The 61,668-nt window shown below is 37.3% G+C and overlaps 2 protein-coding genes and 2 pseudogenes across 5 annotated transcripts; all 4 read left to right on the top strand.

Moving 5' to 3' along the window:
• Window positions 1-2,475: 2,475 nt before the first annotated feature.
• On the top strand, window positions 2,476-8,565 carry LOC143555051 (putative CRM domain-containing protein At3g25440, chloroplastic; annotated as a pseudogene). The gene is made up of 4 exons (XR_013139140.1): window positions 2,476-2,487; window positions 5,629-5,682; window positions 5,880-6,280; window positions 8,215-8,565. The product of XR_013139140.1 is annotated as a putative CRM domain-containing protein At3g25440, chloroplastic (transcript).
• Window positions 8,566-12,855: 4,290 nt separating this feature from the next.
• On the top strand, window positions 12,856-17,201 carry LOC143555069 (fructokinase-2-like). The gene is made up of 4 exons (XM_077044701.1): window positions 12,856-13,357; window positions 15,897-16,229; window positions 16,688-16,804; window positions 16,899-17,201. Exons 1-4 carry the CDS (start codon window positions 12,947-12,949, stop codon window positions 17,028-17,030), a joined length of 993 nt encoding a protein of 330 aa, XP_076900816.1. The 5' UTR covers window positions 12,856-12,946; the 3' UTR covers window positions 17,031-17,201.
• A 14,375-nt stretch (window positions 17,202-31,576) lies between these two features.
• LOC143555043 (B-box zinc finger protein 25-like) lies at window positions 31,577-33,391 on the top strand. Of its 2 annotated transcripts, none has more exons than XM_077044675.1 (2): window positions 31,577-32,132; window positions 32,977-33,391. In XM_077044675.1, the coding sequence occupies exons 1-2, from the start codon at window positions 31,620-31,622 to the stop codon at window positions 33,199-33,201; spliced, it is 738 nt and encodes a 245-aa protein (XP_076900790.1). In that variant the 5' UTR covers window positions 31,577-31,619; the 3' UTR covers window positions 33,202-33,391. The 2 variants fall into 2 exon arrangements, with proteins under 2 accessions (XP_076900790.1, XP_076900791.1); XM_077044676.1 differs by having other exon boundaries at window positions 31,580-32,126; window positions 32,974-33,391.
• Window positions 33,392-51,190: 17,799 nt separating this feature from the next.
• On the top strand, window positions 51,191-52,269 carry LOC143555041 (protein STRICTOSIDINE SYNTHASE-LIKE 13 pseudogene; annotated as a pseudogene). Its single transcript, XR_013139136.1, has 2 exons — window positions 51,191-51,948; window positions 52,035-52,269. The product of XR_013139136.1 is annotated as a protein STRICTOSIDINE SYNTHASE-LIKE 13 pseudogene (transcript).
• The last annotated feature ends 9,399 nt before the right edge of the window (window positions 52,270-61,668 follow it).

The following is a 61,668-nucleotide window of genomic DNA, read 5'->3' as shown; positions in this document are numbered from 1 at the left end:
AATTCAGCTTCATCAATAGCTTTTCTTCTTCGTTCCGTTTTGCCAAATCATCCACCTACGCTGCTCTCGACCCTTCACCGGATCTGTTGCGCCTTGTCGGGAGACCACCATCGTTCTGCAAACTTCCGGGAATACACCGCCGCTGCTATCGCTTGTTTTCGGAGCTAGCCTTCACCGTCACATAAGTTACCGGCACCGCCATCGACCTTTCTGTCCTAGTGCGGCGCCCACCCTCACTCCTCGATACATTCGGTGTTGTTCGGTTACGAAGGTAATGGTCGTCTTTGTTAATCGTTTGTCGTTTAGCCGGTATGGTTTAATATGGTGCTTGGGTTCTGATTCGTTCCGGCAATTAGAAAGTCCGTAATCTTTGATGAAAATATAAAAATAAATGGCCAGACTCTTGAGTTGTGTTTCCGTTTGATCAACATCAGTTCGTAAGTGTTGTACATGCAAATATAAATTTTTAACAAATAGTTAATGACTATTATAAAAATACTATACTTATAATTCTTTTTGCAACAAGACAAATATGAGTTTGTTGTTTTACCAAATTTGAACCCTTTTATTGATTTATTGATTTAAACAATCCATGTGTCTATATATATATATATATATATATATAAAGAGGTTGGGAAAGAACGAAGAGTTATATTATAAAAGTTGGTTTTTCAAACTAGATGCCGGAATTCTCATAACCCAACGAATGAACAACCAAAGAACTAAATTAGAATACGTATAAATTGTAATCTTGTGTTTAGTTGTGAACCTCTGGTACTTAGTTGCTTGCTTTCAACTTTTAATGTAGGTGTTAACACGACTTGAAAACTATTCTAGTTGATTACTTTTACTTTGTTAAATTAAGGTACGGTTTCTGGTTTCCTTCACTCATAGTATTAATTATATTCCGTTACTTCGTAGTACGGATTCTGGTTTCTGTCACTCATAGTATGAATTATATTCCGTTACTTCGTTACGGTTTTCAGTTTTCGTTTACTTATAGTATTGACTCTATTCCGTTACTTTGTAGTACAGATTTTCGTTACGCGTCGGTTATATTTTGAGTTCAGTCATATTATATAATATATTTTTGTAGCATGCAATAGATTATTTACTTTGCACTCCTTATTGCAAGTTCCGGTTTGAATATGTTTAGTTATATGATTTTAGTTTTTGTACTCTGTTACCCGAGCAATTTCTGACTTGTCGTTGGGGCGTCAACGACATGGCACTTATCGTGACAGTGCGTAATCAAAGTTCACGGCGTCTCTGAAAGTACTCATGTAGTACCTTGGCCACTTAGAGGCGTATAGATCGATCTTAGCTCCGACTCCTGACTCCTGACTTCTGTTTGAGATGGAACAATGTGTGCACAGCCACCCACACCGTCTCCTTGGTGCATGGACTAGCTAGCTGTGTACCAGTATGGTTCTGTTAGGCTCGTGGGTGCTTCCGTTTCGCGTGACTTTGAATTATTGATTTGTGTAGTCACGTGGTTTGATGTGTGTATGTGTTATGATATGTTTCCGCATGTGTTTGATTATGTTCTGGTAAGTGTCGGATCATACCTCTGAATTTTATTAAGTATTTGTTTCGGTGAAAAGGTTGGTTTCGAGTTTGAATTGAAGTCTGTATATTTATTTTCTTACATTTGTCCTTACCTATACTATTGTTCTTTCCGTTACTGGGAAATTTTTGGCTCAACCGTATTTTCCTTGTTTTGTTTTTCTTATTTTGTTTTCAGGTAATACGGACTCGGGGAAATTAGTGATGAGATATAATAATGAAGTTCAAGCTGTTTAAAGGCTATTCATTTTCGGTTATTTGAGTAAATATAATTTGACTTAGGCTTATTCGAATTTTGTTATGATATCTGTAATAGTGACACGTCGACCTGTTCCGGGTTGGGGTGTTACAGTTATGGTATCAGAGCCAAGGCTCTTTCTTGTAGAAAACTTAAACCCTAAAATCAGACTTGTGAGATAATGGGTAGACGTTGGGTTAGGAATTCACGTTTCTTATCAATGTTCTGGCTCATCGGTTCGTGATTTCCAATCTATTTGTTGAGTCTTTTCTATTATTAACCAAAGGCACCTCTCCTTTTTATGACTTTCACTAGCATTATTTGTTATGCTTTTCTACCATTATCTCGAACGCTCTACAAATGAAGACAATGATACTGAAGACAAATGTTCGACACAGTTGTTCGGATCACATCCTTAACTTACCAGTTTACATTCGGTTCAAAATTCGTCGCCATGTATGCCTCTAGACGTTCGCAAAATCCATTTATCTTCATTTGAGTATATGTGACGCTTGTTGTTAATAAGAACTTTCAAGATTTCGACTTCGTTTCATAATTAGCCTGTCATCACAACAGTTTTTTTTATTTACTCATAAACTCAACGAGGTCTTTAAGATGCATAATGGAAAGATGATTATGGTAAATTGATGATTAAGGTCGCGAACGTAATCATGAATTTACAGGTACGTATGTGTGCTACTAAAAAAAAAAAAAATCCATTGTGCATATAAGGTTCCCCTAATACTTTGATACGACCTCGTCCTAAGTTTTCACTATTCTGTGCTAGTGTTACGTGCCTTTTGTTATTTATTTAATTAACTATATACGAGTTAAGATATTTATATTAACATTCAAGACGTGTGTTTGAATTTTTATATTTAAGTCTTGGGTTTTTGAAGTGTCTGATTGGCTACTACTTGTTCAACTTATAAGTCACATGCGTCAGTTAATTGTTTTTAGATTTAGCTATTGAGTGCATGCTAATGTCTTTATTTACCATTTTTTTAGTCATCTTAAATGTATTCATATAAATTTTCCGTTTTCAAAAAAAAAAAAAAAAAAAAAAAAAAAAAAACATTATGTTTCTCCCAATCCGTGAAGTCTAAAGTTCCATTTTGAATTTGTTTTTTTATATGTTATTTAATTTATGCTTAATTATTTTAGCTTAATTATTAATTTCGAGGTCGAAATTTTCTAGGAAGGGTAGAATTGTAATACTCAGACATTCATAGGATATATACTTAATAATTCAGTATTATTCTCACGACTAGGTATCCTTCTCTAGCCATTAGTTATTCAATTTTATTTGTTACGTTGTCAGTTATTTGTCTCAAATAAGCCATCGCTTCCCAATACCTCTAAATCCCAGTTTCATCTATTCTACCAAAACTCTTGTGGTTTGGTATGTCTAAATTTTTCGATGTCCGAAACAGTGAAAAATTAAATTCTGTTATGTATTTGTTACATCTAAAATTTATTTTCATTATTTATATATATCAAATTTCGAGGACGAAATTTATTTTAAGGAAGGAAGAATTGTAATATCCGAATTTTTCAGATAATAATTATAATAGCTAAATTTTATGATAATAAAATAAGATGATTATTTAAATGATTATGGTTTAATGGAAATTGTATTGAATTTAGAATTTCGTTGGGAACTCAAATTTGATATGTAATCAAATGGTATTAGAGATAAGATAATATATATACGTGGGTTAACTTGTTAACGATATATATATATATATACATATATATATATATACATATATATATATATATATTATCACTTATGATTTGGAGTAAAGATACCATTAAGTAGAATTTGAATATTATTATTGTAGTATATCGTTGCAAAACTCATATAAATAAACAATTTAAATAAATAGATAGATAATAAGCACACCTAATCCTATAATTTCAAGATATGATTCTTTAAAATTTGAACTTACCTTATCACCACCTTCAAGTACATCTACAAACCGTATTCGTAGGTTGTCAATCACGATTTCCTTTCGTCCATATATACTCTATAAACCTCAGATTATTCTTGAAAAATCTGCAACCAATTCAGCTTCATCAATAGCTTTTCTTCTTCGGTTCCGTTTTGCCAAATCATCCACCTACGCTGCTCTCGACCCTTCACCGGATCTGTTGCGCCTTGTCGGGAGACCACCATCGTTCTGCAAACTTCCGGGAATACACCGCCGCCGCTATCGCTTGTTTTCGGAGCTAGCCTTCACCGTCACATAAGTTACCGGCACCGCCATCGACCTTTCTGTCCTAGTGGAGACGGCTATCGACACGCGCGGCGCCCACCCTCACTCCTCGATACATTCGGTGTTGTTCGGTTACGAAGGTAATGGTCGTCTTTGTTAATCGTTTGTCGTTTAGCCGGTATGGTTTAATATGGTGCTTGGGTTCTGATTCGTTTCCGGCAATTAGAAAGTCCGTAATCTTTGATGAAAATATAAAAATAAATGGCCAGACTCTTGAGTTGTGTTTCCGTTTGATCAACATCAGTTCGTAAGTGTTGTACATGCAAATATAAATTTTTAACAAATAGTTAATGACTATTATAAAAATACTATACTTATAATTCTTTTTGCAACAAGACAAATATGAGTTTGTTGTTTTACCAAATTTGAACCCTTTTATTGATTTATTGATTTAACAAATCCATATGTGTCTATATATATATATATATAAAGAGGTTGGGAAAGAACGAAGAGTTATATTATAAAAGTTGGTTTTTCAAACTAGATGCCGGAATTCTCATAACCCAACGAATGAACAACCTAAGAACTAAATTAGAATACGTATAAATTGTAATCTTGTGTTTAGTTGTGAACCTCTGGTACTTAGTTGCTTGCTTTCAACTTTTAATGTAGGTGTTAACACGACTTGAAAACTATTCTAGTTGATTACTTTTACTTTGTTAAATTAAGGTACGGTTTCTGGTTTCCTTCACTCATAGTATTAATTATATTCCGTTACTTCGTAGTACGGATTCTGGTTTCTGTCACTCATAGTATGAATTATATTCCGTTACTTCGTTACGGTTTTCAGTTTTCGTTTACTTATAGTATTGACTCTATTCCGTTACTTTGTAGTACAGATTTTCGTTACGCGTCGGTTATATTTTGAGTTCAGTCATATTATATAATATATTTTTGTAGCATGCAATAGATTATTTACTTTGCACTCCTTATTGCAAGTTCCGGTTTGAATATGTTTAGTTATATGATTTTAGTTTTTGTACTCTGTTACCCGAGCAATTTCTGACTTGTCGTTGGGGCGTCAACGACATGGCACTTATCGTGACAGTGCGTAATCAAAGTTCACGGCGTCTCTGAAAGTACTCATGTAGTACCTTGGCCACTTAGAGGCGTATAGATCGATCTTAGCTCCGACTCCTGACTCCTGACTTCTGTTTGAGATGGAACAATGTGTGCACGCCACCCACACCGTCTCCTTGGTGCATGGACTAGCTAGCTGTGTACCAGTATGTTCTGTTAGGCTCGTGGGTGCTTCCGTTTCGCGTGACTTTGAATTATTGATTTGTGTAGTCACGTGGTTTGATGTGTGTATGTGTTATGATATGTTTCCGCATGTGTTTGATTATGTTCTGGTAAGTGTCGGATCATACCTCTGAATTTTATTAAGTATTTGTTTCGGTGAAAAGGTTGGTTTCGAGTTTGAATTGAAGTCTGTATATTTATTTTCTTACATTTGTCCTTACCTATACTATTGTTCTTTCCGTTACTGGGAAATTTTTGGCTCAACCGTATTTTCTTGTTTTGTTTTTCTTATTTTGTTTTCAGGTAATACGGGACTCGGGGAAATTAGTGATGAGATATAATAATGAAGTTCAAGCTGTTTAAAGGCTATTCATTTTCGGTTATTTGAGTAAATATAATTTGACTTAGGCTTATTTGAATTTTGTTATGATATCTGTAATAGTGACACGTCGACCTGTTCCGGGTTGGGGTGTTACAATAACACTACCATAGGATCGAAGTAATGAGAATGTAATAGGAAATGTACATATTCACCGAACGTTTTTGTATTTCAGGCAAGAATTAAGGAATCTTTACTAATCGAAAGACTGAAGCGGTATGAAGTAGCTAGACTTCAAGGGCCAATGGTGAAACCAGTTGAGATAACAGGTGAAGAAAGATTCTACATGAAAAAGATGGCTCAAAAAGGGTCGAATTATGTCCTGTTGGAAGAAGAGGCATATTTGGAGGTGTGATCCTTAATATGCATATGCATTGGAAAAAACACGAGACGGTAAAGGTTTTCTGCAAGCCTTGTAAACCTGGTCAAGTACAGGATTACGCTAATGAAATTGCAAGATTAAGTGGCGGAATCCCGATTCAAATAATTGGAGACGACACTATTGTTTTTTATCGTGGAAAGGATTATGTGATGCCTGAGATCATGAGTCCGATTGATACCTTGTCCAAGAAAAAGGTCAGCATCCTCGTATCTGTTTATATTATTTTTTGCAATGTAGACTTATGTTTTTATGTTCTTGTTGTTTTGTGTGATTGATTGTTAGTTTTCTTCTGTCAAGTGATAGGTTATAGTTTTTGTGATATGGTTAGCTGTCTAAAGCATAGATGACTAAGTAAAAAGGGCTCGTGTTTTTTTAAGAAGAATTCTGCATACGACTTTTTTTTACTAGAAACGTGGAAATTAGGTTTCATATATTTACTTAATAGTAAGAATGCATGTGTTTTACCAAATCATACGCGGTATACCTGAAAGATGAAACCATTAAGAGGATTTCATTTCTCTTGTTATCAGTAAGAATGCTAAACCACAACACATTATTGAGGTAAAATTCTAACATCCATTGTGGAAGATGGCATATACCCTTGCCTGAGTGATAACTCAGAATTTTGAATAAGGATGAAGGTATATAAAGATTCTACATGGTATTAGGCCATGGATCAAACTACGGATGATAACGGGTCGGGTCTTGATCTGCATGTGATCTGATGGATTAAAGAAGTTGATTCAATAGGTTGGCTGATTTAGGTAGGCCAATACTTGGGTTGACTCATTTAAATATTAAGTATAAACCTAGAGGTGCACAAAAAATCGGTTTGGGTACCAAAACCGGTACTGAAACGGCTTGGATCTAACTAGACCCGACCATATAGTTGAAATCGGGTTGTAACTCTTTACATTGAAACCGGTTTGAACCCAGTCAAACCCGGCCCGGTTTTGACTTTTGTTGACCCAAACCGAACCGGGTTGAGCCCAGAACCCGATTCGTTCACCTCTGTTGTGATGTTTTAAAATTTATAAAGCTATATTTCTAATCTTTTACTAATTTATATCTTATCAACTCTCATATTTGTTACTAAATAGTAAATACCCTCCCCACCTCACATATAGGTAGGCCATACATCTCTAATCCCCATGAGTATTTTGATATATATATATATATATAAAACATCCCAATTAATGATACTAGATTTCTTTATATGGTTATATTTATAAATCTGAGTGGCTTTTTGGTGATAACTTTTAAAATGCAGTTACTTTCTAATGACCTTTTCATAATGTACATACTTTCATTGACAATGAAATTCAATTTGTACATCCTTATACAATGACATTTTAAAAGTTTGTTTCCTTGCTCAACACAAACTTTCAAACATGACTCATGTTGCATCGCCAAAATTTTGAGAAAAAAACTGATCGAAAATGAGTTCCTAAAAGTCTGATTATTTTCAATATGTCAAATTTCTAATGTGATTGTTTTACTAATGACAATTTTGTTGAAAAGTAACGGAATCATCTTATGACAAATTTTTCTTTGAAGACAAGTCATGTTTTATATGATGCACTTTTGACAAATTATACTTTTGAAAAATCAACACATCAAGTGAAATAGTTGGTCCACCAGTGAATACCTTGAATTTTTTCTAAGAAGCTGGCTAAACTGTCGGTCCATTTTGAAATTCTAGTAGCCAGTTTATCCACTAGAGACATTGCGGAATGACGGGAAGACATGGACACCAATCATTCTAGATCTAGGAAATTTTAAATTCTGAATTTCATGTTACAAATTAAAGATCCATGTGCATGTTTCTATCTGGTATATATATGACTATATTACCAATCTAGGAAACTTTTACAACTAAAACTTCTATATGTTATGTATCTTTATTTCATTATCTTAGTGGCAGTAGTTGACTTCTTCGAATAATTAAAGCTCGATGTAATTTGAAATGATAACATATAGACTTAAAAAATTAATCCAAGAAACCTTAAAAGTTAGTTTAAGTTCGTCCAGTGCCATTTTTTTTTTCTATTTTTAATTAGTCCATAAAAATGACAATAACTTCATTTTACATGTTCTGGTTTTCTCATTTGTCTTCTGATTAACGCAGGCGCTAGAAAAGTCAAAATATGAACAATCACTCGAAAGTGTATGGCATTTCATTGCTATATCTGAGAAAGAGCTAGAACTATATCATAGGCACATTGCACTTTATGGCGATCCAAAAACTGGCATTAGTGGTGCGAGTCAAGGCACAGTAGAACCAAAAGATGTTGCAGGAATTGATAGCACCAATGAGGAATTATCAGAAAATGAAGATGATGACGATGTGGTCCTAAGTGATATGACATGCACAGATGAGTCTGGTACTTACGACAACGATGATGGTATAGTCGTAAGTGACATGACATGCACAGTCGAGTCTAGTACTGAATCAGATTCTTGCGACGTGGAAACTTAATGTGACGAACAAATATAAAACCGTCGTTAAGGTTAGCATTTTATTATCATATCAATTGAGGTGGCAAAATGGGCATGTCGGTTACGTTGTGAAGCATCAAGCATGTCAAAACGTGTAGGATTCTATTATAAGTATTTCCCATGTAAAGTATTATTACAAATATAATATTGTTCGAATCGTCTATTTATATATAACTTAAACCAAATCGATCTATTCATAAGTAAATCAGTCAAAATTGACACCTCTAAGTATCAAAATTTTAAGTTGTTTGTTTTGATGTGAAAAAACCAAGTGCACTTTTATAAAAAAATGATGGGAGTGATGCTTCTTATAGGCAAGTCAAGGTTGTAAAGTGATTTACATACATTGTTGACCATCTTAATCATATGTACAAGTGGACCATGATAGTGATTTGGACCAGAATCATGGTTAGTGGATCAGATTGAAGCATGAGATGATTTGGTTTGAATCTGATTCATTACCAAATCTGCATGCTACATCCACCAACCTAACTTGATGCATCAAAATGAACCTTTTAAGTAGTGCATTAGATCCAAAGATTATGATTAAGTTGTTGAAATGTCCATGTGAAAAGATAGGTTTTGTTTGCATTTCAAGCAAAAACGAGGATAATATGTTTAATCATATCTTTTTTTATCACCGAATCAATATTGATGCTTTTAAAAGTTAAAACTTTACTCAAACTAGACCTCCTTTTCTTTATTCATGACGTACTTAAAATGTCCACAATCACATGCACATGTCGATCTCATTTTGGTCCTCAACCTTCTCTTTATGTCATGACTAGAAGAATAAATAGTACACTGTTTTGTCAAAGTAGAATCAATACTCTAATTTGTATGTGTAGTTAATTTGGTATGTTGTACTATCGTTTACGTTTATCGGGTTTTGAGGGTCAAGGCCACAGTGAAAAAACCGTTTATTACATGTCATCATGTTTTATCGGGTCATAAACATTTGCACTTTTGTTTTCATTTTGAAAAAACAAATAGTTAGTTTATTAGATATAATTAAAAACTCACAAGTTTTTTTGATTGTCAAACGTCATATTAAAGATAACTCGTGTTAATTAGTTTGTTAATAATTCCAGTCGTTTTGGCTTTACCTTGCTGTCTCATATAAGTAGAGCTTTAACTTGTTGGAACCGAAGTAGTTAAAAGTAGAGCTAATATGGCTCAAGTAATTTTGGCCGTTTACTTATTGGCGTCATACATTGATCCTAACCGTCAATTCACTTGTTTACCCTTATAGGCCTTTATCCATGGGAGCGATTCTGGTGCAACTTGTTTACTCTTATAATCTTATCGCTAATAACATTAACATCTAACATGTCCATTGCGTAAATCAATCTCTCTTTTGTTTTTATTTTAAAATACAAAATATTCCCTGTATTTTGTTTGACTAAATTTATTTTATTAAAACTATTTTATAAAATCTTTTGGATATTTATTAATAGCTGAGTAAATCCGTATTAAAAATAAATATATTCTTGAGATAATAATATATCTATTCCGATACATGAAATGTATATATGATTTGTTGTCATTTGAGCATGTCATAAGTTTTTAAGTTTTATCCAGAGGTGTCACGATCGTTCCACGGCCTCACTGTGAGACCATTGATGTCCTTTTGGAATTACGCAGTAAACGAGTTGACACTTGTCCGCGATCAAATTGTGGATTGTCCTTATGATAAATCTCGACTAACAATTTCTAATTTCAATAGAGCATGTTTGGGATTGAGTTTGGAAAATTTTTATTGGTGTTTTAAAAAAGTCAATATATTAAAATGTGTTTGACAATCACAAAAATCTTTCTTATTTTAGCTTTTTGAAAGGGTTAAAAAACAGTTTTTCAAAAGCCACAAATCCTGACTTTTCAAAATAGTTTTTTAAGAAAAAAGAAGAAAAAAACGCTACTTTTCTTATAAGTTTATAGGTTCTCAATTTCTCATCACGTGACATTAAACTTATTTTAGATTTATTTATTACTACTCTTACTCTCATAGTCTCATATATTAATAACCACGACACCCTTAAAAGTTTACAATAAAATGAAATTAAGGGTGTGTTTGGGATTCCTTATTTAATTTTAAAAGGCCTTTTTGTAATAAGTGAAAAAAGACTTTTGACTTTCTAATAAGGAGTTTTAAAAAAAGTGTTTGGATTAACATAAGTTAATAAGTTGTGTTTTTAAAAAGTGTTTTGTTTAACTTATTAATATAAATGACCAAAAAAAGACATTTTGAAGTGAATAAGTTGTTTTTAAAAGTGTATGGGTGGAATGGAATGGTGGAATGAGTATTCTAAACTCATAAGGAGATAAGTTATCAAATCCCAACTTATTGAAAACTCATTTTTAACCTTGATGATAAGGAGAAACCTAAAAGGCCTTATATGTTCCCAAACACTTTATAAACATAAAAATGACTTATTCAATCTTCATAAGTTTTAAACAGAGGAAAATAATGAATCCCAAACACACCCTAAATCCAAAAAAAAAGAAAGAATAAAAATACTTATATGGCACATAAAAGCCTTTTATAATGTACTACTAAATAAAAACATTAAACCAACTTTTAAATTTACAAGTTACCCAAATCAAGTTAGGGGTTATTTGTTGAGTGAGAAGTGAGAAGTGAGAAGTGAGAAGTGAGAAGTGAGAAGTGAGAAGTGAGAAGTGAGAAGTGAGAACATGGGTTCTTAATTTGAAACTAAATTTTTTCCTCAAAAACAACCAACATGACTTGGCTTCTAGTCCATCATCCCATTGGCTTTATTGATGAGTGTATATTATTATAATATTATAAAATTACACTAGAAAACTACATGCAAAAACCTTGGGCGACTTCTGAACACCACCCAACCAACACTCCCCAGATTTTATTAAATTAATCAAGATAGTTAATTAAATTATTTTGTTCTCTAGCATTGTGGTACTGGCTAGTATGGACATTAAACAAAGTAAATAATAAAAAATAAAATGTTACTACCTAAATTTTAAAAACGGACAAGAATACTCATGTGCTGAAATTTAATAGAAATTTTAAATCATGTAAAAAAATAGTGAGATAGAAGTGGGGATGTTAATACCACATTACCACAATCTAGCTAAACACATGAATTGCATTAACCATCTTTATTCTCTAAAGTGGTTTTGGTTTTTAGTTTGAACTTTAGTAATTGTTATCAAATCAGGTTAGCTGAAAGAACAATTACAAAGCTAGTAATTTTGTTTAGAACGTCAGACACAATATAATCATATAAGCAATTGATGACGGAGCTGGAAATTTTTTCCTATAAATTCAATATATTCCGATCCTCGTATTTGTACTATTTGGAAACTTTTTGGGTCGGATGGGGCCACATAATAAAAATGCAATATGATAATACATTGCTAACATTCAATAACATACAAAGTAATTTGAAATAAAAAGTAAATACATATTAATAATAATTGTTCTCTATGAGTTTTAAGTTTGAAAACGATTTATAACATTTTCAATCGTGACTTTCAAAATAGTACATTGGAACAACAAAAAGGGATGAAAACTAACTTTGATTAGTCGTACTCATATTGGATTCGGTTGAATACTACAAACTGAATTTCAATTTGTGTTGCCAATTGGGATTGCGGTTTTACGATTACATCGAGGGGGGGGGGGGGGGGGCTAGTCGAAATGTTAAAGAACAAAGAGAGAGGAATAGTCATCGTACACCAACAATCAAATATTATAAAAGTTATTTTCCACTCAACCATTTCTAGGTCTCTAACGTCTCGCGTGACACCCTTTTGTACCTGTAGCACAGACAATACACGAACCAAACTCGCGTTTGCCATCACTTTTAGCAGAATAACATACGATTCATCGGTACGTGGTATACGAACCAAGGGTGGCACTTGAGCAGATTATTGCGTTTATTGTTATTTTTGTTAGCCTTCAAAACAAATAATATATAAACTAGATATGTATACAATATATACAACCATTATACTGCGTAACTTCTCAATATATATATTTAATGATGTGACCATAATGATATCAAAAGTAGCCAAACAAAATTGCAAAATACATATCATGTGCTACTATTATAATCATCAAGAGTCAAGACGATATTAATAGTATTTATCCTGCTATATCATATTCATTATAATTAATATCTTTTTCTTTTCACCTTTATCTATATCTATTAATTAATATTAAATATATGATCAATAGTAATTGTACACAAACTTTGAAGGTTGATCTTGCCTTTATATATATAAATATATATATATATACACACACACACACCACAACACCCAACCTCTCATCATCATCTCTTTCCATTAACTCTCTGCAACTTATTCATCCATCATCAATGGCCGCCAACAATGGAGGACTCACCGACACCGGCTTAATCGTGAGCTTCGGCGAGATGCTCATCGACTTCGTCCCCACCGTCTCCGGCGTCTCACTCGCCGAAGCACCGGGATTCCTAAAGGCACCCGGCGGTGCTCCGGCGAACGTGGCGATCTCCGTGTCCAGACTCGGCGGCAAAGCGGCGTTCGTCGGAAAGTTGGGAGACGACGAGTTCGGACACATGCTCGCCGGGATCTTGAAGGAGAACGGCGTCTCCGGCGAGGGGATTAATTTTGATAAAGGTGCACGGACGGCGTTGGCGTTTGTGACGTTGAAAGCTGATGGTGATCGTGAGTTTATGTTCTACCGGAACCCTAGCGCCGATATGTTGTTGACGCCGGAGGAACTTAATTTGGAGCTTATTAGATCTGTAAGTATTTTTCTTCTTTCTTTGTTACATGATATGATAAACATATACTTTAGTCGGATGGTGGTGTAGAGATTAGTGATTAATTGAGATTAGTAAGGATTAATCGGATCGAAATTTATCTGTAAGTTTTTAAATATGCATTTTGAAAATATAAAATAAAGTAGCTATGAGCTATTGGGCTTGTTATATGTTTGTTTTCTGTTTTGATATAATTGATAGTGTTTTGGATAGAAATAAAAAGAAATTATTTCAAATGCAAAATATATATTCTAAATATTATGTATAAAATTTTTAATTTTAACAGATTTTGGACAAATATGGATTATTCGTTAACAAGTGGGAATTTATATGTAAATTTTTATATATACATTTTGAAATTATATATAAGAAAAAAAGGTAGCGACGAGCTTCTTGTCCGTTTGCCTTATATTTTGATATAATTAATAGTTTTTAAATAAAATAGAAAAATAAATTATTTAAATGCTCTTCGCTCCAATTTTTTTCAATTTGTCAAAGTGTGTGAGTTGCCACTAACGATTAATCGGGAATTAACACCGACTTGTCTAAGTTATCATTGACGGTTAACCGGGAATTAATAGGCGTTAAGAGCATATTTTAACAAGCATGCATATGAGAATCTATATTTGTATGTCTGACGTCATTTGCTGTTGGAACGGTAGAGGGAGTGAGTTTCACGCGCTTTTATATTGCGAGTTTGTTAGACAGACTCACCTATTCTAGAAATGGATATTTAATAAAATTAATTAATTGATAAAACGACAGGTTTTGTTGACTTGTATGGGTTAAGCGTGATTTTTTTTTAAAGGCCAATATATATATAAAAAACCGAAACAGGGACTCACAAGAAACAAGAATCCCAATAAGTACATAAGCAAAATAAAACAAAGAAACAAAAGCAACAAATGTTCTACAATGAAAAATTAACAAAGTTAAAACTGCATCATTTCTCCCAATCTAGTGAAGATTTTTTGCTCCTATGCTTTACCCAAAAGAATGAAGTTATTTTGATGCCGTTTATCACCTTGGCTAGCGAGAAATCTTTGCCATTGAATGTCTTTTCGTTCCTTGCATTCCAAATCACCCAACAATTAATTGCCGAAACCGCTTGTACCGCATGACATTTCTCCTTATTTATTTTGTGTTCTTATTTATTTTGTGTTTGATTGGTTAAGCGTGATTCAAGAAGGGATTTGGAAATATTATTATGGTGGATATTATTTTAATTCAAGTTGATATTTTTTGTGATTTTAGTTTTGGAGATCTACTCATCACTAGTATATTAAATTAATATTTTAAGATAATGCTTATTGAGATTTGAGAGACACCCAAAGAAATTATAAATCTTAAAATATAGTTCTTTGATATAGTGTTAGGTTAAATAATAATATTTTCTTTTTAATTTGAAAACTCTTGAAAATTGTATAAATATTTGTACCTTTCAAGTATGCATTGATGATTTTGTATTTTTGTGATATATATGCTCAAAATTTGACCGGAATGGAATATTGGATTTGGATAATTTATTACAGTTTAAATGTTGGTTATAATTTTTAAAGATATAAGATATTAAGATGTTTATTTATAGTCCCTAAGTTTTCTAAAATGAACATAAAGGTCTCCTAGACTTTAATTGAAAAGATTTTAAAAAGGGTTGGTGTGAAGTGTGTGATACATATTTTCATGCACAGAAATACACCATAGGATGGCCGGTTGTAACTTACACGTGGTTTAGTACCACTTAGCACATTGCCTCATTATTTCTTTTATTTTATTTTTATCATTAATATTTTGTTGATTATAATATTTTTTTTCTTTATTATTTGGTACAAATAAATACTTTGTTCTGGATGATTTTGTTTTTAGTAAATATCACTTCAATACTTTAAAACTACTTTCAGATTCCTATATTCCCACTTTGAGGTGGTAATAATGATAGTTATAAATTAAAATAAAATTAAAGTATATTGTTCTTCTTTCATTCTCTCACGTATCTCTTCTTTTAAATGATTGTAATAATTTTAAATTTTAAAATAAAAATGCTATTGTTCTTCGTTTGATATGGTTATTTTATTTGTTAGATTTTTGCTAAAACATGTTGGTTCTTGTTTAACCACATAAACTTTGTTAATTTGGAGTGAAAAAGATCATTTGTTTGACACTTTTAAATGACTTTATAGACTAGTGTTTGTTAATTATTTAACTTTTCAAATCACTTTAGTAAGTCATGAATTTGATTATTGAATATGAATTAGCAAAATATTATTTATCAGATTCAATAACATCTTAACTTTTTTTTTTGAAGATTTATTTAAAAATCTATAAGAGAAGTATATTGTGAACCATTCTTTAAATTTACAAATGATTTGGTTGTTTTCGGTTATTTGACAAAACATTTACATACAATATCGTCTAACATGTCGGATTTCTACTCAAATATTAACACAGTGTTGTATAAAGATATAACATGTAATAATAATATATAAACATAATGGCAATTAACTTTATTGTTAATCTGCAGGCAAAGGTATTCCATTACGGGTCAATAAGCTTGATCGTGGAGCCGTGCAGATCAGCACATCTTAAAGCAATGGAGGTTGCAAAGGAGGCAGGGGCACTTTTGTCATATGACCCAAATCTCCGTCTGCCATTGTGGCCGTCAGCAGAGGAGGCACGCGAGCAAATCATGAGCATTTGGGATAAAGCCGAGGTCATCAAAGTGAGCGATAACGAGCTCCAATTCCTCACAGGACGCGAAGAGATTAATGATGAGTCAGCATTGTCTTTGTGGCATCCTAATTTGAAGCTTCTGTTGGTCACTCTTGGTGACAAAGGTTGCAGCTACTACACCAAGGTATGTAACATTGTAACATGCTGGTATATTTGATATTAGAATTGTAGATCTGAATTGTATTTTAAAAATTATATATCTATAGCTGAGGTTATGATCTGCAATTATTCTGTCTTTTCTATTAATTAATTAATTAATTAATATATCATCTAAATATAAAAATATGTTTATAAAGTTGATTAGTACAGAAAAAGGCCCACATCCAGCTTTATTATTCCTGCTTTACATTAAATAATAGTATTAAAGAGTCCTGCATCATGAATCATGATGAATTAACACCTTTCATCCCTAGTGGCACACATTTGACTATTAATTTCATGCCGAAAGTAAAACATTCACTGAGTCTTGGATCTGGAATCAAAATGTAAAAAAATAGTTATTCCAACAATATTAAATTGAGTTTAAAAAGCCTTCATCATGTTATTTTTAATATATCTTTTTATAATCATAAAAAATTGCAGCATTTTCATGGGACGGTTGGTGCGTTCGCAGTGAAAGCAGTGGACACAACGGGTGCAGGCGACTCTTTTGTTGGTGCTCTCTTGACAAAGATCGTTGATAACCAATCCGTGCTAGAGGTAAAGTTAAAAAAATTATATTTTTCATGAAACTGTTTCTGGTCAACTCAAATTGGTCTGAATAATAGAATTAATGATAATGATAATATTGCAGGATGAAGGAAAGTTGAAAGAAATATTGAGATACGCGTGTGCTTGTGGAGCGATCACGACCACCAAAAAGGGTGCGATCCCTGCTCTTCCAACCGTGCCGGAGCTTGACGCCTTTCTGAATGCGCATCATTAGTAATTTTCATCGCCTGTTATTTTTTTTATTGTGTTCTTGATCGAATAATAAGTTTTCTTTGAAATGATTTTGTATTATCATCAATCAATGTTTAAGGAAACAGAACATTTGTTTGCAAAAGGTTTAAGAATTTGAGTGAATTAGAAATTTTCAACTGGTGGTTTGTTTTCATTGTTCCGTTTTAGTTACTTATTTTTCTAGTAACTTATCAAGTCAGTCATTTTCTATTGTCATAAATTCTTAAGATAAGATTTATTATCACATGACTATAAACTAATTTGTTTTTACATATATTAAAAATTCTCAAAATACGACCCATATATATTATCAATAAAATTAATCTAAAATATATTATCAAACTTTTAATATGAGTTTATATTCTAAGTTTGATGCAGCATTATATATTTGAACAATCCTTTTTTGGTCTTAATTCACATTTTGTAAACTTAAAAATAACCAAAACTACTTACTAAGAAACATTTCTTGATTACATTGTATTGATATGAATGTTAGATAAAAAAAATTGAATCTTTATTTCTTCTTACATGATAAAAACACTCAAGTCACATGAGTTGAGGTGGTTTTGAGTTGCTACACATCTAATTTTAAGTTGTGGGGTTTTAACTAAGTCACCCTTAAGTTGAATATTGTGGGTTAATTAGCTTTAAATAGCTAATTATGAGGATGTTTATGAAGTGAAAGAAATAATTAAGAAGCAAACAGAGAATGAGAATAGTTGATGGTCTACAAGATAGAGGAAATGGCTTGTCAACATGGTGGCGCCCCTCCATGACGCTCCTTTTAAAGTATGTAAGGCGTTATTGTGCCTATGTGGCTGCTCGGTAACGCCCCCAAACAGCCCCACATCACATATTATAAAAGAATATCTAAGAGTGTATAAGATACTAATAAATCACCTTCTTAAGTTCTTATTAGGGAGAATGGTTAAATATTAGCTTTTTCTCACTTGACAAAAAGTTTTATAATAATGTGAATAGAAATATGAAAATTTGAATGGGGAATAATAAATATGTCGATGTCTAGTCACATTAAGATTAAAATATGTAAATAATGATATTTCTTGAAATGAAATGTTGACTTTAAAAGCTAACATGTGAAAATTAAGTCAGATTTGAACGTAAAAATGGGTTAGACTAAGGGGTGTGGGGCTTTAATAGGGGCTCTAAGAGCCAAGAACCAATAATATTATGACGTGTGGCAGAGAGAGAAACTGGATAAGGGGGTGTTGGAGCCCCTGTTAGAGCCCCTGCCCCCTGGTGTGGATGGGCTCCAGCGAATTTTTTTATTTTTTTATTTTTTTATAAATATATTCAAACAACGTATTATTAAAAAAACTCATAAATTATTAAAAAAACACACATTAATAAAAAAACACATTAATATCTAAAATTCAAATTACAAAAAAAAAACATACTAAAAATTAAACAAACAATAATACTTAATATATATTAAAAAATGTAATAAATATTTAATAAAAACTAAAATTAATGTTTTTTACCTTGGCAGAAAAAATGAAGGGATTCACGTGCAACCCTTTTCGACATCTGTAAATACTCATCCAAAGCGTCCGACGAAATGCCGTACGCTAATTGACGGATAGCAGCTGTGCATTTTTGAAGAGAGGTAAAACCGGGTAGACCCCTTGCATCCTCCCTTTGTTGAAAAAAGGGATACCGTGCCTCTAAATCACTTGCTATACGCATGAACAATTGTCTGCTCATTCGGAAACGAGTTCGAAAATCCGACTCCTCGTATACCGGTTGAGGGCTAAAATAATGCCTAATCAAAGTATCGTTAGCACCCGATCGATCACGATCACGAGGTGGTGCTCTAACTCTCGGGACTCGAGGTTGCTGGGCTTGATTTTGCAAAAGATCCACCACGGTTGCGGTCAAAACTTCCCCTATATGAAGAAGCAAATCATCCTCTTCGGAGGAGTCGGAATCAGACGAGTACCACGACATTTTTTTTGTGTTAATTTTGAGAGGATTTTAGGAGGATAGGTGTATAATTGTGAAATGGAGTATATTTTATAAAGGTATATATAAAAGTTTAAGAAAATAATTTTTTTTAATTTAATATGAGCTCAACGGCTCTTTTGCTAAAACCTATGTACCTTTCTCTCTCTCTTCTCCCGCTAACCGGCTCACGCCTGCATTGTTTTTCATGCTAGCGCCCCGTTAGCGCCCCCGCTAGCCCCCGATGGTGTGGTGTTAGCGCCTGGGGGCGCGAGCGGAGGGGCTCTAGCGCCCCCGTTGAAGCCCCACACACCTCAGCCTTATGATAATAATACTTTTAATGATTGCTTTTTTATTAAAACTACCGTCTCAACAATCCCATCTCTCACCTAACCTTGTCATTTTAGTATCAGTGGTTTGGTCAACTACGCAACTTTAGTACTTATTTTTTGTTTTGTGTAAATGGCTACCCCAGTTTCAAAAAATATGCATTTTTAAACTTTTTTCTAACCCCGTGTATTTTTTCCGTTAAGTCAAAGATAATTTGGCAACTTCGTTATTTTCTTTGTTTTTTCCTTTTCTTTTAAACGCTTATATGTTGTAAACCTCATACCCACAATTATAACATCAAAATCCAAATCCTAAATTCCCAAACCCTTTCTGTGACATTCGTCAAATTCGAGTCTCGATTTGTATTAGTTTTGTAAACTTTTATTTTGTAAAACTGACTCAACATTTTTTTAGAACCTTATTTAATTATTATATAATATTATTATAGACCTCGATCTTAAATAAATCGATTTTTGTCATAAGGGTCAGGCTAAACGTACCCCCACCCTTGCTAACCATACACCCCCCTGAACTTTCATTTCCCTTAACATTTGTAATTAACATTATAGTCCCTCTTATTTTATTTTATAATTCTCCCAATATCAAATAAAAAACTATTACGTTTTTATTTTTGTTTTACAATTTTTTTATATATTTTTGTTATTGATTTTATTATTTTATTTCATTAAGATCTTATTAAAAGTTTGTTTATTTTTTTTACATGTATTAAAAATTTTGTATGTTTTCTCTAGCTAGTTTTTTATTTTTTTTATAAAATGTATTCAAAACAATTTGATTTTTTTTTGTTAGGTTTAGATACATGAGTTAATTTAACTTGAGAAAATAGCCAAATTTGTTTATCAAGTTGTATGTTATTTAACCTTTTTATTTATAAAATTAATATGATTTTTTATAAAAGAATGTAAATTCTCTTAATTTATAAAAGAACGCTCTTCAAAAATATTAAAACAAGTATAGAAAGAAAAACATTTTTTTAAAACAAGAAAAACAATGTTTATTATATAAGAAAAAAAACGTTTTTTTAAGTAAGAAAAATATGTTTTTATTAAAGGCTTTTAAATATACATAAAAAGATAAATAGAAAAAAACATTGTTAAATAAAAATAGAATAAAAAGAGAACAAAATGACAAAAAAACAATAAAAAGGTCTAAATCGTATTAATGTAAAACCTAAGGGAGGGGGTATGTTTAGTAAAAATGGATGGGGGTGGGGTACGTTTAGCAGCACCCTTAGTGTTGTTAAGAAAAACATAAGTTCAAACTGATTTTCGTAAAGTCGTTATAAGCTTTGGAAACCTTTAAACTCTTATTAAACCATGATTGAAACTTGAGGGGCCAAAGTGTAACATTTACAAACTATATATATAAACTTAAAAAAATAAAACCTAACCCTAACCCATATTATTCAACCCAGCTGCCACCTCTCCCCCCCCCCCATCGTTTTCCGGCGACCTCGGAATTCCGGCGAGAAGCCGGCGACGCCAATCTCCGGCCATCTCCCTTTTCCCCTTGATCCGTAAAACTGACGCCAGCCGAACCCTCTTTCCCTCTTGGTTCCCAGGTAATCCCCTCACCCAAAGAACCCGCCTCCCTTCCCTCTTCGGTCGTTTTTCCGGCGACCGGAAAACCGGTCTCCCTCTCTCTGTCTCCCTCTCCCGTACTCTCTATTCCTCTCTCTCTCTCCGCTTCTCTTCTCTCTCTCCGTCTCTCTCTCGCTCTCTCTTTCTTTCGGTTTCGTTTTTCGGCGCGCCTCCAGCGGCCGAAATTGGCTCCGACGACCCCCTGTTCTTCATCCCCGACGACCCCTGCTCGGCTCCGGCAATTGTTCTCGGCCAAACATCTTTTATAAGTAATGAGAATTAGAGTTTATTTGTTTTGGTATCTAACCCGTAATCGATAATCAAGTCAAGTTTGATTCCCTTCGTGACCAACTTCGGTTTGTTTTTGTTAACAAATTAATCAAGTTAATATTTCTATTTTCTTTTTATTTTGTTAACATCATATTTATTATCTAGATTATATTAATATTATTAACTCTTTATAAAAACTGTATATCATTATTAATTCTAATTATTAGTACTATAAATGTCATATTTATTAATAGATCTTTAATATGGTGAACTCGTTTCGAAACTGAACCAAAATTTAGTATGGTGTTATTATTACTATTATTAATATTATTATTATTGTTATTATTACCATTAACAAAACAATTTTTACTTTTATTATTATTATTATCATTATTATTATAAATATTAAAGTTGTTATTAGTATTAATAAAGATCATATTGTTATTATTTATTAAAATCATATTTTTATCATTTATTATTAGCAATAATAATGTTATATTTATTTTGTGAACTCGGTTAGAAATCGAACCAACATCAGGAATGATATCATTATTACTATCAATATTATTTATTATTATTATTATTATTATTATTATTATTATTATCAACAACACTTTAATTAATACCAAGATCTTTATTAATAATAATTATTGTTACTATTATTATCATTATTATCTTATATATATATATATATATATTTATACAAACTTTTAAATGACAGTTCCAAAAAAACGGAGATGTAAGAATTGGTACATAGAATAACTTAGTCAAGGCTGTGTAATTAACATTTGGGCTGATATCATTAACCGTGCTAACCTTGGTCATTCCTATCGCAACAAGATGGACTCAACCGCACCTTTTGAACCTTTTGAGTGAGATTTTGAGCATAAGCATACTATGTGTAATGCTTAACTCATTTACGATAAATAATAAATAAAAAGATTCTTGAGTAGTCTACTTCCTCTCGAATGATAAATCTGGATGTGAATAAGTCAAATAACTTCTCCCTAGGCCTATTAGTGAACCTTCTCTCCAGGGCAGGAAAATGAGGGAAACAGATACTCAATTGAAAGGTGTTGAGTTGGAACCCATTCTAATTCTAACTAAGATCCATCTGTATAGATATCACCATCTACATCTAGAAAGTCGTATGCTTTGGAAGCAGCTCTGTAGAGTGGTAGTAAGGGTGACTTATCTGTCAACTTTTCCACTATCACCCCAAAAAAACCAAACTCTGACAACTTTATATATATATAAAACATATTTTTTTAAGTCATTATTATCCTTACTATCTTTATCATTAATAATGTTATTATAAGCTTTATTATTAATTCATTTTTATAAAACCGAACTCATGATTTAAACCCGCCTTGTTTTTATTAATATTGGGTTAGTTATTTAAAAGCCCAATAAAATAATATCATGTTATTTTAAATTACCAATTAAGTACGAGTCCCTAATCATTAACAAATTAACCGGTCACCCGATTAACAACCGAACCTTCTCGTCCAATGTTTCAAATGTAGTTTCAACTAAAGTTCAAGTTCATTAATATATTTTATTTATTCGTTTTCAATTAGCTTTCAAGTCGGATTCGTTCGTTTCGTTTACAAGCTTTCTATATGTCGATCACTTATTAGTTCTCAATTCGTCAATCGAGGTGAGTACTTTCATACCCCGTTTTCCATCTTTCATTTTGGGGTGACATTTCATACTTATCAAACTAAATGCCTTATTTACTTGAATCTTTAAACCCACAAACGTGATTGTATACTTTACTTAAATACTTGCTCGATTTGGTGTTCTATGCTTACTTGCCTATGTGTTTATCGCTTTTGGTTGGTGGAAGTCTATAAATCCGTGAACTATCTGGTATTCTCTTACAGCACGGTGTCGTTAACGTAATGCAATTAACGATATTCTATTAAATCATAGACTACTTGGCAACCCCTTGTAGCTAGGTGGTGCTAATGTGTTTAGCAATGGTCAATAAAATCCTAGACTACTTTGCAACCCCTTGTAGCTAGGTGGCGCTAATGTAATTCTATTAGCGATTGTCAGTTTATCCAAGTTGTTGCTTTTATTTATTGTTTTGTATACAAGTTTGTGGATTTCTTTTATTATTATATGCTTAAACTTATGAATTGCTCACCAACCTTTGTGTTGACAAACTCTATTTTATGAAATGTTACAGGTTTGACTTTTGTTGACTCGAGGACTTGACGAAAAATGTTATCAAGACTATTAGGGTATTAGTAAAACGAATAATATGATTGCTACTTGTTTTCAAATTTGTTTATATGAACGAGATGGGTTGTTTATTGATTTATGAAATAAAATGAGTTAATTAAATACTGTCACTTTAAATAGTGTCTTGTGTATTTGGGCAATCGGTTGCACCCCGGCATGTTTCGCTGCCTTTGGTCGAGGTGTGACACTTTCTCCATATAATCATAGGGTTTGAAGTTTTACGATATTTGGGGTTTTAGGATCTGGATTTTGATGTTTTGATTTGGGGATTTAGGGTTTACAAGTTATAAATGTTTAAAAGAAAAGAAAAAAACAAAGAAAATAATGAAGTTACAAAATTAGCCCTGACTTAACAGAAAAATAGACGGGATTAAAAAAAAGTACTAAAAATGCAAGTTTTTTGAAACTGAGGTAGTCATCTGCACAAAATAAAGAATATGTACTAAAGTTGCGTAGTTGACCAAACCACATGTACTAAAATGACACTTAACTCTTGTTTAAATGAAAAAAACGTACGGGGAAATATAAATTTATTTATTTTTTTTTTTAAAAAAAACTCCTAAAAGAAAAGGGAAATTTGGCAAAAATCTGTTTAAATATATCAACCGAAATATTAAATAATGAAGACAAAATTACAAATTTTATCCTTTAAACAAAGCCAATTTACGGGTCGTGTCCTTTATTTAATTTCTTTACAGGCGGTATCATTTAAACATTTTTTTCCTACACGTTATGTCCTTTACACTAACTGGATTAGAAAAGTTCAGTTAAATATTGTCATGTGAGTTACATGTGATGGCATAAATGTAATTTCAAATATCTTTTTTTTCACTAATAAACTCTCTCTCACCTCACTCTATCTTCTCTCTCTATTCATACTCTTTCTCTATATACCACCATCACAAATACACAAACCAACACCACCAACACCGTCACACACCACCGCCAACCCTATTCGGTTCCACCATCCTCTCCGGCCCCACCATCCCACCCATATTTCATCTTCATTCAACCCACCGACCACCACCACTATTCTGCTCACGAAAGGAGCACCCACCACCCTGCTCACGCAAAGGACCATCGCCACCACACCATCACCATTGCACCATGTCGTTCGTTTTCTTTTACCACAAAATCAATACACTCTTCTGAAAATCCGGCCGTAACCCTACCGTTTAAAACCCCCATCAAAACCTTAGTCGTAACCCTACCGTAACCGGCCATAACCACCGCCCACCCAAATCCGTAACCCTAGTCGCCGCATCAAAACCCCATCACAACCATCAACCAACACCTTACCGTAACCGTACCGTTTAATTGAATTGAACAAAATCCTAGAACTTGAATAAGAGATTGAAGGCTTTAATATGTGTTCCATTCTAATTTTGAATCGAAACCCTATAAGGCTCCTACTCGTTACAACTTGTAACTGATGTTGATGGGTGGTGGTCTGGTTAGCTAGCAGTGATGTTGGTGGTCACAGGGTGGTCGAATTTAATGGTAGACAGAGATGAGTTGTTTTTTTTTGTGGGGGGGGGGGGGATTTTATGGCTTGTAGTGGTGATGGTGACACATGTTGGTGGGGATAAGTGGTGATGATGTTGGGTGTTACAGCCTTGCAGGTGGTGACGGTGGTGATGGTGGCCGGTAGAGTGGTGGAAGAAGAACGAGTTTGTAGGTGGAATGGAGATGAAGATGAACAGATGGGTTGGAGAGAGAGAGAGAGAGAGTTTATCTTATAAATATGAGTTAAGTGCCATTTTGGTACATGTGGTTTATTCAATTACGCAGCTTTAGTACCATTTTTGAATTTATTGCAAATGGCTACCTCACATTTCTAAAACTTGCAACTTGTAGTATTTTTTTCTAACACCGTTTATTTTTGTCCGTTAAATCAGGGGTAGTATAGTAACTTTGTTACTTTCTTTATTTTATCCTTTACTTTTAAACAAAATCCACCCTTCAACTTCTACTTGATCGAGGGCTTCACGAATGTAGAATCGAGGTTCCATGATTCTTTCAATCGTTCATCTGAATGTTCTTGGTTAGGACTTTAGGGTTTAGATTGTGTTACTGATCGGGAATTTGTGAAAAGAAAGCGGGTTAAAGGGTTTTTGGGATCTGTTGTTTGAGAGAGAGCAGGGACAAGAAATATGTTAAAAGACCAAAACACCCTCACATGTTAGCATCAACTTAACGGGAATGGATGGCAGTTAACTTAAAGGACAAAAAACAAATAAACATAGCATATAAAGGACACCGCCTGAAAGTAAACTTTTTAAAGGACATGATCCGTAAGTCTGTTATGTTTAAAGGACGAAATTTGTATTTCTGTCTAAGTTAAAACTTAATTTTGGATTTTAGCCTTTTAGGTGCAACACTTGGGCCGTACTTGGGCCGCCAGTTATTTGGAATTTCAAGTTCGTAAAGGAAGCGACGACCACTTATATGATTTTTTTTTACAATTATCGTTAATGTATTTTACTTCACAAATCTCATTCCGTTCGTCTCCTTAAAAAAACTAATAAATAAATAAAAATCAAAATAAAAAATCAAAAGACACTCACAAAGTTTAACATCTATGGACGTTTTTGGTCTATATGCCGAAAACATTTGATTTGCTGAGCATATTTAATTTAGCCTTTGCTATTTTGGCTAGTCAATTTTGTGTACATGCTTTTATATAATTTTATGTATGTAATTTTTCCATCGGTTATAGTTATTGCTATAACATATATAAATATTTCACTAACACGTGTTTTGATTTCGGTTTTATAATTTACTATTTTGTACATCATTTATAGGGACTTCATTTTCATTACATACCAATTGCATGGTACTTCATGCTTTCTTTCATGTAGTATTTTTTTTTTAAATATAGTTCAATTCTAGTACGTGAATTGATGATGATATATATGACTTTGTTATGCTTGTTTTTTTGAATGCATCTAAAAATTCATTTGCTATTGTTGTTCATTTTGCGAATGTATGCTCTTTTAAAGTTCAGATTCACATCGATCACTTAAGAGATCAGAATTTGATAGTGCTGATTCAGTCCATGTTATTCATTGTGTTAGCATGCTTTCTTTATTATTATTATTATTATTATTATTATTATTATTATTATTATTATTATTATACCGGGAACACCTTCTCATAAGTTTGACAATCAGTATATTGTGTTGTTAATAAATCTACCGTTATTGGTTATAGATATTTAGAAATGAGTAGAATCGAAAGCTAATGTAAATACCAAGTATTTTATGTGGTCGTATATTTTTGTGTGTTGTGGTGGCACTATTGGTGCATGAATCACACAACCTAGTGTTTTAGGTTCAACAAACTTGAATATCTTTCGAAGACTAGTTGTACTGAGTAGCATTCATGATTCGTAGTTTTATTAACGTAATTGTGCAATATTGTGCCCTTATGTCAATATGGCGATTCGCATTTCGTTAGGAATAGTTAGTGATTTACTGTAATCCATTAATAGTTAGTAATTTAGCTAATTATTTTATGTGCAAAGATGACCAACTAGATGTTCTTGATGCACATTAAATATTTATTAAAAATATTCATATCTTTAACGAAATCATATCTACTTTTTTTGTTTTATTAAAGGGAAAATTCCTAAAATAGTCAATTTATAAAATGTGATTTCAAGTTTGTCCCCCCAAATTCAAGTTTCCAACTTTGTCTCTTTGATATCTCGTCGCCGACGACATGATAGGGAACACCGACGATGCGTTACTGAAACAAATAGGATAACGACACGTGGCCGGAATCTGTGTTGACGATGCATTATGTTGCTAACGTAGGGTAGCGGCGATGCGTTATGTTGCTAACGTAGGGTAGCAGCGATGCGTTATCACTAACGTATCGTGGAACCCTTGTGTTGTCATAACAAGGTAGCAGCAACATAACGCATCGCCGCTACTCTACGTTAGCAACATAACGCATCGTCAACCCTATGTTATACGTAACGTAGGGTAGCAGCGATGCGTTATCCACTAACGCATCGTCGACGGCCTATTCCGGCCAGATTCCGGCCACGTGTCGTTATCCTATTTGTTTCAGTAACGTATCGTCGGTGTTCGCTATCATGTCGTCGGCGACGAGATAACAAAAGGACAAAGTTGGAAACTTGAATTATTGAGGATAATTTTGGAAACACATTATTTAAATGGGCTATTATGGGAATTTTCCCTTTATTAAATCAATGTATAAACACATTTCAGTGTAGAAGATGAATGTGGTAAAAAATTAATTAATGATATTTATAGGTCTAATAAGATAAACAAGAAGAAATTATGAACGAATAACAATTTTATTCTCACGTATTTATTCAACCTCCATGGATCCATGGAGTTTACATCCGTATCTTTCAAATCTATAATACATAACGTGGTTTAGTCATGAAAATTTTATATATAATGTTATCTTTTTATGTAATTTATAATGAAACATCTTATCATCTTTTATTAAATTTATTAAAATTTGCTATTCTAATAAAAATACAATTACAACTTATAAAATCGTCATGTACATCTTTTTTGTGATTATGAAGATTGCGTGAAAATGCACCACGTATTCCTATGAATATTCCATTAGAAAATATAATTTTGACTTATTAAACTATTAAATTTGATAAAATATATGTTTTTTAATTTAATCATTTAATTTATATAGTTTAATTGTATTTCTTATGAGTTTCCTGCGTATCACACGAGTTATAAAGCTAGTTGTATTTCTTTTGAGCTTATCGTGTATCACGTGAATTCTAAAGTTAGCATACTTATATAGTAAAAATCAATATTGGTACAACAAGACCTCCCATTGGATCAAGTGGCGGACCAACATTGGCCAAGTGGCCGACCAAAATTCACTTCTTCTCATCACCTCAACGCTCGAGACCGACAACGTTTGAGTTTTACCAACGGTCGAGTTTTATATATTAATTTGAGGAATTTTATTTTTGGGTTTTTAACACTCAGGTTTTACAAACGTTGTTTATCAAGTAAAGAACGTAACAAATACTAACCGAATTTGCGTCGACATGTTTTAACGCCCGTGTTTTAGTGATCAAAATTGCTGCAGAGCGTGCGGGTCAATCACTAGTTTGGAGTAAACATAACTTTTTATATTTCATATTTGGAGAGTGTGAAGTGTCTGTGTCAAAAGTTTAGACCTTTAATCCAAGTCAAGAGAAGTTAAAAAGTACCAAAAAAATCCTCTAAACCAAACATTAAGATTCTTGAAATCATTTTCATCCCACTAAACGCCAAGACATTTTGCAAAGGAATGGATGGAAGCTAAATCTAGAGGGGTTGAGATGCGGACACAACATACATACAAATTACGTAGACCCAAACACAATTTTATCTACCGACATGAATACACCTCACATTTTTTTTTCTCATAAGTCATATCAATAATAAATATTTACAAATTTTCAGAAAAAAAAAGTCTTATAAAATAACTGCATTTAAAATATTTAAAATAAGAGCCAAACTTCAACTTTTAACTTTCGTGAAGGAAAAGGTAAGAGAAAAGTCTTATAAGTTAAACTAAAAGGAAAATAAAATTTATAACCTTTTATAAAGCCATATGTTATGGCAGACGTGAAACGATACTAGCCCTATCATTGTGGCAAATACGTCGCGGAAATTACTGCCATACTAATAGTAATGGCGCTAAGAACAATCCCAATGTATAACCCTCGGATAGTTGCACATCACCCACTAGGACTGTAAACGAGCCGAGTCGAGCTAGAGTGTGCTCGAGCTCGAGCTTAAACTTAATCGAGCTGGCTCGAGCTCGGCTCGTTTTTTTATCAAGCTCGAGCTCGGCTCGTTTAAAGTTCGAGCCCACCAGCCTACTTTCTTTCGTCTTCTCCTTTCTTCTCTCTCATCTCTTCTCCCTCACACATCCTTAAATACAAACAATTTATTGTCTCTCTCTTCTCCCTCTCCCTCTCCCTCTCTATCTTCCAGCAAGGAGACACTGAATACAAGTGGGAGAAGGCTTTCTCATAGTCATAGGTGATGCTTTAAAGGGGGTGAGACTCAAACATGTGTGGGTAATACTATGATAGTGGGCATGGTTGATAGCAAACCATGATTGTTTATTTATTAATTTATCATTAACAAAAAATCAGTCATTCTTCTCTTACAATCCACAGCCACCTTTCACCCCCCCCCCCCCACTATAATACATACTAGAGGTTGCACCCGGCGCAACCCGACACGTTGCGCCGTTCAGACAATTCAAACAGACGTAAAATATAGTACGTTATCGTAACTTTACCACCACACTATATAACTTTTTCATTGCTTGATTTAATATGAAATCTATAAATACAAAAATATATTTCTATTTTAAAAAAAGAAACACAAAAAGAAAAAGCAAAACAAAAAAAAACAGAAAAAACCGGCAAAGAGCAGGCTGGAACTCACGACCTGCATGTTTCAACATTACACCACCACCACCACACCACAACTTCTTCCATTTTTGTTACATATGTTACTTTCAATTAATAATTACTCAAACGACAAATTTTGAAAAATTAAAAAGAAAAAGAAACTTAGTAGCTACTACACGACAGCCACTTATTGGACCTTTCATCAATTTACTATAGCTTTAGGTTTGGCTTTATATAAGGTATATTTTTTGAATGTGAAATGTGAAAACATAATCCATGAATGGATTCTATGTGACAAACTCACATATCACACCTCCCGTAACATATAATCCATGACAACTTCATGAATTACTACATTTACTAAAACGAGTCCGTTTAAATGAACATGTTTTAAGACGCTTATTGTGTACACGCCCCTATACCGCCCCTTTCATTCATTAACCTGTTACTGACTTACCGCCCAACCCAATACCTTGGTATCAGACGTCTGAAAACACCAAAAGGTTTAACGCCAGCCAACCTACAAAAGTGTTAGGCTGAGGGGTGCGGGGGGCTTTAATGGGGGGTTTTTTGTGGGGGCTCCAACCAATAATATTATGACGTGTAGCAGAGAGAGAAACTGGATAAGGGGGTTGTTGGAGCCCCCGTTGGAGCCCTGGCCCCTGCTGTGGAGGGGCTCCAGCGAAAATTTTTTATTTTTATTTTTTTATAAATATATTCAAATAACGACATTTTTTTTGTGTTAGTTTTGAGAGGATTTTAGGAGGAAAGGTGTATAATTGTGAAATGAAGTATATTTTATAAAGGTATATATTTATAGTTTAAGAAAATATTTTTTTTTTTAATTTAATATGAGCTCAACGGCTCTTTTCCGTAAACCTATATAGAAAATATATATATTTTTTTGTTTTTTTCGGCTCCCAACGGTCCAAAATACCTCAAAATGTGTGCTCCTCTCTCTCTTCTCCCGCTAACCAGCTCACGCCTGCATTGTTTTTCGCGTTAGCGCCCCGTTAGCGCCCCGGTGGTGTGGTGTTAGCTCATGGGGGCGCGAGCGGAGGGGCTCTAACGCCCCCGTTGAAGCCCCACACCCCTCAGCCTTACCACATTAAATGTTAACGCCTGCTAGTCTGCCACAACGAACAACCTTTTAAAGTTTAATATAATATAACGTATATCATTTCAAATTAAATAAATTAAACATCGTAAATTTTGTATTAAACATATAATCAATACATCATACGTATAACCAGAGGGGCTTGTTCCAATGGCTAGGGATATGATGGATGACCCGGATGTCCCGGGTTCGAATCTTGATTCCGTCCGGATTTTACCAGAACATTAAAACCTGTTGTGCTTTCGGGCAGAGTGAGCCAACTGGGTTTTACCGGGAACGCCAAACCAAACTCTAATGCCAGCGTGGATCCCAATCATGTCAACATAGTTGGCCTGAGTGGGGTGACGGGGCAACGCGTTCGCGAAGTAAGACAGACGTTTGATAAAAAATAAAATAAAATACATCATACGTATGGTGCTTCCACAGCCACTAAAATAAGAAAAAAAGAAATCCAAAATAATCAGCAGCCACCAGAATTGGATTCACTCCCAGCCACAACCTTCAACACAGCGTATCAAGTACCATCCATCTTCAAAATCTCACTCCTTATCTCAATTCTCATCCATACTAGTCTCCACTACACAAACAACTGTATTCACCGTCATATCAAACATATCGAAAATGAAGATCCAGTGTGACGTATGCGAGAAGTCACCCGCAACATTAGTCTGCTGCGCAGACGAAGCAGCACTATGCGCCAAATGCGACGTGGAAGTCCACGCAGCTAACAAACTCGCAAGCAAGCACCAGAGGCTGCTTCTAAACACGTTATCCGATAAGCTTCCGCCGTGTGATATCTGCCAGGAGAAAACAGCCTTTATTTTCTGTGTGGAGGATCGAGCTTTGTTTTGCCGTGACTGTGATGAGCCGATTCATTCGGCTGGTAGTCTTGCGGCCAATCACCAGCGGTTTTTGGCTACTGGAATACGTGTGGCGCTTGCTTCTGCTGGTTCTGGTACTCAGATGGAAAATATTCACCGTGAATTACCGCCACCGGCTGCTAGGATTGGTGCTGTGCCGCAAGGTGTTGCGGTTAAGGCGCCGGTGCAACAGGTTTCGGCGTACACGTCACCGGCGTGGGCGGTTGATGACTTGTTACAGTTGTCTGATTTTGAAACTTCTGATAAGGTAATAGTAGTTACCTGATAATTAATTAATTAATTAGTTATTATTATTATTATTATTATTATTATTATTATTATTTTACCTGAATTTGTTGTGTATAGTTGATTTATAAAATATTTTACATAAATTTGTTATGAATAATAGTGAATTTGGGGGTGCAATGAGCCGAGCCTGAGACTAGGCTTGAGCTTGGTTACTTTGACTTTCTGGTGCCTGATTTCTGCTCTTTTTCAAGCTCGACTTCAGATCAGGCTCAACTACTTTTGACTTTCTGGTGCCATTTTTTGGCTCGTTTCAAACTCCTTTTTTTGATTCATTTTTTCAAGCTCGAGTTTGGACCGGGCTCAGCTACCTTTGACTTTCTGGTGCTTGATTTCAGCTCGTTTCAAGCTCCTTTTATGATTATTTTTTCTAAACTCGAGTTTTGATCGGGCTCGGCTCGTTTGTTATTTATTCGTTAACTTAAATAGTTTTATTAATTTTATATGTTGAGAGAAACTTTAATCGAACCTAGCTTGTGCATTACCTTAAATGAGCCAAATCTGGGCTCGAGTTCGGTTGTGCAATGTGAAATTAATAAATAGAAATACAAAAGAGTTACATCTTTAAAATATACAAGGCTCGAGCTCGAGTCGATAACAAAACGTGCTTTATTTGAAGCTTGGCTTGTTTCAAGTTTGTTGTCAATCTGATCTCGAATTGCTCGCGGACAGCTTGACACGTTTGCACCCTTAATTGAAATTTGATTCGATTGATTTGTAGAAAGAACAACTTGTTTGCACCCTTAATCTAAATGTGTTATGAATCCTTGATTATTTGAATATTGAAATTTCATATGATTGATTTGCAGAAGGAACATCTCGAATTTGGGGAACTCGAGTGGTTGAACGACTACGATGTGTTTGGAGATGCAGCTGCTGAAGTTCCTCAACTTCCTGCATCACAGCCGATCAACACCGGCTCATTCAGACAACCAAAGTTTTACCAGTCAAATAACAAGAAACCGCGATACGAATTACCAACGTATATTGAAGAAGACGATGATGAGCACAACTTCACCGTGCCTGATCTTGGTTAGACTGGAAGATTTTCCAAGTATAGTATTGGTTTTGGTCCTCAATGTTGGTGACACTATGAATATTTTTTAAACTCTTAAGGGCTGAAAATGTATGTGATGAATAGTAAGAGGACCAATTAAGTATATCTAAATCTACATTTAGGCATGTAATGTTGCTTACATTAAGTATATGTTTATGTACTGTTGCTTATATCAGTTTGGTGGTTAATTAAATTCGTAGTTTTGATGCTTGTAATGAAGGCTTGTGACTTGTGAGCCTTTATTTATTTATTTATTTATTTTTTTAATAAATTGAGATACTATTGTTGATTGTTGTTGAGATTGGAAAAAGTTGAACGGCTGCTTATCGGTTTCGATTTTGATGGTACATGTGACATTGGTTTTGTATTATAGCATTGGACGTGTATGCTTATGAAGTAACAACATTCTTGTAAACCTGATAAGTCTTGATTACAAGTAAATTGGAGAACGTGTATAATATACTACATTACTACTTGTCATAGTCAAAACAAATGATTCAATGTATTTGAATCATAGATCTATTTCTAGTCAAAACAATTTATTCAATGTATTTGAATCCAAAATCTATATTTGACAACCTAGTGGTTGGTTATGTGTGGACATCATGTACGTTAGAAAGGAAAAAATAACATTCATTGAATTTGAATGTAGATTCTAGAGTGTCCATTCAATGGACATCCCCATCATAGGCCGAAATGTAATCAAAGTATAAAGATTAAAATATTATTAAATGTTAAAACTTTAAGCAACAAATATCTCCATATCAACGTATGTACCATTGTTTGCATATCTTCAAGTGCAAAGAGGAAGGTGACAAAATTTTGATGGCAGAACCTTATAAAAAAACAATTAGAAACCACCTTGTTATAATGACATATAAATTTAAAACATGATTGACTTATAGGATAAACCTTTCATGGTGAAAATATTAGTTTATTTATAATGACATATAAATTACTCTATTACGGGTATAACAGTGGACATAGAATGGTTAGAGGAACCGACTCGTGCCAAGTTACATTTGCTGAGTTTTCTAGTCGTCGGGCCTGGATGAGTTACATTTGCTTGTGTTAAGAAGTTTTGGAGACCATAAAACCGGATATCATGGCCAGTGTTAATAAATTTTCTAGGAATTAAATTATTCTTAAAGGATTCAACTCTTCCTTTATAGCTTTGATTCTCAAAGGGGACAACCCAACACGGTAACCGATTTAAGACTGATAAGCCTGATCAACCTGCAATATTAAACTGTTGCAAAGATCTTGGCCAATAAGTTGGCGAACGTGAACAATTTGGTGGCTGGTAAGGAACAATCAGCCTTGCTGATCTTAAATTCCAATCCAATTATTTTCACTATACTTTAACTAGTAGAATACCCGCGCGATACGGTGGCGCCGATAATTTACAACGCGATACATGTTTCTTGTTAGTTTATCAATCCTCTTGCCATATATCATGTACTACGATAGCTGTTGTTTATTTTTCAGGCTTTTCTACGCTTATGTCATCCGGTTTTTGAAGTTATTCCAGTGAGCTTTATACGACTGGTTAGGCGTGATGTGATTTTCCAACTTCGTCATTTCTCATACATATTTCACATAATAGTTATAAGTAAACTTATAAAGATTCATGTGATATGATAAAATTAATAAAAAAAATTTATTAGTTCAGTTTAAGATAAGTCTGTCAAATATAACTCGTTAAGCTATTATGCGTTAAAGTAAAATGTTTACTGAGTCAGAATCAGTCAAAACTAAAAGAATGAAAATTTTGAAATTAATTAGCATGGGTCCAAGATAATAAAAAAAAAGGGTGAAAATAAGTAGAAAAATGTTTACTCGAGCGTTGGTATGCACGTAACGTGTAATTAAACCAAAACGAAAAAACCAGAAAAAAATCGTCTCGTTTTTTTTTTTTGTTTCGTGTGGTCGGTTTTTTTGTATTGTTTTGGTTTTTTTTCTCAGTTTCGTTTCGATATTTTTTTGTTTCGTTTTTCTCGGTTTCGCTTATGTTTGGTTTCCATTTTCTTCTTTCGTCTTGGTTGGTTTCCTTAAGGTTTCTTTTTCCAGGTATTGTTTTTTCATTTTCGTTGGTTTTTTTTATTTCTATTTTCGTACTTACTCTACCCGAACCAAATTAACCCTTTTATGTATCGACTTGTTTTGACACTAATACGGTTTGACACATGACCCGAGCCGTTCGACTCGTTGCCATCTTAACCGGTAATCACGTAACATGTTGATTTTTAAATTTTCTTAAAAAATATCAATACCATACTCAAATTAAAGAGAATAAAATGTTCGTTTTTATGATGTAATTATTTTATAAAAATATTTGCGTTCTAAAAAGTTATGTCTGTTAAATAGATCGTGGGGGTAGTTAGTTTAGAATAATGGTTAAATGTGTGACTTTTCTTTATATTTAAAAAAATGCGTAAATTTGAGGGACCAAAGTTGTATTTATTTTTTTTTTAAATTAAAGTTTACATAGAATTGATGGTGATGCAAATAATTAAAATCTCAATATTATATGCAATGTGATTATACGTAAATCAAATATTTACAAAAAATGTGTAAACGACTCCAACGTTTCGAGTTGCCATCTTAACCGTTAATCACGTAACATGTTGATTTGGTACCGTCGGTACCGAATCGGTACCAACGTCTTGAGTTTCGGTACCGGTACCGGTACGGTACGTGACCGGTATTTCCCGAATTTTCCCGAAATTTTACCTTAAATATCGGTACCGTCCCGGTCCCGTACCAGTACTGGTACCGAACTGTACCGGTACCGGTACCAAGAATCCGCGATTTTCAGGACCGAGATTTTCGGGATCGGAACCGGTCGGTACCGGTACGGTCCCGATCCCATCCCTAGTATAGATATATTTGAACATATGACTCTCACACAACCACAACAATATAACATATTTTTTAATTATATAAAATTAATAATTATAGAATGCAAATTTCCCCCTAAAAACTTCTTTTATTTTGTTTTTAACTTTAATCATTTAATGTGACAATAATGTTTCTCCGATTCTTTTTATTAAACGTTAAACAAAATCCTAACCAATAAGACAACACATCCACGAGTATTGTTTTCCTAGGAGCTTTGAACTCATGCCATGCTACCTTCTACCAGTGATACTAGACCTAACCAAACATCCGCCTTCTTTATCGTTAACAACAAGACATACTGATTGTTAAAAAGATAGAGTGGGGCTAGGTCCCAGCAGAGCCCAGTTGGACCCGCAAGACTCACCTTGAAAAGGGACGTCTGCGCAGAAACCAACTGGATCCGCAGGACCAACCATGCTCAGAGACGTGACGTCCTTACGCGCAGTACGCAAGCTGTTCCCGCAGGAAATGCCTCCCAATGGTGAAGGACTCCGCCTGTTCCCGCAGCTTCGGATACAAGCCATCAGGGAAGGCCACCCGCGCAGCAAGGCTACACGCACAAGGCACTTAGCTCTCAATCACTCAGTGTCACCTGAAGGAATGAGCGAAGCCGGGAACAATCCCGCACAAGGGCGGGAGGGGGAATACTCCCGCCCAAATAAGCCAGTCCGTACGATACGGGAAGATCTTCTGTACTGTACCTGACGAGGTATGGGAAAAAGATCTGACTAAAGATACGACAGCTTATTGACAACAGTATGGCGAGCAGTATGCTCCTGTACTGTGTCACTATTAGCCGCTGCCTACTCACCAACTACTGCCATACCACGTGCGTAGCCGGCAGTTGGTGGAAAAGGAATAGTACACAGCAGGCCTGGTCACTATCAGCCGCTGCCTACCCACCAACTACCAGCAGGGCACGTGCGTAGGCCACTGTTGGTGGAACAGGAACACTGTTGCAGCCGGCCACACCTCCTTGGAAACCTACCTTCGGCTATAAATACCACAAATGGTATGACCATCTCATCTTATCATATCTTATCTTGTATCATCATATTATACCTGATATCTGCTCTAGCAATCTCTTAATATACACTTATATTTAAAGAGCAATCTAGTCTGATTCTCACGCCGGAGGGTGGTCACAAGGAGGAACCCCCCCTTCTCAGTGACAAGCTCACGGTGTCTGTTTTGCAGGTTATCAGAAGAACCATCTTCTCAGGGTCTAACCCCTCGTGGGAAACAGCTATCTAACCCCCAGGTTACCAGTAATCTGCCCGGGGTCCGGTTAGTGTTTCTTCATTGGCGCCATCCGTGCATAAAGCTAGAACATTTTTCTCCAATTTTTTCAAACTTCTAAGATGGTTAAAGAAACTCCGGTAACCACAACCCCAGCTACTGGGGGGAATACCGGCAACACAGTTTTTACAAACACTACCCCGGTTGCCCAAGCCAGGGCAAGTGAAGTAAATTTTACGAACACTACCCCAGCTACCCAAGCTGGGGCAAGTGCAGTAAATAATCGCTCACTGGGATTCACCGATACCCAGTTAGAGAAACGAACAAGACTCCCCCGCCAAACACTCGATGAAGTTAAGGCATGGGCGGAGGCACGTCAAAAGGAATTCCAAGCTGAGTTGGACGAACGCTTGCGTTCCGTCCAACAGGCTGACGAATTCGAAGATTACTTGGACGACTCGGAGGAATCCGACTCCGACGCGAACCCTCGCCATAGGGCAAAAGGGAAGCGTAAGGAAACGGACTCCCAACCGAGAAGGCATTTTGGAGAAGCCTATAAACCAAAAAACACAGGTGGAAGTCCACGTGACTTCTCCAAAACATTCAGACCAAATGTTGCAAATGCAGGTGTAGGGGTATGGTACTAAAACCCGGTTCTACGACCCTAAATCTATTATGTTTGGCTTATTTCATTATATGGACTAATACGATGCTATTGGGCCGAGGGGGTTTTGTGGAGGTAACCCTAACTGGGCTAGGCCCATTAGGGTACCATGATGGTGGCCATGAGACTCTATATAAGGAGGTCTCCACCTCCTTATCATGGGTCATGCTCAGTAAGAGCCACCACCACTTTTTGTGTCTGTGAACAAGAAATCCTCAGGATATCTTAGCAGTCGCCTCCACACCCCCACAAGAGCCATCGCAGGTCTCACAGTTGCAGGTCTCACAGTGGCAGGTCACAGGCGCGGCTGAAGAAGAAGATCAAGACGTGGTTCGTTCATCTCAAAATCCGTGGAAACATCGTCATGGATCAGGTAAGATTCATTTCGTGCTTCGACATTGGCGCCATCCGTGGGAAGGCAACGAACTGCCCTTCGATCTTCATCTCGGCTGTCAGATCTCTCACAAGAAAAACACAGATTTGGAAGTTTACAGAAAAAAGGCTTCAAAGCTTGTTCTATTAAAGCTCCAAAAAGATCCATAGATCTAAAAAGAGGCTTCCAGATCTGGGCAAGAAGGAAAATCTGTGATTCGAATGATCAGATCTCCGAATCTGTGAATCTGTGATTCAGGATCTCCGAATCTGTGATGGTTTTAAATCTGCTCCGGGCTTCAGATCTGCCCAGATCTGATTTACAGATCTAGGTCTAGATTACAGACCTGGATTTTAGGTCTAAAGTTGCAGATCTGACTCTTAAATTGCAGATCCAGAAGTTACTAGACTTCCGCCGCCATGTACGCACGCCCGGGGGTTCTCACTCCGCAGCCGTGCATGCGCCGCCGCGGAAACCACCATCTGGGTTTTGCGCAAGAGACCTCCGCCATGCACACGCACTTGCGAGTCACCACTCTATCGCCGTGCATGCGCGCATCAGGCTACGCGCCAAGGTTGGGAATCCTCCTAATATCCCATATGGCTACGCGCCAAGGTTGGGAATCCTCCTAATATCCCATATGGCTACGCGCCAAACTTCAAGGTTGGGAATCCTCCTAATATCCCATATGGCTACGCGCCAAGGTTGGGAATCCTCCTAATATCCCATATGGCTACGCGCCAAACTTCAAGGTTGGGAATCCTCCTAATATCCCATATGGCTACGCGCCAAACTTCAAGGTTGGGAATCCTCCTAATATCCCATATGGCTATGCGCCAAACTTCAAGGTTGGGAATCCTCCTAATATCCCATATGGCTACGCGCCAAGGTTGGGAATCCTCCTAATATCCCATATGGCTACGCGCCAAACTTCAAGGTTGGGAATCCTCCTAATATCCCATATGGCTATGCGCCAAACTTCAAGGTTGGGAATCCTCCTAATATCCCATATGGCTACGCGCCAAGGTTGGGAATCCTCCTAATATCCCATATGGCTACGCGCCAAACTTCAAGGTTGGGAATCCTCCTAATATCCCATATGGCTATGCGCCAAACTTCAAGGTTGGGAATCCTCCTAATATCCCATATGGCTACGCGCCAAGGTTGGGAATCCTCCTAATATCCCATATGGCTACGCGCCAAACTTCAAGGTTGGGAATCCTCCTAATATCCCATATGGCTACGCTTCAAGGTTGGGAATCCTCCTAATATCCCATATGGCTACGCGCCAAGGTTGGGAATCCTCCTAATATCCCATATGGCTACGCGCCAAACTTCAAGGTTGGGAATCCTCCTAATATCCCATATGGCTACGCGCCAAACTGCAAGGTTGGGAATCCTCCTAAGATCCCATATGGCTACACGCCAAACTTAGGGGTTGGGAATCCTCATACCATATGTTCACGCATCACATATGCTCACGCATATTACACATGCTTACGCATCACATGCTTACGAATCACATGCTCGCACATGTCACAGTATACACGCACGCGCACGCGACATCTGCGCGGGACGCATAACACAAAACCAAAGTCTACGCGCACGCGCATGCAACATTAGCACGTGGCGCGTGACATAAAGTAGCCCGTAAGTCGCCTCACGCGCAGGCTTTATTATTCACAGCTCATAAGACGCCTCGCGCGCAAGCTGTTATTATTCTTACAGCCCGTAAGTCGCCTCACGCGCTGGCTTTTATTATTCACACAGCTCATAAGACGCCTCGCGCGCAAGCTGTTGTTATTCTTATAGCCCGTAAGTCGCCTCACGCGCAGGCCTTTATTATTCACACAGCTCATAAGACGCCTCGCGCGCAAGCTGTTATTATTCTTACGGCCCGTAAGTCGCCTCACGCGCAGGCCTTTATTATTCACAGCTCATAAGACGCCTCGCGCGCAAGCTGTTATTATTCTTACAGCCCGTAAGTCGCCTCACGCGCTGGCTTTTATTATTCACACAGCTCATAAGACGCCTCGCGCGCAAGCTGTTGTTATTCTTACAGCCCGTAAGTCGCCTCACGCGCTGGCTTTATTATTCACATCTCATAAGACGCCTCGCGCGCAAGCTGTTATTATTCTTACAGCCCGTAAGTCGGCTCACGCGCTGGCTTTATTATTCACAGCTCATAAGACGCCTCGCGCGCAAGCTGTTGTTATTCTTACAGCCCGTAAGTCGCCTCACGCGCAGGCCTTTATTATTCACAGCTCATAAGACGCCTCGCGCGCAAGCTGTTATTATTCTTACAGCCCGTAAGTCGCCTCACGCGCTGGCTTTATTATTCACACAGCTCATAAAACGCCTCGCGCGCAAGCTGTTATTATTCTTGTGGCCCGTAAGTCGCCTCACGCGCAGGCCTTTATTATTCACACAGCTCATAAAACGCCTCGCGCGCAAGCTGTTGTTATTCCTACCGCCCGTAAGTCGCCTCACGCGCAGGCCTTTATTATTCACAGCTCATAAGACGCCTCGCGCGCAGGCATTATTATTCTCAAAGCTCGTAAGACGCCTCTCGCGCGCAGGCTTTATTATTCTTAGCTCGTAAGTCGCCACTCGCGCAGGCTCTATTATTATAGCTCGTAATTCGCCTTGCGCGCCAGTCTCATTATTCTACAGGCTCGTAAGTCGCCGCACGCGCCAATTTTATTACTTTCACAGCTCGTAAGTCGCCTCACGCGCCAGCTCAATTATTGTTCTTATAGCTCATAAGACGCCTCTCGCGCGCAAGCTTTTATTACTTTCACAGCTCGTAAGTCGCCTCACGCGCCAGCTCAATTATTATTCTCAAAGCTCATAAGACGCCTCTCGCGCGCAGGCTTTTATTATTCTAAGCTCGTAAGACGCCTCTCGCGCGCAGGCTTTTATTATTCTAAGCTCGTAAGACTCCTCTCGCGCGCGGGCATTATTATTATTTTAGCTCGTAAGTCGCTTCTTGCGCCAGCTCCATTATTATTATAACTCGCTTTTATTACAACATGTCACCATCATGAAGAAAGCCTCTCAAAACTCAGACAATAAGAAGGCCAAAGAAAAAGGGAAAAAACCGCCTCACACCTTATAAAGTCCAGCGCTCCACCTAGGCGCTTGCGCGCCCAGGAGCAACACTGGACTTGGGGGGGCTTGTAGGGGTATGGTACTAAAACCCGGTTCTACGACCCTAAATCTATTATGTTTGGCTTATTTCATTATATGGACTAATACGATGCTATTGGGCCGAGGGGGTTTTGTGGAGGTAACCCTAACTGGGCTAGGCCCATTAGGGTACCATGATGGTGGCCATGAGACTCTATATAAGGAGGTCTCCACCTCCTTATCATGGGTCATGCTCAGTAAGAGCCACCACCACTTTTTGTGTCTGTGAACAAGAAATCCTCAGGATATCTTAGCAGTCGCCTCCACACCCCCACAAGAGCCATCGCAGGTCTCACAGTTGCAGGTCTCACAGTGGCAGGTCACAGGCGCGGCTGAAGAAGAAGATCAAGAATTGGTTCGTTCATCTCAAAATCCGTGGAAACATCGTCATGGATCAGGTAAGATTCATTTCGTGCTTCGACAGTAGGAACGTCCAAATTTGCAAGGGACATTGCAGAAGCAATTGCCCCAAAAAGTGCCAAACAAATGTCCAGCATAGGCACATACGATGGTATATCCGACCCAGATGATCATTTGAACAGATTCATAGCGGGGGCAACCGTCAGTAGTTGGACGGAACCTACGTGGTGTTACATGTTCCAAATGACGCTTGTCGGGGCTGCTAGAGCGTGGTTCGATCGTCTACCGGTCAACCACATCTACGACTGGGCAGACTTCCAACAGAAGTTTAGCCAACACTTCAGCCAGCAAAGAAAGTATACCGAGGAGCAATGGACAATCCTCAAGTGCATTCGAGAAAAAGATGAATCTTTGCTAGACTTCATCACTCGCTTCAACTCGAAGAAGTTAAGTCTGGGTAACATTAGCGAAGATCTTGTTCGCGCTGCTTTCATCCAGGGCGCGAACGACCCAGAGCTCATCCGCACCTTAACGGGTAAAGATGGCATGCCATCCACATGGGATGCCATCATGACAGCAGCTAAACGCTTTGCGGAAACGGAGAAGCAACTGGGTAGAGATCTCCCACAGAGCACAAACCTCTACACCCAGAAAACAAGAGAAGACAACGTCCTTACCGCCCGATTAAACAAAAAGCGGAAGCTAGGCATTTGGCAGTCAAGGGTAAACTTTGACACCTCATCCGGCTTGCAGCATCGGTTAGGCGGAAGGGATAACGTACAGTCTAACAAGAACTCCAGATGGACGCCGCTCACCAAAAGCGTCACCGAGATATTCGCTACTGAGGAGCTCCCATGGCCAAAGCCTCAAATAATCTGACATCGTCACAATGCTGATCGGAGCAAATACTGTGACTTTCACAGGACAAAAGGCCACAACACCGAAGAATGCATAGACGTAAAGGACATGGTCGAAGCATTTGTCAGAGATGGGACGCTCGCGCACCTCGTGGCGCAATGAACGCTGAGCAGGCTGATGCGTGTAGAACCCCAGCTGGGGAAAACACGAATAAAATTCCAGCTTCAATGTGGAGACTACATGCTGCGTAAAGAACGAGATCCCGAACCAGGTGTGTATCGGCTCGATGGCACTCCCATCCCAACAACATGGAAGGGAGCTCATTTACACAGTTTGCATGTAAATCAATTCCAAATTTGTAAAGAAAAGGCCAAGAGCCACTTCTAATGGAAATGATTCTCCTTAAAACATCGACGCTGATGATTTTACATTTATACTTTTATGAACTATCAAACACGGATATGCCGGTTTTCACCGCATAATTACGTGAAAAGTCGTTGCATGGGGAAGGCGGTAAAACCCGCATAAACCCAAAAAACGGCAAACCTTCACGCAGGTCAGTTGAAGGTGAAAAGTTCAGTCATCCCAATAAATGAAAGTGCCGGTCTATCCGCATGAATCATGATAAAAGGAAACTGAACACTAACCTATTAACAACCGCGCGTCGAACGGTTAATTTATTCAACACTGATGACGGTTTTCACCGCATACATAAGTATGAGTCGTTGCATGGGGAAGGCGGCAAAACCCGCATAAACCCAAAAAACGACAAACCTTCACGCAGGTCAGTTGAAGGGGAAAAGTTCAGTCATCCCAATAAATGAAAGTGCCGGTCTATCCGCATGAATCATGATAGAGGAAACTGAACACTAACCCATTAACAACCGCGCGTCGCACGGTTAATTTATTCAACACGGATATGCCGGTTTTCACCGCATAAATACGTGGAAAGTCGTTGCGTGGGGAAGGCGGCAAAACCCGCATAAACCCAAAAAACGACAAACCTTCACGCAGGTCAGTTGAAGGGGAAAAGTTCAGTTATCCCATTAAATGAAAGTGCCGGTCTATCCGCATGAATCATGAAAAAGGGAACTGAACACTAACCTATTGACAACCGCGCGTCGAACGGTTCAAAACAGAATTTCTAACAAAAGGATGAGGAAAACCTACACGCAGGTCAGATACAGGTAAAGTTTAGCCATCCTACTAAGTGCAAGTGACGGTCCTACCCGCACAATCACGAAAGAGGAAGCAAAACTTCACACCTATTATCTACCACGTTCAAAGGTTAACTTATCCTCAGAGGATGAGGAAAACCTACACGCAGGTCAGATATGGGTAAAGTTTAGCCATCCTACTAAGTGCAAGTGACGGTCCTACCCGCACAATCACGAAAGAGGAAGCAAAACTTCACACCTATTATCTACCACGTTCAAAGGTTAACTTATCCTCAGAAAAGATGAGGAAAACCTACACGCAGGTTAGACGCAGGTAAAGTTTAGCCATCCTACTAAGTGCAAGTGACGGTCCTACCCGCACAATCACGAAAGAGGAAGCAAAACTTCAACCTATTATCTACCACGTTCAAAGGTTAACTTATTCTACACTTGGAAAATTGCTAATTTAAACTAAAGTATGCAAGACATATAACGTTTATAAAGCAAGGAATCCAATAAAAGAAGCGGTCTTACCCGCACAAAGATTTATATTTCACAATGATTCATTACAAGAATGGCCGGGTAACTACCCGCCTACAAGAAAATAAATCTATACAAGCTAAATCTATCCTAACAGTGGGAAGGGATCTTCAGGATCAGGCTTCAGGGCCACTTCCACTTGGACCAGCACCGTCAGTAGAGCGTGGCAGTTCAAGGAAAGCTTTAAGGATAGCTAGCCCATCATCAGCAGCAGCAACTTCATTCACCTTCTCCACCACCGGATGCGGGAAGGCGGCGTACTGATTCACTGCTTGGTCGTAAACAGCTTCAGTATCAACATTGTACAAAGGGAAGTTGGAAGGCGGGATGCCTTTCTCAACGAACCCTAGACCAAGCAGGAAGCCGACCTTTTCCCCATCCTCGTGAGAAGCGCTGAGGGCTGCGCTCATAGCATCATCATAAGAGGTCTCAGCAAAGACCCGATGCACAACCTACAAAAGAAAATATACAAGTGTCAAAACCTTTTCTATTTACAAAGAAAAGCATAAAGACAAGAAAAGCTTACCTGAGACAACGCTTCTCGAAGAAGCCATTCCTTGGCAACTAGGGCTTCTTGGAGGGCAGCTTGAGCTTCGTTACGGGCGCGATCGGCTTCACTCTTGTTGAGGTTGGTAAGCAACACTTCTTTAGCCGCAGCCTCTTCGACGCCCTTTAGCTTACGCTCAGCATGGTCAAGCACCCCCCTCTGGTCCAGGATTTCTTGGAGCTTTTTGGCGTCTTCCATCGCCAAGGCATCATGAGCCTGCTGGAGAGCCTCTAATTTGGCTTTAAGCTCCTCATTCTCCACGCGTAGAGGCTCAGCAACAGCTTCAGCCTTGGTGGCCCTCTCGGTTGCGTTCCTTGCAGTTTCCTTAGCCAGCCGAAGCTGTTCATTAACAGCTTGGGCAGCCTTGGAACGGGCCTCGAGCCGGGCCTGAACTTCAACCTCGAGGGCCTTGAAGGCCTTCTCCTTCTCCGCAGCCACTGCGGTAAGTTTTTGGTTCTCCTCCCGGACAACCCGCGCCTGAGCTACTTCTTTAACGCGAGCTGCTTTTAACTTGTCGTTTTCACGACAAAGCAGCTCGACGCGCGGCTGCATCCGGGCCAGGAGAACCCGAAGCTCATTGCTTAGCCTACCCTCCTGGTAGCTAGCCATGGCTTCCCCCAACGCACCACTAGGAGCAGCGTGACGAGCCCACTCCACGCACTCCACAGGGGTGCGAAGGGTTGTTCCTCGGCGAATGTTCCATCGTGGAACATACACTTCATTGGAATCCGACACTGCAAAAAACATAAAGCAGTTAGGAAAAGATGATAAGAAAAAATATGAAAAGGGCCAAAAGAACCCTACGCACCTGTAGGGTCAATAACAGGCCGATAGCCGCCGAACCCATCACCTGAACCCAAGGGAAATCCATCCAAGAGGTCAGGCAGATGGGAAGGTGGCAGAGATTGGCGAGAAGCCCCATGCGTACCTGATGGATCGGCCGTCGTTGCCGATGACGGGAGCATGGTAGCAGCCTCCGCGGTCGCCGGCGCGGAATCCGCAGCAATAGTAACCGCCGGCTCGGTGAAGGATGCTGTAAAAATAGCACTCACAGCCGGCGGTGACGTCATCTCAGCTGGAACAGTCGGCTCAAAGGAGTGAGCAACTGAACCAGCGGAAGCAGGCGCAGGCGCCTGGGTCGACGCCTCAGGTAGGCTGACCAAGCCTACCGTCATTGGCGAAGTACTCCTCTGCGCTCCACCCTGGAATGCGTCAACATCCACGCCTGCGTAAAGAAGATAAGTGTTAAATGATATTAAACTATGAAGCTAAAGATAAAGGAAGTTTGTACTTACGGGTTTTCTTGAGCCTAAAGGTACGGAGAGGCGGGGACGGACCCGATGGAGCCGGCCTCTTTGCGCCGGTTACCGTCGTCTTCTTGGGCTCTCCAGAGGTGACAGTCGCAACCTCCGGAGCGGTGGTCTTATCACCACCGGGATTCCCCGCCACCTCTTCGCTCTCGGTCTCCGAATCAGACCGAGGCGCTGGATCGGCAGTGGAGGCCACATTCTCCTTCCCCTTCCCGCCGGCAGCCTTCTTCTTCCGCACCAACGGAGTACCATCTGCGGATTCCTCATCAGAACATACGATTAGAGGAATTCCAGCAGAGGTTTCAACATTGAGGGGTCGAGGGTCGAATAGCGCCTTACCTGGCCGAAGGGCGCTAAGGATCTCATGGCCTAGCGGATAGACCTCCACAAACCGATCCGCCGTTTGTTCTAGGATGGGCAACTCGTTCTCGTCTAGAGCGCGAGTACCCATCCGAGCGGGACCGTCAGCCTCCCGCGGGTTCAGGAGCGACTGCAAGTCGTTCCCCTCTGAAATAAACAGGAAAGAAGTTAGAAGAAATTCAAAATCAACAAAAAGAAACAAAGCATACCGTAAGGAACAGAGTTCGAACCGTATTCGAGGACGATTGGGATCTTATGCGCATCCGCAGCCTTCCACACCCGGCTCATCCCCAGCATCACCATCCCGGCCTCCGCAAACCGGTAAACCGGAGATTGGACTCGGGATATCTTCGAAAACCATTCCGCCTCCTCGTAGTTGGAGGCGTGAAGGCTTGGAAGTACCTGCCCGTTCTTAAACTTCATGGCAAGGGGGATGGCGCGAGCGGAGATGAAGAAGAACTCCCGCTTCCACGCGCGAAGACTGCGCTCGGTCGCGCAAATCTTCAAACCCTTGATTCGGGTTATCAGGGTAAACCACCCCTGGATGCACCTCCAAGTGTAGAAGGTCATCAGGCGGTCAACATAGGGCTCAATGCCCAAAATCCGGCACACCCACTCGAAGTGGCGAATCTTGGCGATCGCCATGGGGTGCAACTCGGTCAAATGAACACCGTGCCTCTCAAGGACACGGTAAACAAACTTTGTCAATGGGAACCTAAGATTCCCATAAACAAAGAATGCAGCATAAACCCCGATCTTGCCTCTGGGGGCATCGTACACCGTCTGGTGGGGTTCAGGAAACTCAGGCTCGAGAGACTCGAGCATGAACTTCCTGACGACGTACCGATACAGATCGCCAGGCAGAGCACACTGGCACTCGCCAGCAGTACTCTTGTCATCAGCTGTAGATTCGAGATCACGAGACATCTTGTAAAAGAAGAAGAAAACGATTTCGGGAGAATGCTTGCCTGAAAAGGTGAGTATTCGCCGGAAATCGCAAAGAAGATGAAGAGAAGAGTGAAAGTGTGGATTACAAAGAACCCTCTCCCCCTTTATATACTAATCGCAATTAATGCGATGAAATTAATGCGGAAGAGAGAGAAAACGAAGGTGCAATGAAACTATGACACGTGGCAAAAAGCAAGCTGGCAACAGCTGTTGACAGGACGCATACCATTAATTTCGCGGCCACGCGCCCGAAAAATCGCGCCCACGCGCCTGAAAAAGCGTCTGGAATGACCATGTACTGTCACGTCACCATAACTTCCTGCACGTCCTGACACAGTCAGAAGAAACCGTCGCACGACGTTTCAGAGGTTTGGACTGTTCTTATCCTTCCACCAACTCTTCGAATTTCAAAATTCAAAATTCAAAAAGATTCAAAAGTAAGCGGGAAAATACCCCTTACCTTGGCAAACAAGTAACCGTAAGACGGATGCGGGTACAGTGTTAAGGCAAAACCCTTCACATACCTAGCACCCGCAGGGAAGTGAAGCCAAGTAAACCTTGGCAAACAAGTAACCGTAAGACGGATGTGGGTACAGTGTTAAGGCAAAACCCTTCACATACCTAGCACCCGCAGGGAATTGAAGCCAAGAAAACCTTGGCAAACAAGTAACCGTAAGACGGATGCGGGTACAGTGTTAAGGCAAAACCCTTCACATACCTAGCACCCGCAGGGAATTGAAGCCAAGTATACCTCGGCAACCAAGTAACTATAAGACGGGTGCGGGTACAGTGTAAAGGCAAAACCCTTCACATACCTAGCACCCGCAGGGAATTGACGCCAGGAATACCTTGGAAGTAAAGTAACCGTAAGACGAGCGCAGGTACAGTGTTAAGGCAAAACCCTTCACATACCTAGCGCTCCGCTGGGAAGTGAAACCAAGAAGGATCTTCTGGGCAATGCTTGCGGAAACGGAAATAACATCCCCGCATAGCGGGAACGTCTAGAACTATGTTGTTTGAAGCTCCAGGATGGAATTGGTGGTTTTAACATAATTGATCACTATGTTTAAAACCACCAAAACCTCACGGAGAATCCACACAAGTGGGACTCAACGCTCCTGACTTGCGAGGAGGTTACAGCCTACCCGCATCATACCCAAAGATCAAGCAGGAAACTCGGGAATTTCTGCAAGTGACAAGGACTTCCGCGGGAAGAATCCCCATGGAAAACCTTAAAAAACCCTTTTCAAAAACCCTTTGCTTAAGTCCAAAAGTTCACCTCACTTTATTAAACACTCATGAGAAGAACATTGGACTGGGGGGACTTGAAAAGGTAGGTCCCAGCAGAGCCCAGTTGGACCCGCAAGACTCACCTTGAAAAGGGACGTCTGCGCAGAAACCAACTGGATCCGCAGGACCAACCATGCTCAGAGACGTGACGTCCTTACGCGCAGTACGCAAGCTGTTCCCGCAGGAAATGCCTCCCAATGGTGAAGGACTCCGCCTGTTCCCGCAGCTTCGGATACAAGCCATCAGGGAAGGCCACCCGCGCAGCAAGGCTACACGCACAAGGCACTTAGCTCTCAATTACTCAGTGTCACCTGAAGGAATGAGCGAAGCCGGGAACAATCCCGCACAAGGGCGGGAGGGGGAATACTCCCGCCCAAATAAGCCAGTCCGTACGATACGGGAAGATCTTCTGTACTGTACCTGACGAGGTATGGGAAAAAGATCTGACTAAAGATACGACAGCTTATTGACAACAGTATGGCGAGCAGCATGCTCCTGTACTGTGTCACTATTAGCCGCTGCCTACTCACCAACTACTGCCATACCACGTGCGTAGCCGGCAGTTGGTGGAAAAGGAATAGTACACAGCAGGCCTGGTCACTATCAGCCGCTGCCTACCCACCAACTACCAGCAGGGCACGTGCGTAGGCCACTGTTGGTGGAACAGGAACACTGTTGCAGCCGGCCACACCTCCTTGGAAACCTACCTTCGGCTATAAATACCACAAATGGTATGACCATCTCATCTTATCATATCTTATCTTGTATCATCATATTATACCTGATATCTGCTCTAGCAATCTCTTAATATACACTTATATTTAAAGAGCAATCTAGTCTGATTCTCACGCCGGAGGGTGGTCACAAGGAGGAACCCCCCCCCCCTTCTCAGTGACAAGCTCACGGTGTCTGTTTTGCAGGTTATCAGAAGAACCATCTTCTCAGGGTCTAACCCCTCATGGGAAACAGCTATCTAACCCCCAGGTTACCAGTAATCTGCCCGGGGTCCGGTTAGTGTTTCTTCAGTTTTTAACTTTAATCATTTAATGTGACAATAATGTTTCTCCGATTCTTTTTATTAAACGTTAAACAAAATCCTAACCAATAAGACAACACATCCACGAGTATTGTTTTCCTAGGAGCTTTGAACTCATGCAATGCTACCTTCTACCAGTGATACTAGACCTAACCAAACATCCGCCTTCTTTATCGTTAACAACAAGACATACTGATTGTTAAAAAGATAGAGTGGGGCTAGAGCCGGGGTGATGTGGGACTGGTGGGAGCACCGACTTGCATCCCTCGGGAGAAGTTAGTGAAAAGATAAAAAATTCTGATGTGTCACTGATGTAAAAGATTAAGAGGTTAAGAGCTTCAATTCTTGAAATTCGTCTAGGAAAATATATTATGTCATATCGCTAGACTAAAAGCGCAACAAGAAAACTAACCAAATATCATCATCTCCTATTCTCTTATATATTAAGTATAAAAGATATATAACAATAATAAATTTTAACCACACAAAACATTATCTTATAATATGAGGTTACGTATGCTATATCAAAGAAAGATATTTAAAATGACATAGAAATGGCTTAAAATAAGCACGCACATAAAAGTTAACAATGAAAGAAATGCACCGTTTAAACAAGGAAAGAAATCATGAAGTCATGCAAGATTAATAAAATGTTGTAAAGTGACATAGGTGAATCACATGATCAACAAAAGACAACCTAAACTCAACCAGTTTATGTTCTCACAACAAGATTGCAATAATCGGATTCATTGATATTCCTGGTATAGTAGATGCTATCACACATACAATCATACTCAATTCGATGGAATTGTTTGATTTTAAAGGGGATCTTCTATAATTTCGCACGTAAGGGGGTTATTTCTTGGTTTCGTCCAGTCATTAATAACTTGATTATTTTTAGATAATAGTAGATAGAAACAACGCTTGTAAGGAGTCCTAATTAAACCAAGAAATATAGGCCTGCCTGCCATCCACACCAGTCATTCATTTAACATAGCACATGACAAAAGTTGAACTCCTTTAACATAGCAACTGTAAAATAATGGATGCCAGTTTTCAACATGGATAACCCTTCGTGTACCAACAGTCCTTCATCCCAACAACATAAATCCATGCTTTAACACCATTTACAAACTCATCAAACCCATCATTCTCACACTTTTGTCTCCCTAGAAAGCGCACGTCGCGGCTCGTTTGTGTTCATTTTACTTATGGAGAAGAAAACGAGATTAGAACACGAAGATCGTCAGTTGCACCCACATGTGATTCTTCTCTCCGCGGTTGTGTTAGGATTTGTGATCATGGATCCCTTTAAAATGAGTCCGGTTGGTGAACATGATTTTAAACAGGTGAAACATGATATCGCGCCTTATGACCAAGTGATGGGGAGTTGGCCCCATGACAATCTTAGCCGGCTAGGACAAGGGAACTTAGAGCATGTGGATCAAGTGTTTGGACCCGAGTCGTTGGAGTTTGATCCTTTGGGAAATGGACCATATAGCGGCCTAGCCGATGGTCGGATCGTCAAATGGTCGGGTGAAGATAGAGGATGGGAAACTTTCGCTCTCGCCTCGCACAAGTGGTATGTTTTCACTTTTTTGTTATAAAAACATAACTTTTACTAATAAAGATAAATGCATATGTAACAAACTTTATTTGCAACATGAAAGGACCGAAAAACTATGCGCGACGGGAAAAGACTCGACGACTTACAAGCAATGGAAAAACAAGGAGCGATGTGGCCGGCCACTTGGATTAAGGTTCGACAAAAATACTGGAAATTTGTATATAGCTGATGCGTATCACGGGCTTATGGTGGTGGGTCCCGACGGTGGATTGGCCCGACCGTTGACCACTCAGATTGATGGAAAGCCCATACTCTTTGCAAATGATCTTGACATTCATAGTAATGGGTCCATTTTCTTTACAGACACCAGTATGAAGTACAATAGAGTGTGAGTTTCATGATCCTGTTAGTTTAAGGTTATGTAGCAGAAGTACCATGAATCTTGTGTATGATGTTATTTTTGTTTTGTCTTAGGAACCACTTTTTTATAATGTTGGAAGGAGAGTCAACAGGAAGACTGCTTAGATATGATCCTCCTACAAAGTCAACTCATGTTGTGTTAGATGGCTTGGCTTTCCCAAATGGAGTTCAATTGTCTAAAGACCAGTCATTTCTTTTATTCACAGAAACTACAAACTGCAGGTATGTTTTAAAGTAGTTTGGATAAAATTAGAGGTGTTGATCGTGTCGGATTGATGGATTGAATTGTTCAACCCGAACACGATCCATATTTTTATTCATATAAAAAAATATCAACCAACGCGTACGCACTTAAAATCATATAACCTATAACCTGAGCAGGTGCCATTTATCTAAATGTGTCAATTAGGTCGGCAAGCAATAATTAATTTAAAAACGTGTTAATCGGGTTGGTGGATTTAAAAAAAAAATGTGTTAAGAAGGTCATAAAATAGTTAGTGGGTCAACATGCATAATTAAGTGAATTTGGGAGCAACCTATTTAATTAAACAAGCTGATGGGTCGTCAACCTGTTTAGTTAAATAGGTTAAACCGTTGAACCAAACAAGAATCTTTTAATTAAACATGTCGGGTACACACGACTCATTTCTTAAACCGGTTAGATATTACAACAAAAAATTTAAGTATTTTCATGTTGTGTTGTGTTATAAATTGTCACCACTAGTTAAAATCTCTTATGTCGCCTTACAAAGATAGTTTTTTCAACTTTGTTAATGATATTTCACTACTCGATAATTGCCTGTCATTGTTATACCTATCCATCGTGAACAACAACGGATAGAACAAACCCAAAAAAGTACATTTTATAATATACGTCACAAATCCCCCATACATCAACAATGGATATTTGCAGCATGCCTAACTTTCATAACCCATTTTCAACATATATCTCTAATGCTGAAAGCCCTCTGTTTTATAGTGTTTAAAATAACAAGTTTCTTGAAGCATGTTTAAATGTGTTATCACAACCAACACATTTAAGCATGTTCCGTATTTGTCATTAAAGATTTGATAACCAAACCAAAAACCAAATCAACCACTAGGATAATAATATTCTCATGTGACTATTATTTATAACTGAACCATATTTATATTCATATTTTAGATACTGTTGTATACTACATATACTAGATATATCTACCCCTATGAATGTATGTGTATGTTATGCATGTAAGTTTATGTGTGTATCTATATATGTAACATCCCCAAAATTTCGATCCAAATTTGACAGCTAAGTAAAGTTGAAGGATCAAAATAATTCCCTAAAATAAGTGTTGGGAAAATTTAAATAAAGTTACCACATGTTAAGGATATGGGATAAAGAAATTCCATCCCACATTGAAATATGTAAGAAAGTGGAAGCATTCCACATGAGTATAAATAAGGAAATTAAAACCCATCCCACATGGAAAGTGGTAAAAAAATGGAAGCTCTTTATAAGGAAGAGATTTTCCATAATAGTATTCTTATATGCCTAGCATGCACCCAGTGGTCCTAGCGGAGGGTGTGAAGCACCCGACGCGCACATGCATGGGCTCAGGCTCGGGCGAAGGGCGTTGGGCGATGGGCGCAATGTGGCGCTTTGATGGCGCACTTTGCACTTCACGTATTGCGATGGACCCTGATGACTCAGGGACACGTGTCACACTCAGGTGACACGTGGTAGCAGGGTAGGACACGTGGCAGGCCACATGGCAGTCATGCATAAGTGGTGGCATCGCGCTACGCGATGGCCACATTGAAGACTCCATTACGTATTGCGATGGAGTCCAAAATCAGCTATAAAAGGGGGGTGCACGGCACATTCATTTCTCACACCAAACTTTCTCTCTCTAGAAATACTCTCTCACTACCTCGATTTCCTTGCCCCGACCCGACAATCGTTACCTCGTAATCCGTGCCATACACTGACAATACCTCGAAGAGCGTGCCACCCGAAAATAACCCAACATTCTATCTCGAAGTACGTGCACGTCATGACGGACACCATATGTTGCCTCGTTTTGCGTGCCAATCTCAAAGTTCGTGCTAAGCCCCGAAGTTCTGACAATCTAAGCACCAGTACGCGACATAGAGTAGAAGTGCTGCTCGTACAAACTTAGGTATCTAACTTCGAATACCCGTGTAAGGTAAGGGTTCTGACCTAAGTCATTATGGTATTATTATTATATGGCTTAGACCATAGTCAGGGGTATAGCCCAAACCTTGATCATGATTATGTTTACATAAGCTTTAAACATACAAAGGATTATAATAGTGTTTCTTTACAACTAAGAAACATCGGTTTTACATTCATAAGGAAATATAGTTTCTTCCTGATTAAGAAACATAGCATTCATATACAAAGATTGTAGTTAATACATTGTTTCTTCATGTGTAAGAAACATAAGATTTTACATACATAGCAATCAATGATTGTTTCTTCTTGAAGAAGAAACAGATTATAGATGCTTCTTCATGAAGAAGAAACTCATCATATGATTTGGTAAATAAACAGAAAGACTATGGGTCTCAATATTTTATTTAAACAAATGATCAATCAAGGTTTAAAGCTATTTAAACCAGACTAAAGGTCTATAGCCGGATCAAGAGACGATTCGGATATTTATATACCTATTTTATTATAGGTCAATCAGTCAGTCAATCAATCATTCATTCACAGTCAATGTTTCAAACGAGATCACCATATCATTCAGAACAGACAATCACAGGTGAATACGTTCAAACCTTTTCAATCAGTCAAAACACATTTATACTCAATGAGACGAACGGGTGTTTTGTCTTAACGAGTCAATCAATGTTTACATGAGATCGAGTAATCTCTAAAACGTTATAATACAAAGTAGAGAATAATATCAACTCAGACCGAATACACATGTGTCTGGATCCAAACATAACTGTTAAAGCTCAATCAATCAATCAAAGGCAATGAAGCCACGAGCTTAAACGGTCACGACCAGTTCTCAGATCAGGGCCGTTTGGCTCGGGGAATACCGTTGTGTGTGTAGGGCAGTGGTACATATACCAGAAGTAGAAATGCTTCCGCTGAGATTGTCAAGAAAACTACATTTGTATTGTAATGTCATTCAAATGTTTTATAGAGTCATACGTGTTCACCAGCATATAGCTGACGTATTTTTCCCACATTTCAGGAAATACAGATTAGTACAGATAGCAAGACATTCATGGAGTTAGATGCTCGCAAGGTAATGATGGCTCAGTTTTTAATTATTAAAATATTGCAAACGGTATTTCAACAAGCTTTATAAAACATCGGGTATTTATTATCCGAGAAGTTTTCAAATGAATTTAATATTTTATTTAACTAAAGTCTTCCGCTAAAATAACCCGCAACTCTGATGTATTTAGAAAACATGTATCAACTATTGGTTATACGCCTAGGCCCTAAGCCGGGGTGTGACAATATATATAAACTAGTTTTAGAGTCCGTGTAATACACGGAATGATCCAAATTATAAAATTACATAATGTATATGGAAAAATGTATTACATTTATATTTGCATCTATATTATGTGTAACATAAATTGACTTTATTTATATCACATTTTTTTAAATGAACTTAATAAAAAAAATGCACGTGCAAAAACGTACCCTAGAAAGATTCTTCTATTGAAAATTTCATTCTCAATATCATTTATGTATAATTGAAAGAATTTTGGTTATCAACCAATTTCGGGAACAAAAATTCTCATACAATAGTAGTTCCGACCACTCAGCCTAAATACAGATGATGTGCTACCTTTATTGATATATTTATCAATTTACCACCCATAGAAGGAAAAGAGAACATTAAATTGTAATGACAAATATTATTTAAGAACTATGTTTTTATGAGTCACACCATGAAATTTTTTTTTGATATGTTTCAAGGGACTTCTAGACTTTGCCATAATGATAAAATAAAAAATAACATGTTAACCCTTTCAATTTTGTAAATATTTTGCTTCACTTAAGCATAGTTTTGCATTACATGATTCCCATACAACGTTCTAATCATCACTGAATAAAAAATTAACGCTGACACAGAGTTTTCAAATTTGATAAAACTTCGAATCATTGATAGGCCTGAGGGTGGCATGTCGGAAGTGTTCGCTATCTTTTTTTAAACTTTAATAGTAGAGGGAAATAGTCAATTTTCCAAATCCCGAACCTTTTGATTATTTTCAAAAATGCCTCGTTTAGTGAAAACAAAATCGACACTTTTCCAACGAACAAATGAATGCCCTAACGAACATATAATGACCATGATGAGTAAATGAAAACTTTAATGGGGAACTTAACCCCTTAATCATACCACGAGACCATAATATACCCTATCACTGAAAACTGAGGCCCACGAGTCGTTGCGAGCCCCGTTTAGTGAAAACATAAGCGACACTTTTCAAACAAACAAATGAATACCCTAACGAACAAATGATGACCACGACGAGTAAATGAAGACTTGAATGGGGAAATCAACCCCTTAATCATCCCACAAGACCATAATATCCCTGGTTGGTGAAAACAAAGGCTCACGAGTCGTTGTGAGCCCCGTTTAGTGAAAACAGAAACGACACTTTTCAAACGAACAAATGAATGTCATAACGAACAAATGATGACCATGACGAGTAAATGAAGACTTGAATGGGGAACTCAACCCCTTAATCATCCCACAAGACCATAATATACCCTATCACTGAAAACAAAGGCCCACAAGTCGTTGCGAGCCCCGTTCAGTGAAAACATAAACGCCACTTTTCAAACGAACAAATGAGTGTCCAAACGAATAAACGATGACCACGACGAGTAAATGAACACTTGAATGGGGAACTCAACCCTTTAATCATCCCACGAGACCATCCCCGTTCAGTGAAAACAAAGGCCCACGAGTCGTTGTGAGCCCCATTGAAAACAGAAACTACACTTTTCAAACGAACAAATGAATGCCCTAACGAACAAATGATGACCACGGCGAGTAAAGAACACTTGAATGGGGAACTCAACCCCTTAATCATCCCACGAGATCATAATATCCCCGTTCAGTAGAAGCGACACTTTTCAAATGAACAAATGAATGCTCGAACGAACAAATGATGACCATGACGAGTAAATGAAGACTTGATTGGGGAACTCAACCCCTTAATCATTCCACGAGACCATACTATCCATGTTTAGTGAAAACAAAGGCCCACGAGTCATTGCGAGCCTTGACTTAACGATTAAATTTAACGGGGTTAGTGATTTGGATGTAATTGACAGGAATTGTGAAACGTGGATAATCCATATGCCAAAAATAAATTTTTTGAACTAAATTCTCATTATTTGTTAAATCACAAGGGCGAAAATGATACTTTATTCCAAAAAACATAGAAATTAATTATGATAAACTTTGTTATATATGATAGTGATTGGTATATATTATCGTTACAATTTAACATATATATAGTTTACTAAATTAACTGAAATAAATAAATAAATAGATTTAAAGCATATATTATAATTTATAAAATTATATGACAATTTATAATAATAATAATAATAACAACAATAGATAAATTGATTGATTTCATAAAAATGGATCGACTTTTAAACATATATTTATAAGTTAATGATTAAAAAATGTGTTTTGTAAAATGAAATCATATTTGATTTTTGTTTCTTCTACAATAATTAACAATATAGTATAACATGTTAATGATAACATTTGAAATTATATTTTTTTCAATTTATAACATACATGGTTTATTGTTGATATTTTAGATTTTCACCAAGTATTTTGGAATATATAGTAACATATATAATATGTTAATATATATTTTTATAAAAATGTATAAACATAATATAAATAGGGTGTAAAAGGAAAGTGAATAATTATTGATTTATAACATATATTATGGTCAATTAATATTTTAGTTTTAAAAAGAAAAGAGATATGAGATTCAATCAAAAAAGAACATGTGTTACAATTATTTTCTTTTATTAGAAGAGGAGGATATTAATATATGATACAATATATGTACTTTATGTTTAGGATATTGGTGCTTCCACTTACCATTGAGGATTTAGATTTTTCGTTCCTTCGCTTTATAGTTTGGTGTTTCCACTTTCCACTGACCTGTGGAATTTTAAGTCTTTGTGGATTCTTCACTCAATATTTGCTTGTATAGTACTAAACTACTAAACTAGAGGAGTGCTCGTGTGATGCGGCGGGAAATACAGATCTTGGTAATCGCATAACAAATTTACAGGCGTTCATTGTTTGAAACCATGAAACATTCAAACCGCTCATTGGTTTGGTTTCACGGTTAATTTTTTTCTTTAACTTTTGGTCGGTTGGTTTCAAACTTTCAAACCGTACTGAAACGGTTTGGTTTGCTGTTTATACTGAAAATCGGCTATATGAAACTGGATCGTAAATGCCGAGTGCATTTTAAACTAGTCCAAGTTTCAGTAAGATTTTTTGTAGTCTTTTTTATGATTCCTTCTATTTCTTCCATCAAGGTCTATCAATATGTGACCAAATTCCAAATTTATCATTTTCATTATTATGATCCTCTTAAGTTAGTAATGTGTTAGTTGGTGTTTAGTTAGAAGTGAATATACATAGAGAGAATAATAATATTCTAAACTCAATTTATTTTCGAAACACAAACCAAACCGGAACCTAACCGTTGGCAGCAATGGTTTGCTTTGGTTCGGTTTTGTGACGATAAAAAACCGATAGATTGGTTTTTTGACGACAAAAAATTAGTCGATAAATTTGATTTAACCCTCCAGCATATTGTATATACCATATAATTTTCGTTTTCCTGTATATACCCTTAACTTTATGGCTTCAATTAAAGTAATGATCCTCATATGTATAATCTTCAATTAAATTATGGCATTGGTGCTTCCACTTGCCCTTGACCTTAAGTTGATTGACTTGTGGAAATTTCATATCGATGTCAATATGTAATGGTAGCAAACAGTTAGGGTGGGTGATATTGAGCAGACCGTCCTACATGTTTATCGAACACGATTTATGTATTATTGACCGGTAGAAATCAACCTCTCCAGCTTTTTTTCTTTTTGGAAACACGAAGCTAGCCCATCCACGGCTAAATGACCTTTATCCGTGTGTTTTGATGTTACGGTTTCGAAGGTGGTGTGCAGATGTTCGAGTGAGGGTGGGAGATGGTTTATGTTTTATTAGCCTGTATCTTCAACAAGTTTGACAAGGAGTTCAAGTTTTATATTTAGAAATAAACCCTCGTTCGATATATGTTCAGATAGTAATTAACACAACCAATATAAGTTTATTTAATCAAGTATTAAATACCTAATTTAGGTACATGGTGTTAGATAAAACTTGGCATTTCCAAATGTTGAGAGTTTTAAGTCGCGTGATTGTAAAAAAAAATGTAAATGAGGGGTGACATTGCATTGTCCATCTGAGTTGGATATCGGGCTGATAGAACTGATAGTTTTCCGGTTTAAACAAAGTGAACCAACTTACCAAGCAACAACAATGCTACCTTTTATCATTCATAACAAAAGGTATATCTTATGTTATAATTTGTTAATCTTTGTGAGATTCACCAAGACAGTTACTTAGTTTTTATCATATAAATAATTACCTTAAGATTATTTTGAATTACTAAAATAACTGTCGGAACTTTTATTTTTCAAATAGCTAGACCATTCCAACGTCAAACCGCTCTCTCTCCCTCTCTCTTCCTTCGAGCGAGGCTCCAAGTGAGATTGGACGGCTTGCGGGACTTCTATCAGAGAATGGAGATGCTCTAAAATACACGTATCAAACTGTGTTTAAATGTCAATTTAAAAAAAAAGGAATCAAAGGGCAGGCATTAATCAATGAGTGTAGTGTGCATGACTATTATGATAATTTCTTAATTTCAATGACATAAATTCAATTGGATAAAAGCATGTAATCAACTTCAGTGTTCCACCAAAGTTCATAATTTTCTTTTTTTTTCAAAATCATTCGGCTTTTAATATTATCACTTGTTTCAATCATATGTGAGGTAACAAATGAAACATATATACATCTTACTTCCTGTTAAATGATTTTTTCCCAGTTAACTAGGAGCAGTAAATAATAGTTAGAAAAAAATACTAAATATTAGGGTTTGGATAAAAAACAATCGAAATTAAAGTGTTACATGGGAATCAAGTAGAGTAAGTATATATACAAGTAGAGTAATTATGTAATTACTCTATGATGTAATTACATAATTACTCTACTTGTATATATAATTACTCTACTTGATTATCATGTTTAGCACGTTAATTTCATTTGTACGTTAACATTCACCGTAATAACTAAGTTTCATGATTGTTAACTTTAAGTAAAATTAGAAACAATAATTTATAATAATAATACTAATCAAGATCATATATCTATTTCATTTGGCTCATTTTTTAAAACTTTTTTTCATTTATAAAATAATGATAAAATGACAAAACTAGTCATTTATGTTTTCACGCTTTTTCAATGGTCGTCATTTGGCAAACTTAATGTCAAAAAACATCCTTTATTCTTAAAAACTCTATCACGATATGTCCTTTGGCCCTAACCCAGTTATCTTTTCTCGTTAAATCTAGACATGTGCAAGGCATATGAGGGTAGTTTAGTCATTTTACATATACTAAAAAAACTAAAGGATATTAAAAATAAATCACTCTCTTTGTTCCATCTTTGTTCTTTCTCTCTCTCTATCTCCCACTGTGTATACTCTATCTCTTGATCAGGCTCACCAGTCACCACCACATTAATACTATCATCATCTCGTCCAGTTTAAGCTCACCACCACCGCTACCACCATCATTCAAATCCACCACCACAGGCCACCGTTGTCGAAAAAACCTCGGCCCAGACCTCCCTCACTCGCCGCACTCTTTTTCCTCAACAAAACCCCACCAGTCCACCACAACACAATCACATCGGGTTTAGTTGGACTCACATTCGACCCGTTAGGGGTAGGATTAACCTTGTTTTATAAAACCAGAACTCAATCGACCGAATTTGGAACTCACCTCAACTTCGAAACCCTTGTCAAGACAATCACTAGTAATGGTGGTTGTTTGTTTTAGGTCGCAATCATCTAAGGAACAAACACCCCTGTCAGTTTAGACTGACAGAGGCAAATCGTTGAGTAATTGGGGAATCAAAATTAGGGTTCTTGTTGGATTAGGTGATTCCGACAATGTCTGGGGTCCGGCGAGATGAAACAGAAGGGTGTTGTAGAATGGTGGTGGTGGTTTGTGGCTTTTAGGGTATATGGCACTACTAGAAAATTGTTCAATTTCCTACATCACTTACTGTTGGAAATGCGTAGGAAATCAGTGTTTCCAACACATTTCCAACAAAAACTGGTATGTGGGAAAAAGCCTCGTGGGAAATGTTTTTCTACACATTTCCAACACAATTTACAACACATTACTTACAAAAATACTTCGTTGGAAGTTTCAAACGCATTTACAACAAATAATTAAAACATTTATTTTCTCTTTCTTACGCACCGATACGAATTTCTGACGCAATTTAATTGTTCACCATTTTTATTTTGTTATGTTTTCCAACGCGTTTCCAACACATATATATAGTTTTTGTTTTTATTTTTC

The sequence above is a fragment of the Bidens hawaiensis genome, unplaced genomic scaffold, assembly GCF_021521415.1.
Source record: "Bidens hawaiensis isolate Kalapana, Puna unplaced genomic scaffold, B.hawaiensis_p1.1 tig00017951_1, whole genome shotgun sequence".
Classification (NCBI taxonomy): Eukaryota; Viridiplantae; Streptophyta; class Magnoliopsida; order Asterales; family Asteraceae; genus Bidens; species Bidens hawaiensis.
This window is presented reverse-complemented; position numbering and strand designations above follow the sequence as displayed.

Bases quoted from the DNA above. Each gene is read 5' to 3' on its own strand.
- LOC143555069 (XM_077044701.1), top strand. From the start codon at position 12,947: ATGGCCGCCAACAATGGAGGACTCACCGACACCGGCTTAATCGTGAGC. The intron at 16,230-16,687 runs GTATGTAACATT...AAAAAATTGCAG, and splicing joins GTTGCAGCTACTACACCAAG to CATTTTCATGGGACGGTTGG. The intron at 16,805-16,898 runs GTAAAGTTAAAA...ATAATATTGCAG, and splicing joins ATAACCAATCCGTGCTAGAG to GATGAAGGAAAGTTGAAAGA.
- LOC143555043 (XM_077044675.1), top strand. From the start codon at position 31,620: ATGAAGATCCAGTGTGACGTATGCGAGAAGTCACCCGCAACATTAGTC. The intron at 32,133-32,976 runs GTAGTTACCTGA...GATTTGCAGAAG, and splicing joins AAACTTCTGATAAGGTAATA to GAACATCTCGAATTTGGGGA.